This window comes from Pistacia vera, unplaced genomic scaffold (assembly GCF_008641045.1).
Source record: "Pistacia vera cultivar Batoury unplaced genomic scaffold, PisVer_v2 Contig347, whole genome shotgun sequence".
NCBI classification, from domain to species: domain Eukaryota; kingdom Viridiplantae; phylum Streptophyta; class Magnoliopsida; order Sapindales; family Anacardiaceae; genus Pistacia; species Pistacia vera.
Genome location: NW_022196165.1, coordinates 648073 through 719410, shown reverse-complemented (window position 1 = coordinate 719410; position 71338 = coordinate 648073). Strand labels below are relative to the sequence as shown.

General features: G+C 35.6%; 6 protein-coding genes across 12 annotated transcripts; 2 read left to right on the top strand and 4 right to left on the bottom strand.

Moving 5' to 3' along the window:
- The first annotated feature begins 17379 nt into the window (after positions 1–17379).
- On the top strand, positions 17380–21399 carry LOC116139076 (lipase-like PAD4). The gene is made up of 4 exons (XM_031424750.1): positions 17380–17514; positions 17600–17915; positions 19172–19882; positions 19976–21399. The coding sequence occupies exons 1-4, from the start codon at positions 17495–17497 to the stop codon at positions 20774–20776; spliced, it is 1848 nt and encodes a 615-aa protein (XP_031280610.1). The 5' UTR covers positions 17380–17494; the 3' UTR covers positions 20777–21399.
- Positions 21395–27071, bottom strand: LOC116139077 (amino-acid permease BAT1 homolog). Of its 4 annotated transcripts, none has more exons than XM_031424753.1 (8): positions 26935–27071; positions 26439–26489; positions 23918–24100; positions 23311–23430; positions 23034–23225; positions 22637–22942; positions 22317–22499; positions 21395–22103 (listed from the first exon to the last, which is right to left on the bottom strand). In XM_031424753.1, the coding sequence occupies exons 2-8, from the start codon at positions 26481–26483 to the stop codon at positions 21612–21614; spliced, it is 1521 nt and encodes a 506-aa protein (XP_031280613.1). In that variant the 5' UTR covers positions 26484–26489; positions 26935–27071; the 3' UTR covers positions 21395–21611. The 4 variants fall into 4 exon arrangements, with proteins under 4 accessions (XP_031280613.1, XP_031280614.1, XP_031280611.1 ...); XM_031424754.1 differs by lacking the exons at positions 26439–26489; positions 26935–27071 and adding an exon at positions 24197–24644 and having other exon boundaries at positions 21395–21778; positions 21882–22103; XM_031424751.1 differs by lacking the exons at positions 26439–26489; positions 26935–27071 and adding an exon at positions 24197–24639.
- On the bottom strand, positions 27003–30651 carry LOC116139099 (psbP domain-containing protein 2, chloroplastic-like). The gene is made up of 4 exons (XM_031424773.1): positions 30156–30651; positions 29147–29235; positions 28922–29077; positions 27003–27263 (listed from the first exon to the last, which is right to left on the bottom strand). The coding sequence occupies exons 1-4, from the start codon at positions 30649–30651 to the stop codon at positions 27003–27005; spliced, it is 1002 nt and encodes a 333-aa protein (XP_031280633.1).
- A 7813-nt stretch (positions 30652–38464) lies between these two features.
- On the bottom strand, positions 38465–39154 carry LOC116139098 (psbP domain-containing protein 2, chloroplastic-like). The gene is made up of 3 exons (XM_031424772.1): positions 38855–39154; positions 38630–38785; positions 38465–38491 (listed from the first exon to the last, which is right to left on the bottom strand). Exons 1-3 carry the CDS (start codon positions 39152–39154, stop codon positions 38465–38467), a joined length of 483 nt encoding a protein of 160 aa, XP_031280632.1.
- A 6003-nt stretch (positions 39155–45157) lies between these two features.
- LOC116139168 (NAD-dependent protein deacylase SRT2) lies at positions 45158–50666 on the top strand. 2 transcript variants are annotated; one of them, XM_031424837.1, is made up of 9 exons: positions 45158–45393; positions 45480–45545; positions 46345–46390; positions 47436–47596; positions 47696–47825; positions 48645–48809; positions 49361–49488; positions 50140–50239; positions 50325–50666. In XM_031424837.1, the coding sequence occupies exons 1-9, from the start codon at positions 45266–45268 to the stop codon at positions 50373–50375; spliced, it is 975 nt and encodes a 324-aa protein (XP_031280697.1). In that variant the 5' UTR covers positions 45158–45265; the 3' UTR covers positions 50376–50666. The 2 variants fall into 2 exon arrangements, with proteins under 2 accessions (XP_031280697.1, XP_031280698.1); XM_031424838.1 differs by lacking the exon at positions 50325–50666 and having other exon boundaries at positions 50098–50215.
- Positions 50667–53053: 2387 nt separating this feature from the next.
- LOC116139135 (RNA polymerase II transcriptional coactivator KIWI-like) lies at positions 53054–56971 on the bottom strand. 3 transcript variants are annotated; one of them, XM_031424806.1, is made up of 5 exons: positions 56951–56971; positions 54602–54784; positions 54417–54521; positions 53447–53471; positions 53054–53367 (listed from the first exon to the last, which is right to left on the bottom strand). In XM_031424806.1, the coding sequence occupies exons 2-5, from the start codon at positions 54725–54727 to the stop codon at positions 53351–53353; spliced, it is 273 nt and encodes a 90-aa protein (XP_031280666.1). In that variant the 5' UTR covers positions 54728–54784; positions 56951–56971; the 3' UTR covers positions 53054–53350. The 3 variants fall into 3 exon arrangements, with proteins under 3 accessions (XP_031280666.1, XP_031280667.1, XP_031280664.1); XM_031424807.1 differs by having other exon boundaries at positions 53447–53469; positions 54416–54507; XM_031424804.1 differs by lacking the exon at positions 56951–56971 and having other exon boundaries at positions 53447–53469; positions 54416–54521.
- Between the last annotated feature and the right edge of the window lie 14367 nt (positions 56972–71338).

Here is a 71338-nt window from a genome sequence, read left to right as displayed (position 1 = left end):
AATATTTACGGACAACCGTCCACAACCTATGAACGACCATCCTTAATTTTTACAAGATTTTTTTATTCCATTTTACTGATGGACGAGCGTCCTTTAAATGGGGACGCTCGTCCATAGTAAATGGACACCCGTCCATATTATATGGACGGGAGTCCATGTAAGTGAACAGTCGTCCATATTTGATGGACGACCATTCACTAGAAAAATATTTATTGTTTAATCACGTGTCTGAATTGCTGGTGTGAGTCAGGGGGACACATAGGCCGGTACACATTTTCAGTGCAAAAACCCCGATGTCCGTAGCTTTATTGTTTTGGGCCAACAACAATCTTCTTGTTGGGTTTAAAGTCTACAATTGCTAATTAATACAAGGTAAGTGATTTTTAGCCCTCATCTAATTGATCTTCACACCCTATACCTAAGTACAACCCTTCTATAACTTTTTTTTTTTAAAAAAAAAAACGTATCTTTAAACCTTATTTAATACCAAAAGTAACCCTCTAAGCTTAATTAGGTTTATTTTTCTCAATTTCACACTTAATTCGTTTTTAGTTTTACACCATTTTTCCCAAATCAAACTTAATTATGTTTTCTTTTTCTCCCCCCCTAAATTTCCAAATTTCAACTAAGAATCAAATTTTTCCCATTATGTAATTACTAAATATTTCCATAGTTTTAGTATTGTTTATTCATCAAACAAACATATATTTAAAATAAAACAAAAAGTTTTCAATGGTTATGAAAAATTAGGGTTAGGCTTTATGTAAGATTAAATGTTAAAAATTAAAACAGAAAAATATAAAATAGGGTATAAGTATAGAAATTATAATGTTATTTCCAGTAATTTAAATTAAGATTAAATTTGTCAAAAAAAAACAAAAAAAACAAAAAAATTTAAAGTGGGAGGTGAAAATCAATTAGGTAGGAGCTAAAAATCACTTCCCTTAATACAAAATAAAGGTATCATAACAAAAAAAATTGACACAAATTTATCAACAAATCTAAGAAAATTTAATAAAGTTAAAATAAAAGTTAAAAAGAAATTATTTTAATGCCAACTTACTCATATGATTACAATAAATTATATATATATATACAAGTAAACTCTTAAAATAAGATCAAATAAGTAGTTATCTATACCCATCCATATATATATATATATATATATATATATATGGATGGGTATAGATAACTACTTATTTGATCTTATTTTAAGAGTCAAAGTGAAAAATAACTCATCTCTATTTGTCTTTATCAGTAAGGCATTTGATGCAAAATTTGGACAATTTTACCCTTCTTCTTCAATTCTCTTCTATTTTCTTCTATTTCCCCTATTTCTTCTCTTTAATTTTTTTTATTTTTTTATTGTTTGTATATGTTTATGAGTGTATATTATGTTCATATGTGTTTAATATAAATGAAATAATTCTTATTTAGGAAAAATAAAACTAGAATCAAAAGAATTTTCCAGAAAAATTGTTGATTATTGAGTCGCAAGAGTCCTATTTACTCTCACAAGAGTCCTGTCTCGCACAAGTCCCGTCTTACACGAGTGGAGTATAATGATATTAACCTCACTCAAGTGGGGCCTTTTTGATAACTTATAGGGGTTATAATGATAATTTATGTAAAATATCAATTTGTCCCGTATAAAATATTAAAGAAGTCCCCTTGAGTGAGGCTAATGTCATTATACCCCACATATGCATTGTAAGAGAGCAAAATCTTAACTTGAGCCTACTTTTGCACACCTCTGTTACTCTTTAGGAGGCATCCGCCCCAAATAAACTACACCCTCCCCCCTATTAGTATATGCCATAGGAACCAATCGTGTTGTCGGTTTCAAAGTATTATATCTTGTAAATATTCTTTTAAGAATAGAAGAAAGAGTTCTGATTTCACATGTTGTTTACTGCTTCATTTATACTATTTATAATGCATGTGAAATATCCGGATGATACGAATCTTTAGAAGATCAAATCATCGAAGCATTCCTTATGTAAGTAATGTTAATTGGGCAATAACATTGCATAGTAAACATGCTGAATGCCTCCATTGAATATCATGTGATGGTATTAGTATAGGTGATTATAAGAGGTATATCACTAGAGCATTAGCATGGATAAAAGGTTGGTGAACTGTTTGTCGAATGTGACCGATTACGATGAATCACATGGATATTTAGAATGTGGTCAATGATACATCATAGGATCGTATTAGTGTACCACTAATCCTTAGACTTGAAACATCATAGTTGGACTCGACATAGGATGCATATGATTCATATGGTGCACATACACGAGACTAGTCATGTCTTGTGTAAGAAGCCAGTTTGATCATATATTATTCATGTGCGAGGACAAGTGATGGTCAAGATGAGATCCGTTGACTCGAAATGGTTTGGTCCCGAGTTCCCAAACGAACGTCAATAAACATTAGAAAAAAGAAATCTCTGGCTAGAGTACAAAATAGTCATATGAAAAAGAGTTTTATGATGACAAGTTCTATTGTATTGATTGACAATTCGGATAAAGATTAAGTTAATGGTTTTGAAATACCATGAGCATATACTTAATCGGGATTAGACGATGGAGGGATTTTACTACGTAGAAAGTACGATCGGGAAAAAAGGTTCATTGGAGTTTAACTTCATTGTGGCTTAGGGGTTATGGAGCATTGCTAGATATCTACCATAATCAATGAGAGTTTTGATCATAAAGAGTTATGACGAAACATATCAGATTGTGATATTGGGCCCACGGCTAGGTTACAGTGAATTTAAGTGGTCACTCCTAAAAACCAAATATGAGAAGAGAGAGTAATACATATCGTTAAAGGTTAACGATGTTCAGATGCAAACGTGTGCGTCCGAATTTATGTATTTGTGAGAAATAATTACTCATGGAAGCTAGCACTTACCAAGGGTAATAAGGTAATTTGGTCATTGTTGGATTAAATTCAATTATGGACTAAAATATATTATTGAATTGGATTCAATAATGGGTCAAATTTTAAACGGGATTATTTTATATGCCTTGATAATAAATTTGTTTAAATCAAGGATTTAATATTAAAGAGTTAATATTAAATTGAGATTGTTTCAAGGACTTAGGATAAATAATGGTTTAATATTAAGAGTTAATATTAAATTGAAATTATTTTAAGGACTTGAAAATAATATTGAATTTATATTAAGTGTTAATATAGGATTCATATTAATTCAAGGACTTGAGAACAATTCAAATTATAGCAAAATGGTCCTTGTATATGAATAAGTGATATTTCCAAATTTAATCTAATTTTTCATTTGGATTGAAAATCGCTTTCTTGAGCTCTCATGGCCGGCTCTCTCTTCTTCATCTTGGGGTGAATTTTACTTTGAGGATTTTCATTAAATTTGTTGAAGATCTTGAACTTATTTTCAAGTTATAAGAGTTGTAAAGCATAAAAGGTAACAATTTCACCCTTTTAGTTTCAATAACATGTCATATGACCTTATACCATGTCATACACTAATTTTACCCTTTCTAAGCATGAATTTATGTGGTCACACCTAAAAACCAAGTATGAGAAGAGAGAGTAATGCATATCGTTAAAGGTTAACGATGTTCAGATGCAAATGTGTGCATCCGAATTTATGTATTTGTGAGAAATGATTACTCATGGAAGCTAGTATTTACCAAGGGTAATAAGGTAATTTGGTCATTGTTGAATTAAATTCAATTATGGACTAAAATATATTATTGAATTGGATTCAATAATGGGTCAAATTTTAAACGGGATTATTTTATATGCCCTGATTATAAATTTGTTTAAATCAAGGATTTAATACTAAAGAGTTAATATTAAATTGAGATTGTTTCAAGGACTTATGATCAATAATGGTTTAATATTAAGAGTTAATGTTAAATTAAAATTATTTCAAGGACTTGAAAATAATATTGAATTTGTATTAAGTGTTAATATAGGATTCATATTAATTCAAGGACTTGAGAACAATTTCAAATTATAGCAAAATGGTCCTTGTATATAAATAAGTGATATTCCCAAATTTAATCTAATTTTTCATTTGGATGCTCTCTCTTGAGCTCTCATGGTCGGCTCTCTCTTCTTCATCTTGGGGTGAACTTTACTTTGAGGATTTTCATCAAATTTATTGAAGATCTTGAACTCATTTTCAAGTTACAAGAGTTGCAAAGCATAAAAGGTAACAATTTCACTATTTTAGTTTCAATAACATGTCATATGACCTTATACTATGTCATACAATAATTTTACCCTTTCTAAGCATGAATTCTTACGCATTAAGCATCTTTAGACAAAAAAGTGGTCCTTTAGGATTGTTCGTCCTGTGTCACAACCTCTTACCTATCCTACACATTCGATCAAGGTTGTCACTACGAAGCTATAGCTAAGGTGCAACATGGGGTCTTACTGTCTAGCCGTTGGTACTCTGCATCTCCACAGAGAATTCAATTTCACCCGGTCCATGTTAGAGACAGCGGGGCAGTCGTTAAACAATTCATGCAGGTTGCTACTTATGCGACAAGGAATTTCGCTACCTTAGGACAGTTAGAGTTCTAGCCGCTTGAATTTATTCATCAGTTTTCTAGAAAAACCATTTTTTAACTATATTTTAGTTATAACACACACACACTATATATATATATATTAGCTTTTCACATACACTGAATATATTTCCGACATTTCATATATCTTTTCACACTATATTCTTTCAAAAAAAATCATAATATTCTACATTTTAATCTTAAATCAAAAGCTTTTTGTCATTTTCATGAAAGCAATGATATTAATGTGATTAAGTGTAGAAGACGAGTAGAAATGTCCAAAAATCTTATGAGATGTCTTCTTTACAAAGTCATTTAAAAATTGGTTATTCTTTAATTTGACTTTTTGAAAACGGTTAACTAAGTAAATTTTCCTTTTAATAAATCAAACCAGATTAACATAGTAGCACCTTAATTTAGAAATATTATACATTTCTTGTTAATCAAGCTGTATGAGTAACAACAAAACAACTTTCAAATAATTAAAAGAAATTAAAGCTAAAAAAATCCTTACAAATAATCCCAAAAACATAATATAGTTAAACAACACAAAAAATATATAGATTAGAATAACTACCAATATTTTAAATAAAAAAAATATCAATAAGTTTATATGTGAAGCAATTTGTTGAGTGAAGACTTAAAGCTGCATCGTTTTGGAGTTAGTGGTGCACTGCCCTTTTTTGTGTGGATGATTCCAGACCATTGATCAAACAAAGATCTAACTGTTGTAATCGTCAAGTCCAGTCAACTCTATAAAAGCAGCTCAATATTCAGATTCATAAAAGCGGCTTCTTCTTCGTTTTTGACATTGAGCAAGTGAGAGTTTCTGTTAGAGTTTACGATCTTGAATCAACTTTGTGTGACTTGTAAAGATTGAGTGATAGGGTCTTGTCATTCTGTGAGGGTTATAGTTCTCTCAAGGTTTAGGGATTCTAGGGAGGATATCTCTAGGATTAGAAGTTACAATTTGGTTTGGTTTAAGGGTTGTCCAGATTAGGTTGATCTGAGAATGATTGTAAACTGTTTTCAATTAAAGATTAGTGCAGTGAGCTCTTCATTTTTGTAGCCTATCTAAAATTAGATAGGTGAACCACGGTAAAACTTCTGGTGTTAATTCTTGATTCTTGATTGTGTGTTTGTGTGATTGATAAGTTAGGCTTTATTTACAACACAATTAATTAAAAGTTAACAATTTTTAATTGCTTGTAACATAATACATCCCATTGTAAATCTTCTTCCTCCATCATTTTTTATTTTATTTTATTTTGGGTTCTAAGAATGATTTGAATAACATAAAAGAAAATTATGGTTTATAAGATAATAGTGTGGCGTCAAATTAAAGTTCATTTTAATAATTTAACATAGAAATAAATATGTTATTATAAAATTTATTAAAGAGTGAGGTTTGACTAGTCCATTAGTGGGGTGCTAAATTGCCAATAGATCCACTCTTTGTTTTTATCAATTCTTCCTCTCTTGCATGCCAAATCAAATCAATTAGCAAAAGGTAATAAGAAACATTCTGAAAGTATTTTTGTTTTATGTATTCCATCTTTTCTTTTCAAAGTANTTCAAGGACTTGAGAACAATTTCAAATTATAGCAAAATGGTCCTTGTATATAAATAAGTGATATTCCCAAATTTAATCTAATTTTTCATTTGGATGCTCTCTCTTGAGCTCTCATGGTCGGCTCTCTCTTCTTCATCTTGGGGTGAACTTTACTTTGAGGATTTTCATCAAATTTATTGAAGATCTTGAACTCATTTTCAAGTTACAAGAGTTGCAAAGCATAAAAGGTAACAATTTCACTATTTTAGTTTCAATAACATGTCATATGACCTTATACTATGTCATACAATAATTTTACCCTTTCTAAGCATGAATTCTTACGCATTAAGCATCTTTAGACAAAAAAGTGGTCCTTTAGGATTGGTCGTCCTATGTCACAACCTCTTACCTATCCTACACATTCGATCAAGGTTGTCACTACGAAGCTATAGCTAAGGTGCAACATGGGGTCTTACTGTCTAGCCGTTGGTACTCTGCATCTCCACAGAGAATTCAATTTCACCCGGTCCATGTTAGAGACAGCGGGGCAGTCGTTAAACAATTCATGCAGGTTGCTACTTATGCGACAAGGAATTTCGCTACCTTAGGACAGTTAGAGTTCTAGCCGCTTGAATTTATTCATCAGTTTTCTAGAAAAACCATTTTTTAACTATATTTTAGTTATAACACACACACACTATATATATATATATTAGCTTTTCACATACACTGAATATATTTCCGACATTTCATATATCTTTTCACACCATATTCTTTCAAAAAAATCATAATATTCTACATTTTAATCTTAAATCAAAAGCTTTTTGTCATTTTCATGAAAGCAATGATATTAATGTGATTAAGTGTAGAAGACGAGTAGAAATGTCCAAAAATCTTATGAGATGTCTTCTTTACAAAGTCATTTAAAAATTGGTTATTCTTTAATTTGACTTTTTGAAAACGGTTAACTAAGTAAATTTTCCTTTTAATAAATCAAACCAGATTAACATTGTAGCACCTTAATTTAGAAATATTATACATTTCTTGTTAATCAAGCTATATGAGTAACAACAAAACAACTTTCAAATAATTAAAAGAAATTAAAGCTAAAAAAATCCTTACAAATAATCCCAAAAACATAATATAGTTAAACAACACAAAAAATATGCAGATTAGAATAACTATCAATATTTTGAATAAAAAAATAACAATAAGTTTATATGTGAAGCAATTTGTTGAGTGAAGACTTAAAGCTGCATCGTTTTGGAGTTAGTGGTGCACTGCCGTTTTGTGCTTTGTGTGGATAATTCCAGACCATTGATCAAACAAAGATCCAACGGTTGTAATCGTCAAGTCCAGTCAACTCTATAAAAGCAGCTCAATATTCAGATTCATAAAAGCGGCTTCTTCTTCGTTTTTGACATTGAGCAAGTGAGAGTTCTCTGTTAGAGTTTACGATCTTGAATCAACTTTGTGTGACTTGTAAAGATTGAGTGATAGGATCTTGCCATTCTGTGAGGATTATAGTTCTCTCAAGGTTTAGGGATTCCAAGGAAGATATCTCTAAGATTAGAAGTTATAATTTGGTTTGGTTTAAGGGTTGTTTAGATTAGGTTGATCTGAGAATGAATGTAAACTATTTTCAATTAAAGATTAGTTTAGTGAGCTCCTCATTTCCAGAGCTCAACGTAGATTTAGCCTATCTAAAATTGGATAGGTGAATCACGGTAAAACTTCTGGTGTTGATTCTTGATTTTTGATTGTGTGTTTGTGTGATTGATAAGTTAGGCTTTAGTTACAGCACAATTAGAAGTTAACAATTTTTTATTGCTTGTAACATAATACATCCCATTGTAAACCTTCTTCCTCCATTATTTTTTTATTTTATTTTATTTTATTTTGGGTTCTAAGAATGATTTGAATAACATAAAAGAAAATTATGGTTTATAAGATAATAATGTGGCGTCAAATTAAAGTTCATAGAAATAAATATGTTATTATAAAATTTATTAAAAAGTGGGGTTTCTCTAGTCCATTAGTGGGGTACTAAATTGCCAATAGATCCATTCTTTGTTTTTATCTATTCTTCCTCTCTTGCATGCCAAATCAAAGCAATTAGCAAAAGGTAATAAGAAACATTCTGAAAGTATTTTTGTTTTATGTATTCCATCTTTTCTTTTCAAATTAAATCACAGCTATCAATTGTTTCCACTATAATTTTTTTACCTTTCGTTTTTTAATTTGAAGATGAGAATTTCATAGGAAGTGATGGGGTTTTACCAAGTTTTGGCAGCATAACAAAGCTATTCAAATTGAGGAATTAAATGGTAATGTCAGAAAGGTACCTAGAATCGAAATCGGAACCGACAGTTTTGGTTCTGGTTCCCAAGATTTAGGAACTGTATAGTATTGGTTCCGGTTTGGTTCCTAAACCTAGGAACCAATGTTGTACGGGTCTGATTTCAGTTCTCAGGATTTGGGCCAGGTACCCGGACCTGCATAACCCTATATACCACTGGACCCATTGAACTTTGTATTCTACAGGTTGGAAGTAGGCTAAGGAAGATTACCTTGGTGTGGACATGAGTGCACACTAGCAGACATATATCTTTCAAATTTGGGTAGGTATTTTTTATATCAATTTGGAGGTAAGCAATTTTGGTGTGTGTATTATGCATAATAAATCTAACATTTTCTGTTTTTAATTTTACGAAACAGAAAATTTAGGAACAAGGAGAGAGAAATTCCAATAAAAAAATCATTTTTTTTCTTTTCCTCTTTACCTTCTATATCATCTCTCATAAAACAAAAACTTTAGTCTCAAATCAATATTTTTATCACAAAAGTGCAAACAGGATTAAAAAATTTGGTATATTTAAGACACACTCTTTAATACGAACAAACTAAGCGGTATGCCGAATGGGTTTTATCAATATTGTATGTGATAAATTTCTATTTTTTGTGTTTTCAGACAATCATGTTAATCATGTTAAATGTGTTTTCATTTATATGCTTTTAAAGTACTATTTGAGACAAACATACTGGACACAGTTTTTGTTTTTTGTTTTTTGTTTTTTTTGCATTTTCTAATATTAAAAAAAATGATTCATAAAATAATACTCCCAATTAAATTTTTGAAAAAGTTATACCCAAATTGATGATAATGTTGCTTTAAATATTTAATAATTAGTTCGCTCTAATCATGCTCAACTATCGCTAAAATCTTCCCTACAATGGATGTTGTTACAACCATTCAATAATTGGAAAAGTGTATCTCACTTGCGGTGATGTGGTGTTTTATGATTTGATGGTCATACCAACATCCATTGTAGGAACTAACCCATTTCTCTAAAGTCCATCGGCTTCTCAATTGTCCTAGCCACTTTGGGCCAGTAACACCATTGTCAGTAGGTTTAAGCTTACAATCATTAATTAATACAAAGGTAGTTTTAGCCCCCATTTTTTTTTTTTTTTTATCTTTAGCCCCTTTTTTCTATCTTAGATATGGGTATAATAGGGTCCATTTGTTTTATTATTTTGGATAGGATTTTGGGAATAATATTGGATAGTTGAGTAGGGTTATTATTATGAGAATAGGATTTGAAGAATATGGCTTCGTTTGGCTCACATTTGGGAATACTATTATTAGTATTCCCAATAAAGTTAAACAGTAAAATTGCAAAAACTCACAATATTATTTAACTTTTTTTAAACCCCCTAAATTTTTTAATTTGATTAAATACCCTTAAATATTTTTTTAGAAATTACAAAAGAACCCCAGCAACCCATATTTACCAGATTCCGGCCACCACCGTTAGAAAATGGTCGGAATCTGGTATAATGGCGCACTACCGGCTAAATCTGGCCGGTAGTGCTTCGATATGGCCTTTTCCAGCCAAATCCACGATGGATCTGGCTGGAAAAGGCTAGATCTTTGGCCGTAGTCAGTCGTCAACGATGACCAACACATGGTCGTCGTTGAGCATCAACGACGGCCGTATCTTTGGCCGTCGTTGACGAGCAAATATGGCCAGATCTGGTCGTTAATGGCTAGATCTAGCCGTAGATCTAGCCTTTGCCGGCTAGATCCACCGTGGATCTGGCCGAAAAAGGCCATATCGGCGCAAGACCGGTAAGATCCAACCGGTCATGTGCCGATACGATGACTCCGGCCACCCTCCGGCAGTAGTGGCCAGCTGTCCATATTTAATGGGTGGGTTGGGGGTGTTTTTGTTAACTTTTAATGTTTTATTATAGGGGTTTTTAGTAAATAAACAAACATAGGGGGTGTTTAGAAATAAACAAATATAGAGGGTATTTTTATTTATTTTCAAATCCTACGTTATAGTACCCACCCAATTCAACTTTTTTAACTTTTTTCTAAAAACTTTTCTAAAAAGTGTAAAAAAGTGAACCAAACGGAGCCTATGGCTTCGTTTGTTTCGCTTTTGGTAATACTATTATTATTATTTCCAAAAAAGTTAAACAGTAAAATGTCATTATTCCCAAAATATTATTCTATATTTTTCAATTTCTTTTAAACATCCTAAATTTATTAATTTAACTAAATACCCCCAAATATTTTTTTTTAAAATTGCAAAAACACTCCGGCCACCCTCCGGCGGTGGTGGCCGGCTGTCCGTATTTAATGGGTGGGTTGAGAGTGTTTTTTTTAACTTTTAATATTTTATTATAGGGGTGTTTAGTAAAAAAAATAAACATTGGGGATGTTTTTATTAATTTTCAAATCCTACATCATAATACCCACTCAATTTAACTTTTTTCAAAATATTATTCTAAAAATTATCAGAATAATAAACCAAATGGAGCCTATGTGTTTGGTAGAGTATTTTGACTTTGATATTTGTGTTGAATATTTGATTGATATATTTTTTTATAAATGATTTATTAATATAATATTCTGGTGCATTTTGTTAAAATAATGCATTATTATAACCTTAAAACTTATCAATTTACATTTTAATAATATTAAACATTTTTTGGTAATTTTGTAACTAATAAATATTAAAAAATGTAAACCCATATTAATTTCAAGTATTAATCCAACTATTTAAAAACATCACATTAATACATATATGACAAAAGTACTAATTATCAACCCTTACAATCGTTCTTACACGTATACTCTATTACCAACTACGACATGGTCCACTGTGTTGCTGCCCACAGTGCATTCGTTATGTTATCTCGTATAGTCGTCATATTGTCTATAATACCTTGCTGTGGTTGACTCGGTCCTTCTCCATTTTGGCCATCTTCTGCCCCGTTTTGGTGATCACAATATACTTGCTCATTACCCATATTTTTAGTATACTGTTCGAAGATAAGGTCCTCCATATTGTACATTCTGATAAAATTATGAAGTACACAACATGCCATAACAATTTTCCCTTGTTTGTCTAACGGGTAATTGTTCATTCCATTCAGAATATGGAACCGTCTTTTCAAAACACCAAAGGTTCTCTCGACAACATTACGGAGTGAAGCATGTCTGTAGTTAAACAACTCTTGTGGGCCCCTTCGGTTACGATGGTGATCAGAAATATGGTAAGCCACTCGCCTATGAGGGGTGAGGAACCCCTCTCTATTTGGATAACCTACATCAACCAAATAGTATTTCCCTGTAATAAAATCATACATGTTATTTGAATTACAGGGCCTCAACAGTGGAGCAAATACGCTATAATACGTCAAGAAAATACTTATACCTGGTGGAGGATGTGGGAATCCAGAATTAGGATCATCAATAATTGAATTTAAAACTCTTGAATCATGTGCAGATCCTTCCCATCCAGTAACGACATAAGTGAACATCATTCTAAAGTCGCATGCAGCCATTACATTCTGTGACAACGTTCCTTTGCGATTCCGGCACCTATCGACAAATTCATGTGGAACCGAAGCGTATACATGTGTGCCATCAATGGCTCCAATACAGTCCTATCATCAAAATTGAATTTTACTGATACTAACCGACTATCAACATTAATAACACAATGAACTTAACTATCCACTAATAGAAAACATAATGAACCAGTACCTTAAAGAAAGGGTAATATTTTCGGTTGCCTAATATTTCCCATGGAACATCACTGAAGTCAGGTGGTTTGATAAACTCTGTCTTCAACTCACATATCGCCTCGCAAGCTATGCTAACATATCTAGAGATCGTCTCACCCGAATTTTGGAAATCCTCCATCGTCGTTCTGATTATCTAATTTTTACCAACGATTGTTAGAAATATCATAACTTGTTCTTCCACACTCGTCCTCTTGGTTGGTCGCAATTTGCCTTGCTCTGACAAAAGTTCACATAAGTATGTAAAACAATCTTTGTCCATGCGACACTTGTCAAAGATCCTGTTAGCATGATCATTGAGTACTTCCAACATATACTCATGACCAGTTAATATGGATGTATGTCGTAGTTTACACCTAGTTGTTTCTAACGTGACAACATCGCAGAGTGCAATGGCTATATCTGTCAGTATTTCTTCTTCGTCATCTACAGAATGTCGTCTTCTTCCTATACGGCTAGACGACGCCATTTAAACCTGCACATTTGCAAAACATTGATCTACAATTAACAGTTGTTGTACTACTTAGCAAAATATAACAGTCAATATTTAATTCTAATGACAATCCAAAACTCATATGAAACATGTAATCTCACATAAAACAGTAGCACAATTAATAAGTTCATACAGTAACGTTATAAATTCTAATTCTAATGACAATTGTCGATTAACGCATACAAAAGTGTTGGCAAACACTTAGGACATACAATGTCATCTACAAATTGCGAAAGTCATTATAAATCCAATTAGCCTTTTCCTCGGGCGAGAGTTTCACGAATATTTCTGGCTACCCTGGGTTTTGATATAAGTACTTCACAACCGGTATGTAAAACTCTGTGGGTACTTGCATGGCCGTCATGATGTCAATACAATTGCTCATGGAAAACGGATCAGATGGACCACTGGTGTTCTCTTCATCCCTCTCACCTTCACTACAATTGCTAGCCCTCGATCCCATAGTCTGCTTCTCCACAAGCTCGTCCGTCAATCTACCAGTGACATCCGCAAGTGATTGTCCCAGGCCGCATCGCCTCCTCCTATTTCTCGCTCTTCCATGGCCAGATGTGTTTGGCTGTTTTTCCCCTGTCGTCCAATCTGGATCAAGTTCAAAGTCGCTATCATCCATGGGAACTGCGCCCTGATGGAATATCTCCACCGGTTGAGATGTAGAGTTGTACGCATATCTCCCAGTGGCAGTTTGCTTCTCAAATATGATTTCATAAAGGTCCTTGTGAGGAAGTCCCTTGTGGTAGAATTGTTGCGCTAGTGGGTTTTGCTGGTAATGCAAAAGAATAATATATTAATATTTGGCAGTCCGAAAAAAAAAATGCGTACAATTACAGTGTCGTTGATTAATATTAGTTAAAAAAGTAAATTTACCTTCACATATTCTTGCCAAACCTCTACGGGACACGTTGGACTTTGCGACTCATGATCCCACCTGAACCCCGTGTGTTGCAGCAATTTCGCCATGCTTGATATACTCTTCACAGGCGAAAGTACTTAGAGGTTAGTTGTGAGATGTTAAGTCTCCTCCCAGCCATTGATGATATGTCGTCCAACATTTCCTGGTAATTTGCTATTTTTATTGAAGTACCGTACGAAGTTTTCGCCCGCTTAGATAACAGGACCAGAAATTTGTGGGTCATCTCAGCAGACCAGTTCATGTTATCACTCATCTAAGGATAGTACGGTGAGAATGACAACCAACATTGGGACACCATACGAATCACCAATCACATTACAAACAGACATACACACATGTAAACGTAATCAAGTAAACACAGATAAACTTATACCTCGTTCGATCCGACATTGCTTGAAGACGTCAACGCAGGGGAAGATACAGACAATGTCGACCAACAGGGTGTATGACGAACTCCAAGTCTGGAAAAACGTCGAATCTTTCGCCTCTGCTGCAAGTAGTAATCAATCTTGCGACGTCGAGACAAATTATACTGACATCTGTGCATATGATCGTAATCTACAGAACAAATATATCAGTTAGTGAAATCCCAACAAATTATTTCAAATAATCCAATAATTTTTTACTCCCAAAATTTATCCATTACATACAGCATGTTACATACGGAACATATGAAACTGCACAATATTTTGATGCATGTGCTAAACATTGTAAGCAACATAGCACATGCTGTAACCGTTAAACCCCACAAACAAATCCACAGATCCAATCGTGCTCATGTGCAGATATCAGTTTGAGTCAACCAATTATAAAACGCATTATTAAAATCAAAATTAAAAGGATTAATGAAAAGAAAAAACAGTACTAACACAAATTATTTCCAATAAAATAAAAATGAGGAAAATTGCGTCTTGGGTGTCTTGAAAACAAATAGGTCACGGAGCTCACAAATTGGATTTGGGTACTTCGCGGGTCTCTTTTCCTTCCTGAATATTTTGGACAAATATGCAATAAAATCACAAATTATGTGCAGATGTTTTATACACAATATAACCTGCAAAACAAAAAAAAAAAAAAAAATCACAAATTATGCGCAGATGTTTTGTACACGATATAACCTCTAAAAAAAAAAAAAAAATCAAACACAATCACCTTTCCATTCCTTGAATATTTTGGACAGATCTGCGACAAACACAATCACCTTTCCCTTCCCTGAATATTTTGGAAAGATCTGCGACAAACACAATCACCTTTCCCTGTGGACAGATCTGCGACGTGGGTGGTTCACGATGGTGGGTTTGTTCCAATCGGTGATGTCGGGGCTTTCCCTGTGGACAGATCTGTGACGACGGTTCACCGTGGTCGGTTTGTGACGATCGGGGTTGTCGGTGGTTCACGTGGGACAAATCTGCGATGTCGGTGGTTCACGGTGGTGGGTGGGTTTCGCAAAATTGGTGACGTCGGGGCTTTCCCTGTGGACATATCTGCGATGACGGTGGGATCACGGTGGTCGGTTTGTGACGATCGGGGCTGTCGGTGGTTCACGTGGGACAGATCTGCGACGTCGGTGGTTCATGGTGGTGGGTGGGTTTCACAAAATCAGTGACGTTGGGGCTTTCCCTGTGGACTGATCTGCCACAACGGTGGGATCACGGTGGTTCACGTGGGACAAATCTGTGGGGATGTGGGTTCACGGTGGTGGGTTTGTTCCGATCGATGACGTCAAGGCTTAACGTATCGTCAATGGTTTGTGATTCGTGGTGTTGTTTTGTGATTATGGTGATGCGTGGTTGCAATGGGGTGGTAATGCCATGATGGTGGAAGATGGTGATGGGTGGAGGCCGTGCGGTTCTGTCGTGATGATCGTGGAAGATTGATTGGGTGGTGCTGTGGGGTGGTTTTCTGATTCAGGTGGCTGGTCGTTTGTTGAATGTGCTTTGTTTTGTATTTGCGGGTGAACGATTGTGGTGGAGAAGAAGTTGGATGGAAGAAGAACAAGATGGTTTGTCACGGTGGTGAAGCATTGATCCAGTGAACAAAACTGAGAAAGTAAATAAAACTGAGAAAGAGAAATAAAAGCTGCAAGCTGTCTTCAATGGTCAAAAACCTGTCAAGATTGTATTTTCAGGGTTGTATTGTCTGAATAATAAGCCAAACGGTATTCGCAAAATCGGTTTGAGAATATGGGAACAAATAATAAGCCAAACGGAGCCTATTAGTTTTTTTTTTATTTTTTTATTTTTTTATTTTTAAAGAAAGGTTCTTATACATATCTTAATTTTAGGAGATTTGAAATCTTTTATTATTATTGTAGTTCCTTTAAAGTTATCAAATCTAAAAACACTCCAAACCTTATTTGATTCAAGTTCTAGAAATTTCTTGGTTATATGATCAATTTTCTATTTAAACAATGTAATTTGTAAGAAATTTTGAAAATATAAAAGAAAGAAGAAGTCAAAGCATTTATAGATAATCTTATGTTAATTTAACTGCAAACCAAGAAGCAAAAAAGAGACTTCCTCTATAATTGAGTCTTTATTTTTCCATTGCTTATTGATAATGAAACATTGAATTTTATTTTTCATTGTTTATCGATGATTTAAAAATGAACATAATGAAGAATTTATATCTCAATTTAAGTTGAAAAAACATTAATTTGGATGGGTATAGATGATACATAACTTTAGTTAGCTACAAACCAAACCACATTAACATTGGAGCACCTTGATTAAGAAATATTATACATTTCTTGTCAATCAAGGTATATGAGTATGAACAAAATAAGTTTCAAGTTAATGTATATTTTTGTGTGGTCAAATTAAGATGCTTTAAAATATTTGATAATTTAATCGGTCTTCAAAGTTTTAGTTTAATTAAGTCCTAGTCAAGAGTTTACATGGACATTTAATATTTTTATAGTAATAATAACAAGCTTTATTGGAGTTAGGCGCAATCGGTTGGTATATACTTTAGGAATTGTTTATGGTATTAATAAATGTTATATTGAAGCCAAATTCTAAATATACCCTTTAAGAATCTAAAAACATTATATTGTGATTTAAATTCCTTGAATATAGACTGTTTTGTTTTGCAATCAACCTTGTGGTGGGTTATCCCTTGCATGCCAAATAAAAGCAATTAATATAACAAGAAACCATCTAAAAGTATTTTTGTTTTATGTATTCTTGTCAAATTAAATCAATTAGATGCGTATCGAAAATACCATCAATTATTTTTTGTTTTATCTCAAGACAAATTTAAATTATTAGATGCCATCAAAGAGAAAATGTAAGGCTGCTTCGTTTGAGTGGGATGGGGTTGGGAAACTAGTGGATCCTTGACTCTAAAGCTTCGTGTTGGTTTGTATCAGTCACGGTTGGTGATTATAGGTTCATTGTTTGTTAAGACAGGCTTAGTGTGTGCCACATTCTGCAATGGACATCCATTTCTTATAATTAGTTTCCAACTCTTGTCTTATCCGCTATTCTCGTGCCCAATAGGGTTTATTGTATTGTTTTTCCTTATAGTGAGCCTCAAGTTATCCTACAAGACCTTCGACTTGGATATATGAGTAATGCCACGGACTTTGAATTCAAACATATTTTCTTCTAAAACATTTCTCTCGCTACCGTGTGAAACCGTAAAATGAAAGAAAGGACCCGGACCCAGACCCACAACATGACAAATTGACCCAACAGCCACAACGCACCATTCAAGTTAGCCACTATCTTCTCTTCTATTTCAACACCACCATTCAAACTTATGCACTACGTCTTCCATTCAACCATCTTCCCAAAGCATTATTCAAACCTCAACAAAAACAACAGCTTAATTTCTGCAAGCACTGGTCTATGGAACCCGAAGCTTCATCGTAAGTTAATCAATTTGGAAACTAACTTTCTTTTCCAACAGTTTTTAACAATCCATCCACTCACTATATATTTTATTTATTTCAGGTTTGAGACGAGTGAGATATTAGCAACATTCGTGGCATCAACGCCAGTGCTAGAAGAATCATGGCGACTCTGCAATCTCGCCAACTCTGTTCCAAACCAAGGTTTCGTGATGGAACAAGTTGGGAATATTGGATATGTTGGTTTTCCCAGCATGGGAAATAACCAGATTTGTTATGGGAATTTGGTGGGTCTAGATGGTGAGAATAACCAGATTTTCTCTCCTTTGTATCGCCAAATCAATGAAGGGGAAAAACCGATCATGCTTGAAGCTGGGTTCTTGCAGCTTTTCTTCTCCATCTATGGCTTCCAAACCCAGGTCAGTAATGAGTTTCTTCATTATTATCGTGAGAAACCTGAACTCACTCTTAAAATATCATGGATTTATCTTAAATAGTGGGGATCAATGCACGTCTCTCTTAATTGAAAACGGATCAAAAGTAGGAAAAACTAATAGGAAAATGAAACTAAACCAATTAATCTTCCCTCTCTCTCTCTCTCTTTCTCCTTGGTATGACCAAAACTTAACTTCATTACTGTAATTTAATTAAGAACCAAAAGATTAAACGGGGAAGTTCTTGTTTTCAACGCTTTTGTATTGTTTCAGAATCTGTAGAGGGCAGAAAGCGATCAATTTCAATAAATCATTTTGTGGGGGTTCTTGACTTGAGTTAATATACTTTTTGTTTCAGCAAAGTCTTGACAATAAGCATTTCACACTCTTGTTTTGCATTAAAGGGGTTTGGAAATAGCCAATCTCTTTGAGAATCTGTCTGTATGAACTTTAGAAGAGAAAGTAGGCTAAAAGTTTCAAACAATTACACGGCGGGGCGGTCAAATCTGAAGTTGTCTATGATTCATGCTATCAATTATCGGTTTGTTACTAGAAACATTGGTACAAAATATTAATTGGGGATTTTTCAGAAAATGTTAAATAAAATATAATTATTATTTATGCATAATAATTGTAATGTATCTATTGCTTTAAAAACTTACAAAAATTGGTGTTCCAAATCAATAATTTATATGGAGTCAACTAAAGTTATTCAAGACCACACCAAATGCGGGCCAATTTTTCAATATGAAGTCAATTAACACGCTTTTTTGGGTCAATTGCATTCATTTTCACACCAACTTTTCTTGTGTTGAATTTTCTGTTAGCAGTTTCAACAAAGCAAAAGTTTATTTATATAACAAAGTATTATTATGTCACTTCTATTGTCAACATAGGCACTTCAGATTTTAATTTAATTTTATAAGAACCCAAGTTGAAATTAATTTTAATAATAAGTTTTAGAAAAAGGGGGTGAATGGTGTTTATCTTATTGAATTTACTTTCCTTTGTGGCATCAAAATAAATATTGAGATAAATAACTTCATGGATTCTTTTTTATTTACAATACAACCCTAAGAAAATCAACCAATTTAATTAGCTAATTTCCACCGGAAAATCGTTATTTTTCATTAATTCGTGTTTTAAATCATTTTGTTATCATATTTAAATAAATTACTCAATGGCATACCAGTTATTACATTTTTTTAGATCCAAAAATAACATCTAAAATGTCCAAGCAGATCGTGGCATTAATGGAGAAGAGCAAGTCAATTGTGATGACAGGCCATTCCATAGGAGGAACAACGGCTTCTCTTTCAACTCTCTGGCTCCTCTCCTACCTCCATTCTCTAATCCCTTCTCCATTATCAGTCCTATGCATCACTTTCGGCTCACCAATGCTCGGAAACGACTCACTTTCCAAAGCTATTCTTCGCCAGAGATGGGATGGCAACTTCTGCCATGTGGTCTCCAAACTTGACATTTTCCCAAGATTGTTTTTTCTCCCTCCACTTCACATTTCTCCCTGCCTGCAACTTCTCCTGAATCTTTGGCGCTTTTTTGAGACTTCTCGAGAGCTAGCAGTCCAGTTGCATAATGAAGAAAAGATCAAAATGTTTCAATCTGTATTGGGTTGCTTGGAAAAGATTGTACAATCTGAAGGAGGGTCGGCTGACAGTTTGTTTTGGCCGTTTGGGAACTATTTTTTCTGTACGGGAGAGGGAGCTATTTGTATGGATAATGCAGTTTCTGTTATTAAAATGATGCACTTGATGCTTATGACATCGGGTTCGCCTGATTCTAGCATCGAAGATCATCTCAAATATGGCAATTATGTTGCAAGAGTTTCTTCGCAATTCTTGAAGCAAAGAAGCTTTATGGGAGATCTTCCTGGATCTTGCTATGAAGCTGGAGCTGCATTGGCATTACAGTCTTTAGGCGTGGCTTCCCAGGTAGTGCCTTGTATCGCAAGTTATCATAGTATTATGTGTCATTGTACATTAGTTTCTGAATTTTCGATTTCTTTCTGTTAAATCAATGTATAGGAATCGGTTGCAGTGCCAGCGAAAGACTGCCTGAAGAGGGAAAGGAAAATGGTTCGCACCCCAAACTTAAATGTTGCTAATCTGGCGATAAAACTATCAGAGATCAACCCCTACAGGGCTCAAATAGAGTGGTATAAGGCACTTTGTGATGATTCGGATGATGAAATGGGTTACTATGACTCATTCAAGCGACGAGGAAATTCAAGAAGAGACTCCAAAGTCAATCTGAATCGTATGATGCTTGGTGGGTTCTGGGATAATGTAATCTCAATGATTGAAAGTAATGAAGTGCCTCACGATTTCCATAAGCGAGCGAAGTGGGTTAATGCTTCCCAATTCTATAAACTCCTTGTTGAACCTCTGGACATTGCAGAATACTATCGCACTGGGATGCACTGTGTCAAGGGGCATTACATAGAGCATGGTAGAGAAAGGAGGTACAAGATTTTTGATAGATGGTGGGAAGAGAGAAGGGTTACTGATGCAGAGTGCTACAGAAGGAGCACATATGCAAGCTTGACTCAAGATACATGTTTCTGGGCAAAGTTAGAGGAAGCAAGGGAGTGGCTTGACAATGTTAGAAGTGAGAGAGATAAAAGGAAGCTAGACTTGCTGTGGAACAATATCAATGATTTTGAAAGCTATGCAGCTGCATTAGTTGACAGTAAGCAGGTCTCGAAAGATGTTTTGGCGAAGAATTCTAGCTACACTTTGTGGTTGGAAGAATTGAGGGAATTTAAATCACAGTTGATGCAAGTCTCTGTTCAATTTCGTAGCTTTGCCAATGGGGTAGTCCCTTAGAATGTTCTCTAGGATAATGGCTTTGTAAACTATTTCTAAGAACCTTGTGTTTTGCAACTTTGGCACATAAGTTGCTTTAGATATGGATAATTTTTTCTTACTGGCTAGAAAATGTAGTTATATGAAGCCAAGCCACTGACAGGCAGGGAAGCAACTATACAATTAGCTGCCTGCAGGTCTTCTTGTGCATGATACTATAGTGAAAATTGATCTGTAAATAGAATGGCAATACAGCATGTTGCAATGGGTGACAATCAAATGTGACGCTATCGGCTAAGGAACTGGAGGCTGATAAAAAGTGTAGGCTAGAGCTTGTGAGAAAAGAGAAAAAGAAGTCCAAGGAACAAATTCACGAGCTTGACTATATTAATGCTTTTGGGCAAAGTGGGGCTAATATGATTTCATAATGCATATTCAAAGAATGCTGCTCGCAACTTTGATAGATATCAGTTCACACTGCTCAACGAGATTCATGCTTAGAAAGGATTTGCAACTGTGATAGATATCAGTTCACATTAAAGATGATGCATGAATGTACAAAACGATGTATGGATCTCCCAGTTAGAGATATATACGTATATAAATTTTCTGGCAGCAAATCTTCTGCTCATACAAGGTAGTCCAAATGTAAGAGAAATATTTTCTTTTTAAAGATCAAAAGAATTGCACGGGAACTGGTAAGGTAATCTAAATCTATTAGTCAAATTGACTACCAATTGTAAGCCTATTCGGTCAAAGAAATTATGTATCAGAAACCTTAAGAACACTTGACAAAGAAGTGAATGAAGCGCAAGAATTTTGGTTAATACATGTATATTTGAAAGTGGGATGAATCTCAAACCTTCCCATTTTCGCTATCAATGTTCCGAACAGGTCCCTTGAACCATTTCCTAGCATCCAACACCCACCAGAGCATTATCAGACCCAAACCAACACCTAAAGCCACAGGTGCATAGTTGAAAGTATCCAAATCAATCGGGTAATAAGTCGGCAAAAGAAAGACTGCGCATGTATAGCAAATCCATAAAAATGCAATCAAGCAAATCGGTCTGCTAGCTTTCCCCAAATAAAATGGCCCAGCTTTAAAGTTCTTCTCAGACATTACCATTCTTGCAAAGATTGGAACTGCATAGCCACCAACCCATCCGATTGTACAAATGGAAGTTATGGCAGTGAAGACTACATTGACTTTTAAGATTGGAAGTCCAAGAATAATACAAATGGCTGCACAGAGCCATACTGCATTTGAGGGTACTTTGTGCTTTGGGTGCACTTGTCTCCATATGGATGAAAAAGGAACTCCATTATCTCTTGATAAAGCATACACCTGAACCATGGGGAAGGAAACTATTTCATAGTATGACAAAGGCTAAATTGGCTTGTAATTTTGTGTCTAGCCATCAAACATTAGATATGAGCCACACAACTCTAATAAAAAGTTGCCTGAAAGTGAAAGGAATAAAGTTCATATTCAAATTTGTGCACGCATGTGTGTGTGAGAGAGAGAGAGAGAGAGAGAGAGAGAGGGCGGATCACTTACTACTCTGGCGGCGCTTGTAGTGATTGAAAGTCCACCAAAGAAGAATGAACCCCATATGACAAACAGTAAGATGATTGCTCCAGTAGAATTTTGATACCTCCCGTGGAATGCATCATAGAGTATTTGAGCTGGCACAAACACTCCTGCAGTCTCATTGGATGTATCATAGAGGTAGCTGAAATCCTGAAGAAGAGTTGCAACCACATATCAGGTCTAGGTAAGGTAAAGAATTTCTGGGTAATATCTTATACAACAAATGACTGAGCCTCGTTGGCATTGTCAAAATGACAGAAGATGATAATTTTCAGAGGTTTTGATACCTGAATGCTGAAAGTAAGGGCCAAGATATACGCCCATCCAAATACTGAGATGATCCCAATGCTAGAGAGGATTGCAATAGGGCCATTCTTGTCTGCACCTTTTGTTTCTTCAGTTAAATGTGCTGCAGCATCATATCCATACAGTGAATACTGGCTGACAAGAAAAGAAAGAATGACAGCATAAGGTTTGCTTGATATTCCTGTTGAGGCCGGTGACATTTCAAAATGTGTGAACACATATGAAGCAGATTGTGTAGTCAGGGCAACCAGGGGAACCATTATAACAATAACTAGCCCTCCAACAACCTGCCCAAGTAGAAATGTAATCTGCTATGACAAAGTTCTGTTTGGTTGCAAGGAAAATTCAGGATATAAGGAAAGCAAATCTGTGAGGTACCTGCCACCATATTGAAATTATGTCGATAAAGGCAATTACTTCTAAGGCAAAGGTGTTGAGAACCGCCCATATAATGGTGAGACCAATGTACATACATAAGAATAACCACTTAGGAGCAAAATAGCCTCCATCTTTATTTGTTCCTGTGGATAGTAAAATGATACTTTGCAGTGTCTGTGATCCTGCATATGCCTTCAAAACCAAGTAAAATTGAAAACTATAATCCCACTTCCAACAACATGATGTGTTCAACTATTATTTTTTGATGTATGAATACCTGAGTTCCCATGCCAGCAATAAGGCCAATAGTCTCAAGCCAAGCGCAACACCATGATGCAAATGGACCCCATTTGGGTCCAGCTAAATGAGCAGCCCAGAAGTAAAGAGAACCAGTAGTCTGTTCAATTGCAAGCAACAAAAGGTTAGTTCCACTCCACCAATGGCATCAAGCATTTTGAAAATGTAGGCATTAGCTAGGCATTGGATATTTGCAGACATTTCTAGTGTTAGTTGTTGTTAGCAGTTAAATCATGGTAATGTGCAAAAAAAAAAAAAAACAGCGTTATTCTTTTCTTCATAAAAAAGAACTGTAAATTCGACCAAGTTTTATGCCCTTTAAAGCCTTAGCTAAACAGCCATAAAATAATTATGCTGCCCCATACAATTTTCAGTCTTCGGAATCTAAAAGCTTTAAATTCTTCTTCTAACTCGTCATATTCGGATTTTAAATATACTTTTTGGTGATAAACAAACATCCAATTCAAAAAGAGCCAATCTAAAGAAAATACAACATGGCAGTTGAGTAAAAGGATTATATATAAATGCACATAAATGAACACTCCTAACAAACGAAGCGGAATAATTAGTTGAGAGAAGAGACAAACTGGGAAAGAGGAACAGATCTCAGCCATTGCAATTCCAACAAACCAGGTGAAGAATGACACAACCACCCATCCCCACACAAGACTCGCAGGACCTGCATACAGAAGACTCGAACCATACAATGGTGTGATCCCAGTGAAGAGTGTCATGGTCGAAAACGATATGGCAAGAGTCTTGAATAAAGTCTGCAACAAATTAAAACAAAACCATAAAACATCTTCAGCAGCTACACCAAACAGTAAATAAGAAGAACACAACCATAAGAAGCTAATTAGCATGACATTGAGAGCCAAAAAAACCATTTCTCTTCGAAGTTCTTGCTTGTATCCAAGCTCATTCAGCCTTTTTTCTCCGGAATCCATCTCTAGAATCTGTGTTGAACTCTCAGGCTGATTGCACTAATTGATTGTAAAGCTTAGAATGAAAGTGAAATCAGTCATACACAAGTGGGTTTTACAGAGAAAGATACTCAGGAGATTCTTTGCAACTTTGTTTATAGAGCATAAAAGTCCAAGGTCAGTGTTGCCATGTTTGAATACCCTCCAAGACTACTTTTTATATCTCCATGTTTCAAGGTTCACACTTGTTCTCATTTCATGTTGCTTCTGAAAACTAATGAATGATTTTTATATTACCACGTCAACCATTCAAAACCGTCTTGTACACAACTTGCTTTGTGGGGTTTGACTTTTTCTGAAGAACTATTGAAGATAATAACACATGAACAAGAGCCAACAGCTTTTATTATTATTATTCAGATCGCTTAATGGTTAGGAAATGGCGATATAAATCAAACTAAAAATATAAAGTCAAACCATGATATACTTGGTGGATCCAAACCACATGGCGTTAAATTATCTGGGGAACCGGTTTCTATTATTATTTTATTTTACTTATAAAATCTCAACTTAGCGTCCAAAATATAGAAGTTATAACATTATCCAACCCATAATATTTGAAGATATTTATAAAGTATTATTATATTATATTGGAATATTATGTTAAAAAAATTAGAAATCTTGAGCCGCCGCCAGAACGTAGCCGACAAGAAGAAATTTGATATCTCAAGCATTCAGCTGAGCACAAAATAGACAACCGACAAATTCAGACGGGTTAATACCATATTCACCCCCTAAAAACTTTGGAAAAACTGAGCCACCCATTTTTTAAATAAACTACAATCTACACCCCCTGACGGGCTGCCATCAGTTTAGGGTGTTAAAGGGTACAACTAGACATTTCGCCTGCAAATTTAAAAAAAAAATCTGGAAAAATACAATTCTAAAAATACATAATTGAAAATAAAAACAATACAAAAATTTAAAGAACCTAAAATAATATAGACAGTAGTGGCTGCCTGTCAGATTTCCAAGTTTCAGGGGTGTACAGTATTAACCCTATGCTAAATCCACTACTCGTGAAACATTCTCAGTTATCTGGAATCACAACAGACTAAATGAGAGTATAACCCTATAAGTGATTGTCCAAGCAAACACAGAAAATCATCATCACACTTAAAAACATTTAACAAATATGTCTCTAATCATACATGTGCATAATGTGGCGATGAACTACCCTATATTGGCCTAACAAATGTAGTTATTAAAAAAATTAAAACCTTTTACCGTTTAGTAGAGCTTCCACTTGGTCACAAATTTTGGTTGGCAACACTCATATATGGTTTGGACGTATATGCAAACTGCTAAAATTTCATTGCAAAATATGTTCAGAGAATAACCTTCTTCACAAAACATACTAGTCAGGACTTCGCAGATTTACTAAGTCCCCAAAGAAATACAAGCAAGATAGCAATTGGTTTCACAAAGAAAATGACAAATGTAGATCATACTATCACTGAGTAAAACAATTCACAAAATACTCTGCCGGAAGGATCAAAGAACATAAACTCAACAAAGTCTGCACACACATGGAATACTCAAAGAATTCCTTAGCTATCAAATACTCAACAGTGCATTTCCGCCCACTAACTGAGCTTGGCTAAACTTCATTTTGGATTTTGGTTAAATTTCCCTCCTCAGCTCGGTCCAACTTTCCACTTCGGGCTTCCCCTAACTTAATCATTTGGTGTGGCTCACACATATAAAACCTTAATATTATACAAACTATTATCTAACTGACAACTTAAAAGTTAACTCATATCAAAAGCTTCATAGCCAATTCATAATACAAATATTATTCATGTATAGATGTTCAGGTGTTACAATACACTGAATAGCAATCATGCCGTTGGTAGCCATGAATTGGGATTCAATCAGTACACAGAAGAGAAATAGAGGAGAGAGAATAAATAGGCTTTATCTTTGCATAACATATACTGTTATCTACCAAAGGAGGCCCCTATATACCATTCAGCATATATAGGCTAATAACTTTGCAAAATAATTTAAGTGAATAAACAATATCCATCTGTTACAACTTATCCTTTTTCAGGCCATTCAGCTATTAACAAAAAGAATGTTATCAATTCATATTTACTAAAGATCCTCAAGCCAATCATATTACCTTATAGGGAATGTCAAGCATGAGTTTCAGCCACTGAAGCCTCATTGCCACCTATTATATAAATGAAAATGTAAGAAAAAAATCTGAATTGGAACAACATAACAAGTTATAATCTGCATATTAACAATCCTGTACGTTCCATAAATCCTAATCTATTCATCAAGTACTACTTGGGCTTGTTCACATAAGTATGATACTACAGGTGCATTTCAAAGGCCCGTGTGCATGCAAGTTGCAGTTTGGAACTAACCATGAGACCCAAAATCACTGATGTGCTTCCTTTTTATATCACCCGAGAGTGATACTTCTTTACACCTTTTTTAATTCTGCTGCTTCAATTTCATTACCAATGATCATGAATTTTTTTTTTTTGTTAAATGTGAAGCAATTAAGAGATTATAAAGTATATGCATTTCCATTGTGCAACATTACTTTTTAACTACTAGCCTTTTGATTTCATGTTCTAAATCAAATGCTAGATGAGAGGGAGAGTTACCTTAGGCTTTGAAGAATCAAGCAGAAAAATATAATATCAAGAGACCATGTAAAATATCTGCTTCAATGTCATGCCGTAGGTGCTGCATCAAAGGAATGAAGAACTTCTTCCAGCTTCGTTCTTGTATAATTGTCAAGAGGACTCTCTTGCTTGTCTGAATAATTGATATTTAGGAGGTAAAGCTTCCTAGAAGCCACAAATGCAGCTGAAAAAATTCTCTTTAATCCACCCCTACTGCTATCTACTTTGTACTCAAATTCATAAACTTGTAGACCCTTTTGGCCCGATCTCTCTGCCACTCCAATCAGCTCAACTTCTATCGTGCTTTCCTGTGAAACAAGAATAAATATAAGCCACACAGGATTCAATGCAGAAAGATGTTGAAATTTAAGAAAGAAGAGAAACAATAACTAATGTTAGAGTTTAAATACTACTTCTGGTCCCTTGTAAGCTTCAGCTTTTAGGTCAAAAGGTAACTTAACATAAAATCAGAGCCAAGTTCACCATACTTAACTTAATTCTGATAACATTTCTTGTGGTGTTTGTTATTATTCTACTAGTTGTGGTCATGTTCAATTTATGTGCCTTGCAAGAGCGTGGGTGTTGGGGCTTATTATTATTGAACTCATACCTATAAACATAAGTTTCTAGGTCCATAAAAATTTAAGAAAATACAAACAGCTGTAAACTCAACAGTAAACCTTTCATTGCTTCTTCAAGCAGAAATAGCAAGTTCAAAAATTTCAATCGACCAGTCCATCCAAAATCAATAATAATGGATAGCACCTCGAAAATATGCAGGTTGCTATATGATGGTTCAGGTTTGTAGCAAAGAAATGTCAATGTCTGCCTCTTAAACTGAGATAGAGAAACTAAGTAAAAGGGATTATGCAATGCCACCATCAGTTTTGGTGAAACAACAAGTTCAAGTGAATTCAACAAAGTTTTGGTCCAAGCTCAAGGGGTCGGCAAATCAAAGCCTTCTACAAATTACCAGCAAATAAAATAAGAAAAGTGCAATCATGGCTATTTAATTATGTCCAATATTGCCCTTATGTTACATGTAACCCCGAAAGTAATCATCAAATCAACTTTTCAACAATTGGCTTCTGATGTGATACAATTAGGACACTTTCACATGTTTTCCTTTATACAGTCCGTCATTGGATCTTGGAATTTTCCTGCAACTTCCAATAATATTCTGATGCTAAATTCTACATTCCCTTATCTGTAGACTCATCTATTTTAGCATCCTCATTTAATCTAAACTCACATGGTTATTCTTCTAGATATTACAAGCATTCTATGAAAAGGCACAGAAGATTTAGTGCTAGTCCACAGTAACAGGTGAAGCATCTAAGTAAAATTTTTCAATATACAGTACAATGGAAGCATCAAGCCAAACTTTTCAACCAAATTCAAAGGGCAATTTCATCTTATATCATATTTCTCCTTGTGAGCATTCTAACAATGGTAATAGTAGTGAACCCTCATCTGCATTTCTTAGCAAAAACCTTAACTGAACTCTCATTTCTATGTATCCAATAAACTATATTGTTTAGCGTCTCCTAGATTTTGACTCAGGTTTTAAATTAATAAAATGACAACATAAAGTAACCATCAAACCTCGACTTGGTCACCAACATTGTCAAGAAAATAGGATCTCAATGGAAACTTCAATGTAAACCTCAGAGAGAATCACAACCTCATATTGTTTCTATCAGTTCTATTAACAAATGCTTCACACAAGCAGTTAAAAATTCAAGTTCCCCAATTGGCATCAGCATATAAATTATATATAGGAAATAAGAATTGTTAGCAATTCTCTAAATGGCAGGCACGTAATAAGGACACTAAAAAAAAAAATTAACATTAATGCATTTTATCTTCAAGAAAACAAACGACTACATTTTTTTTGAATGAGCAGATACAAATTATGTATGTAGAAATACCCACCAAAAAGAATTAACATAAAAGAAAAAGTTACCTTGCGCTTTTCGGCTTGAATAAGCTTCTCAGCAACAAACTGAGGAGTCCCAAATTCTCCAAGACTGGAGAGACGAACTGGGTTCACCACAACTCCAACATTGTTACTTCCCTTGTTTGGCTCCTGAAATAGAACTGTGGCCCCTGCTTTATCCACCTAATCACCACACGCACTTCATCAGAAACACAAAAAAATAAAAAACAAATAAATTAATTGATTGAATACCTTAATCCAAGAAGAGGGTCTGAGGAATGTGAATCCCTCCGTGGAATCTGTGTATCTTTCGAGCTCCATTTCTTCGGCTTTGGAAACGTCTGCATAAAACCCATTTAAGAGAAGTGTAACAAGTGATAAGTTAAGCTCCCTCTTGCTCAAACAAAGGGATACTTGCAGTGTTTCTTTCTTGTAGTTTTGGGGTAAAAATGGAGGTTTGGTGGAAGAAGGGAATTTTGGAATGGGGTTGTGAATGAAGGAGAAGGAGGAGTTTTGGTGAGTTGAGAGGGCCAAGCAAATTTTTGAAGCCATCACAGATAAGACATAAACCTCATCAATCATCATCACTTCTAACTTTTTAGACTTTATTCATTTAATTTAATTTTATTATAATTAAATAACAAAATTATCTCTGAAATTATAGGAAGAGAAATTATATTAAGTGAACTATTTTATGGTCAAGTTGGGAAGTAACCAATTTTTGAAAAGTTTGCTAACAATATAGCAAAAAGACATTATACACTACTTTACGGATGAAAATACCCCTACTCACAAATTCTTAGACCTTTAATCAAACAATAATGTTATGGACATCGGGACTATCCACCAAATTTTTACACTGAATTACGTGTCACATGATTCAGACCAGCCACGTATCCCGTTAATAAATATTTTGCAAGTGAACAGCCGTTCATCAACTATGGACGGTCGTTCACTGTTATTGGACGGGAGTCCATTATATGTGGACGCCTGTCCATGCGAAATAAATGATGGACTCCCGTCCACATATAATAGACACTCGTCCATACTGTAAATTAAAAAAAAAATTAAAAAAAATTATGGACACCCGTCCATTGTTCAGTGGACGGGCATCCCTCACTCAGCATGTTTGATGCCAAATTCAAGTAACAGATGTTTGGCAATGAGAAAAGTTGACCCGGAAGCATTCCTTCCCGTAGATTGGATGACAAGTCTAGGTGTTGTATTTGGTTTAGCTTGCTATATTGCTTTGAAATCTCACTTGAGAAGGAGTTGTTACTGAGAAAGGCCATGACCAGTTCTCTTGGCAATGCAGGTAGATCAGAATCTGATTTGTTTTCACTCAAGTCCTGCACATTTAAGCTACTTAGGCCACTGAGATATAGTAATCTCCCAGATATTTCATTCACAGATAAAACAAGATCAATGAGAGTGGTGATATGCCTTATTGAAGATCGAAATGGACCCTTTAATCTGTTATTTCTCAAGCTTAGAAATGTCAGATTAGAGAGAGAATCAAACCAATTGGGGATTGTATCATTGAAGAAATTGTCATCCAACTTAAGAGTTTGAAGCTTCACCATTGCAGAGATTTTAGGAGGAACTGAACCAAAGAGATAATTGGAACCCAAGTCCAAGTATTCAAGTGCAAACAATCGATGAATTTTGTCCAAAAGTGGACCCCAAATTCCCAAGGACACCAAACTAAGAACTCTCAAGCTTGTCAACCTTTCCAGAGTAGTGACAAAAGAATTCATAGAAAAGTTTTTTATATACAATTCCATTTTTTTTTAAAGCATGGACGGGCGTCCATTATATGTGGACCCCCGTCCATAGTAAATGGACTCTCGTCCATATAATATGGACAAGAGTCCATCATTCATTTTGCATGGACGGGCATCCACATATAATGGACTCCCGTCCAATAATAGTGAACGACTGTCCATAGTTGATGAACAGTCGTTCACTCGTAAAATATTTGTTAACGGGATATGTGGCTAGTCTGCGTTACGTGACACATAATTCGGTATAAAAATTCAGTGCACAGTCTCGATGTCCATAGCATTATTGTTAATCAAAACACATTCTTCAACCCTTAAAACCCATCTAACCTATTCTCCATAACTACAATCCTTACCAAATTAAATACAATCCCTACCAAATTAAAGGATATTTATGTAGATGGATGTCTAATATTGGTTGTTTAGATTAATTATTAGATGGAGTCATGGAGATTTGAAAATGGAAGGATTTTAAGGGTTTCGACGAAACCTAGGATTACCTATTGAAGGGTATCAATAGTATCGGTCATTTTTTCAGCCCAAGATTAAAGAAGTCAAAAAGTATATGATATTGTTCAATAGTGAGATATCTAACATTGAATAAGACTACAAGGGGGTATATGTAATTTTCACAAAGAGGTATTTTAATATGTCCAATAGGATTATAGTGGTAGCATAATACTGCACATACAACATTTTTATAAAATATTTTTCATACAACATGATGGGGTAAAAGATGATTGGCTGATTTTAAATTAAAAATAAACTTTTACCCAATCATCTTTTGTTACATCATATTGTATAAGAAATGTTGTATATATAGTATTATTCATAGAGGCTGTTTGGATAGGGGGTAAATAAGATAACAGGGGTAATCTTCGTTTATTTTGCAAGATTTTTATGTTTGGTTTGCAAGTAATAAAATATTACGGTAATCTTTTATTGCAAATAGTGTTTACTGTTGGTAATGTGAAAGGTAATCTTATTACCTTGTTAGGGGGTGTTATTAAACATTGCTGGTATAATTTGATTTTTCTACCTATTTTACCCTTAATTAAAAACCGTTTCTAACACAATTGTCCTCAAATGTCTACCAAATAACAATTCCTAGCCCTTCTACATTTGAGAAATTAGCTAAAACACCCCTGTCACAAAAATATTTAAAAGTTAACAAAATACCCCCAACCATCCAAGACCACGTCGGCTGTGACTCACCATCGCCGACCATTGGCATCGTTGTCGTACGCCGATAAGGCCTCTTCCGACCATGGATCACAGATTCATAGCTGAAACGACCAGATCTAACCTTTCTATGGTTGTTTCATAGCTAAAGATGTGGCCGTGATGACTACAGATTTGGCCGTGAAAAGGCCAGATCTTTGGCCATGAAATGGCACAGCCAAAGATCTGGCATTTTCATGGCCAGATATGTGGTCTTTTCACGGCCACATCTTTGGTCGTGAAATGACCATAGATTTGGTCGTTTTCCAACCATGGATTTGTGATCCATGGCCATTTTCGACTTTGTCGACGCACGGTTGGCCATATACGGCCAGTCGTGCACCATTCTATTGACAGTCGACTGTGGTAGCTGGCTATCAGTAGTGGCTTGAGGTGGGGGGGTGATTTTGCTATAAATTAAAATTTTATATGGCTGGGGTGTTTTAGCAAAATTTCAAATGTAGGGGGTTAAAAAAATTATGCAAAAAATAATAATAAAAAATAATATTATATTAATATTTAAAAAGGAGGACAATTTAGTAATCTATATAACATATCCACCCATTTATCCTCCCAACCAAACATATTATTCACCAATTCATTCGAACCAATTAAATACATTTTCTAAATATTCCCAGTAATCTTTAAGGTGATCTTTCTTTCCGTTAATATAATATACCCTTATAATAAAACATTATATGATCCAAACGCCTCCATAGTGGTATTATAATTTTCACAGGTACAAAGTACAAAGAACCACCCCCCGCCCCCATAGTCTTCTTGGACAACCGAGTCAATATTAAATACCCCACTAAAAAAAATTACATATACCCCTCTATAGTCCTATCTGTTGTCTGATATCCCCTATCAGACGGTATCGATCACTTTTCATCTTCTTTAGCTTAGGGTTGCAAAAAGTGACTAATACATACTAATAATCGTCCAAGGTTTCGTCAAAAACATTAAAATTCTTCAAACAACATCTTTAGTTAAAATTAACCCAAACAACTAAATATTGATCATCCATTTGCATTAAAAAAATCAGATTAACATGTTTCTTACACACAAAATCGGATGAAGAATCGATTTATAGCTTTGGTTTTCAAACTCTTCAATAGAGGTAAGGTTTGGTCTAACTTTGAAGAAGATAAGTGAATAGATGTGGGGATTTTCGTGCTTAATATTTGTGTAAAATGCCATTTTGGTATTTTGTGGGAGACTATTCAAAAAGTGTTATTTTTTAACTCCACCCGTAAAAAAATGTCATTCGATATAATTTCTCTTATAATAATAGCAAAAATTCCTTATTATTAAGTTTTTAATATTAAAATAAAGGGTTAATAAAATAAGAGTAAACGACATATTCCCACCCAAGGTTTGACGAAATCCTAGGTGAGTACCACAGGTTCCATTTATTCCAGATTCCCACCCTTAAAGTAACAGTGTTATGAATTTTTAGGGTTTAGGACGTGCAATTACCATAATGCCCTTAACCCTAAATTAATAAATTATGTTTTGACCCCTAATTTATTAGAATTATAAAACTTACCAGTTTATTTTCAAATTATATCAAAAACACCCCCGATAATTACACACCCTCATTGGAAACAGCCTAATCTGGGCTGTTTCCGACGACGTCGAACGTCCTGGTCACTCCATCACCTTCCCCGTATTCCATCGTCCAAAACCCCTCTCATTCCCGACTCATTTGCCCCTCCAATCGCCGGCACCGTTAGACTTAGGGTTTTGATGTTCTTCACCGGATTCCGGTCGATTCCGGCGGTGAAAATCCAATTGGACACCACCAATGAAACCACCGTATCCAGATCTATAAAATCCCCATGTTCCCAACTGCCGTCTCGTCGTCATTCGCCGGCCAAGAGTTCGTGTTCTTCGGCCGTTTTTCGATGAAGCGGTGGATGGAAAACGGTGAGCTGCCATGGCTGGAAACGTTAGGGGTTTTGTAGGCGAGGATTGGAGGAGTCAAATGGTGGTGACAAGGGTGATTTTGGGTGAAAAAATCGCTGGAAAAAGAGCGAAAAAGTTTACCGGCGGTGGTCTGCTAACGTGCGCCGGAGGACTGTTACAGGCGATGGTCTGCTAACGTGCGCCGCCCATGTAAAATGACCAATTTACCCCTTTACCGTTATATCAAACGTTTTTCCGTCACTTTAAGGGTGGGAATCTGGAATAAATTGAACCTGTGGTACTCACTTGAGATTTCGTCAAACCTTGGGTGGCAATATGTCGTTTACTCATAAAATAATCCTACTGAGATACATTTGAATAACAAAAATTCCTTTATAATTAGCAAAATAGGGTTCGTTTGTTTAATTGTTTTTGCACTATCCTATCCCTATCCTACCCAAAATATACATTTGTTTCCCTATTCTGAAAATCCTATTATATTTTATTCAATTATTTTTAAACCCACTAGGTTTGTTAATTTAACTAAAAAAAAAAAAAAAAGTTTAAAAATTGACAAAAACACCCCGACCCACCCACATTTTCTAGATTATAGCCACCATAGTCAGAAGGTGGCAGAAATCTGGTATAATGACGCACTACTTGCTAGATCTAGCCGGTAGTGCGTCGATCTAACATTTTCCAACCAGATCTATAGCCAAAGATTTGGCCGTTGACGATTAGATCTTTGCCCGTAGCTGGCCGTTATTGACGACCAAACGTGGCCAGATCTGATCTTTTCTGGCCAGATCCACGGTGGATCTGGTTGAAAAAGGTCATATCGACGTACGACCAGCCAGATCCAGCCGATCATGCATTGATACGACGACTTCGGTCACCCTCCAGTGATGATGGCCGACTGCTGGCATTTAATGGGTGGGTGGGGTGTTTTTGTTAATTTTTAATATTTTATTGCATGAGTGTTTAGCTAAATTAACAAACATAGGAGGGTGTTTTTGTTAATTTTAAATCCTATCTCGTAATAACCACCAAATTCTTAGGCTTCATTTGGTTCATTATTTGATGATTTTTAGAATAGTGTTTTGAAAAAGTAAAATTGAATTATTTTTATGAGAAAGGTAATTATTAATGTTTTGTGAGATTAATAAAATATAATAGGATTTTGAGAATATTGAAACAAGTGTATTTTTTGGTTTTCAAGATATAATAGTAGAATAGAATAGGAATATAATATTGAACCAAATGAAGCCTTACTTTTTCAAAAATTCTATCCAAACTAATAAAACAAACACACAAATAAATCTCTTTGTTTTTAAACTTGCTGGGTTAAAGATAAACGACATAGAAGCAAATAAGTAAATATTCACTAACCAATNCCAGTCCATCCAAAATCAATAATAATGGATAGCACCTCGAAAATTTGCAGGTTGCTATATGATGGTTCAGGTTTGTAGCAAAGAAATGTCAATGTGATAGGAACCCACTCTAATAACTCAACAATTTGGGCTGAGCTATGGGTCTTTCATGGGCTTGGGTAGAACTCTCCTTGGAAAACCGGCTTGCCAAGGAAGGGTGCTCAAGCCTTTATAACCTTAACATTCCACCACGCTTCTGCAACCGACGTCCACATCGGCCTCTTTACCCCTTGGGTGACTACGCGGATCCCCTTTCCCTCGGGCCTCTATGCCTTTTCATGGGGTAGCAGCCCGGGTCCAAGGTCAGCCTGCCACGGGTCAGCCTACCACGCGTGCACTGCCACATAGGCACAGGATCATGCTCTGATACCAATTGATAGGAACCCACTCTAATAACTCAACAATTTGGGCTGGGCTATGAGTCTTTCATGGGCTTGGGTAGAACTCTCCTTGGAAAACCGGCTTGCCAAGGAAGGGTGCCCAAGCCTTTATAACCCACATGCCCACCCTTTTCCGCGTAGTCACCCAAGGGGTAAAGAGGCCGACAGGGGTAAAGAGGCCGATGTGGACGTCGATTGCAGAAGCGTGGTGGAATATTAGGATCCTACATTGAAAGGGAAAAGGGTGGACATGTGGATTATAAAGGCTTGGACACCCTTCCTTGGCAAGCCGGTTTTCCAAGGAGAGTTCTACCCAAGCCCATGAAAGACCCATAGCCCAACCCAAATTGTTGAGTTATTAGAGTGGGTTCCTATCAATTGGTATCAGAACATGATCCTGCGCCTATGTGGCAGCGCACGCATGGCAGGTTGACCTTGGGCCTGGGTTGCTACCCCGTGAAAGGGCATGGAGGCCCAAGGGAAAGGGGATCCACGTAGTCACCCAAGGGGTAAAGAGGCCGACGGGGGTAAAGAGGCCGATGTGGACGTCGGTTGCAGAAGCGTGGTGGAATGTTAGGATCCCACATTGAAAGGGAAAAGGGTGGGCATGTGGGTTATAAAGGCTTGGGCACCCTTCCTTGGCAAGTCGGTTTTCCAAGGAAAGTTCAACCCAAGCCCATGAAAGACCCATAGCTCAACCCAAATTGTTGAGTTATTGGAGTGGGTTCCTATCACAATGTCTGCCTCTTAAACTGAGATTGAGAAACTAAGTAAAAGGGATTACGCAATGCCACCATCAGTTTTGGTGAAACAAGAAGTTCAAGTGAATTCAACAAAGTTTTGGTCCAAGCTCAAGGGGTCGGCAAATCAAAGCCTTCTACAAATTATCAGCAAATAAAATAAGAAAAGTACAATCATGGCTATTTAATTATGTCCAATATTGCCCTTATGTTACATGTAACCCCAAAAGTAATCATCAAATCAACTTTTCAACAATTGGCTTCTGATGTGATACAATTAAGACACTTTCACATGTTTCCTTTATACAGTCTGTCATTGGATCTTGGAATTTTCTTGCAACTTCCAATAATAGTCTGATGCTAAATTCTACATTCCCTTATCTGTATACTCATCTATTTTAGCATCCTCATTTAATCTAAACTCACATGGTTACTCTTCTAGATATTACAAGCATTCTATGAAAAGGCACAGAAGATTTAGTGCTAGTCCACAGTAACAAGTGAAGCATCTAAGTAAAAATTTTCAATATACAATGGAAGCATTCAAGCCAAACTTTTCAACCAAATTCAAAGGGCAATTTCATCTTATATCATATTTCTCCTTGTGAGCGTTCTAACTAGGGGTGTTATCGAGCCGAGCCGAGTTTTCGGCTTAACGAGCTCGGCTCGTGAGAGGGGAGGAGTAAACGAGCCGAGCCGAGCCATAAATTATATGACTCGACTCGGCTCGGTAATGGATTAGGCATATTTCGAGCCGGCTCGTGAGCCATCTCCAAATAATTTTGTTTTTTTTCAATTTTTTTTACAAAAATTCGCTGGGCAGCAGTCTGAGTCGTCTAACTGGCCACCTGCATTTTCGTTTGTTTAAATTATTTATTCTTTTATCAATAAAAAATAAAAATAATTTTTTTAATATTATTTTCTTCATTCTTCGAAGGCAGAGGGCTCTTCAAATTCTGTTGGCTTGCGTTTCTTTGTTCTCCAATGTCTGAAATTCAAATAAATGCAAATCATAATTTAACTTTGTCTGGGCAGCAGCCATCTCCAAATAAAATTGAAGAAACCCCAAACCCCAAACAAACAATTAAATCCCAATCGACCGATTAAAGTCCCCTACTGACCGATTAAAGTCCGACGACAATCCGACGAAGATGATGACGAACCGACGATATCCACTTCAGATCTGACGATGATGATGAAGAACCGACGATATTCACTTCAGATCTGACGAAGATGATGATGAACCGACGATATCCACTTCAGATCTGACGAAAATCCGATGAAGATGACAAAGATGACGAAGATCTAACGGCTGCCGAAGGTTCGACGAAGATGAACAATATCCGGCGAAGATCCGACGAAGCTGACGAAGATGAACAAGATCTGGCCGAAAATCAACACTTTGGGAGGAGTTTGATTCAAATTTTACGGCAAGGGTTCACTGCTACGGATTTTTCGCGATTTGGGGATTTAATAACATGGTCTATTTTGTTATTTTTTAAAACTTGTTTGCATTATTTTCAATTAAATCCCAATGGTTTAGAAATTCTCAAAAAACCCCCCACTTTTTCGAACCAAGCACGGCTCGCGAGCCTGACGAGCTGAGCCTTGTATGGCTCGAACTCGGCTCGTTTTGTCTCACGAGCCGAGTCGAGCCGGCTCATAATTAGACGAACCGAGTCGTTAACGAGCCGGCTCGCGAGCGGCTCGGTTCGTTAACCAGCCCTAGTTCTAACAATGGTAACAGTAGTGAACCCTCATCTGCATTTCTTAGCAAAAACCTTAACTGAACTTTCATTTCAACACTTTTCGTTCTATGTATCCAATAAACTATATTGTTTAGCGTCTCCTAGATTTTGACTCAGGTTTTAAATTAATAAAATGACAACATAAGGTAACCATCAAACCTCGACTTGGTCACCAACATTGTCAAGAAAATAGGATCTCAATGGAAACTTCAATGTAAACCTCAGAGAGAATCATAACCTCATATTGTTTCTATCAGTTCTATTAACAAATGCTTCACACAAGCAGTTAAAAATTCAAGTTCCTCAATTGGCATCAGCATATAAATTATATATAGGAAATAAGAATTGTTAGCAATTCTCTAAATAGCAGGCACGTAATAAGGACACTAAAATAAATAAAAAATTAACATTAATGCATTTTATCTACAAGAAAACAAACGACTACATTTTTTTTGGATGAACACAAACAAATTATGTATGTAGAAATACCCACCAAAAAGAATTAACATAAAAGAAAAAGTTACCTTGCGCTTTTCGGCTTGAATAAGCTTCTCAGCAACAAACTGAGGAGTCCCAAATGCTCCAAGACTGGAGAGACGAACTGGGTTCACCACAACTCCAACATTGTTACTTCCCTTGTTTGCCTCCTGAAATAGAACTGTGGCCCCTGCTTTATCCACCTAATCACCACACGCACTTCATCAGAAACACAAAAAAATAAAAAACAAATAAATTAATTAATTGAATACCTTAATCCAAGAAGAGGGTCTGAGGAATGTGAATCCCTCCGTGGAATCTGTGTATCTTTCGAGCTCCATTTCTTCGGCTTTGGAAACGTCTGCATAAAACCCATTTAAGAGAAGTGTAACAAGTGATAAGTTAAGCTCCCTCTTGCTCAAACAAAGGGATACTTGCAGTGTTTCTTTCTTGTAGTTTTGGGGTAAAAATGGAGGTTTGGTGGAAGAAGGGAATTTTGGAATGGGGTTGTGAATGAAGGAGAAGGAGGAGTTTTGGTGAGTTGAGAGGACCAAGCAAATTTGTGAAGCCATCGCAGATAAGACATAAATCTCATCATCACTTCAAACTTTTTAGACTTTATTCATTTAATTTAATTTTATTATAATTAAATAACAAAATTATCTCTGAAATTATAGGAAGAGAAATTATATTAAATGAACTATTTTATGGTCAAGTTGAAAAGTAACCAATTTTTAATAAGTTTGTTAACAATATAGCAAAAAGACATTGTACACTACTTTACGGATGAAAATACCCCTACTCACAAATTCTTAGACCTTTAATCAAACAATAATGCTACGGACATCGGGACTGTACACCGAATTACGTGTCACGTGACTCAAACCAGCCACATATCCCGTTAACAAATATTTTGCGAGTGAACGGCCGTTCATCAACTATGGACGGTCGTTCACTGTTATTGGACGGGAGTCTATTATATGTGGTCGCCCGTCCATGCGAAATGAATGATGAACTCCCGTCCATACTGTAAATTTAAAAAAAAATTAAAAAAAAAATTATGGACGCCCTTCCATTATTTAGTGGACAAGCATCCCTCGCTCAGCATGTTTGATGCCAAATTCAAGTAACTGATGTTTGGCAATGAGAAAAGTAGACCCGGAAGCATTCCTTCCAATAGATTGGATGACAAGTCTAGGTGTTGTATTTGGTTTAGCTTGCTATATTGCTTTGAAATCTCACTTGAGAAGGAGTTGTTACTGAGAAAGGCCATGACCAGTCCGCCTGGCAACGCAGGTAGATCAGAATCTGATTTGTTTTCACTCAAGTCCAGCACATTTAAGCTACTTAGGCCACTGAGATTCGGTAATCTCCCAGATATTTCATTCACAGATAAAACAAGATCAGTGAGAGTGGTGATATGCCTTATTGAAGATCGAAATGGACCCTTTAATCTGTTATTTCTCAAGCTTAGAAATGTCAGATTAGAGAGAGAATCAAACCAATTGGGGATTGTATCATTGAAGAAATTGTCATCCAACTTAAGAGTTTGAAGCTTCACCATTGCAGAGATTTGAGGAGGAACTTAACCAAAGAGATAATTGGAAACCAAGTCCAAGTATTCAAGTGCAAACAGTCGATGAATTTTGTCCAGAAGTGGACCCCAAATTCCCAAAGACACCAAACTAAGAACTCTCAAGCTTGTCAACCTTTCCAGAGTAGTGACAAAAGAATTAATAGAAAAGTTTTTTATATACAATTCCATTTTTTTTAAAGCATGGACGGGCGTCCATTATATGTGGACCCCCGTCCATATAATATGAACGGGAGTCCATCATTCATTTCGCATGGACGGACGTCCACATATAATGGACTCCCGTCCAATAACAGTAAACGACCGTCCATAGTTAATGAACGACCGTTTACTCGCAAAATATTTGTTAACGGGATATGTGGTTGGTTTGAGTTACGTGACACATAATTCGGTGTAAAAATTCGTTGCACAGTCCTGGTGTTCGTAGCATTATTGTTAATCAAAACACATTCTTCAACCCTAAAAACCTATCTAACCTATTCTCCATAACTACAATCCTTACCAAATTAAATACAATCCCTACCAAATTAAAGGATATTTATGCAGATGGATGTCTAATATTGGTTGTTTAGATTAATTATTTGATGGAGATATTGAAAATGGAAGGATTTTGATGGTTTCGACGAAACCTAGGATTACCTATTGAAGGGTATCAATAGTATCGGTCATTTTTTCAGCCCGAGATTAAAGAAGTCAAAAAGTGTATGATATTATTCAATAGTGAGATATGACATTGAATAAGACTACAAGGGGGTATATGTAATTTTCACAAAGAGGTATTTTAATATGTCCAATAGGATTATAGTGGTAGCATAATACTGCACATACAACATTTTTATATAATATTTTTCATACAACATGATGGGGTAAAAGATAATTGGCTGATTTTAAATTAAAAATAAACTTTTACCCAATCATCTTTTGTTACATCATATTGTATAAGAAATGTTTTATGTATAGTATTATTCATAGGGGTCGTTTGGATAGGGGGTAAATAAGATAATAGGGGTAATCTTCGTTTATTTTGCAAGATTTATATGTTTGGTTTGCAAATAATAAAATATTACGGTAATCTTTTATTACAAATAGTGTTTACTGTTGGTAATGTGGGGGGTAATCTTATTACCTTGTTAGGGGGTGTTATTAAACATTGCCGGTATAATTTGATTTTTCTACCCATTTTGCCCTTAATTAAAAACCATTTCTAACACAATTGTCTTCAAATGTCTACCAAATAACAATTTTCTAGCCCCCCTACATTTGAGAAATTAGCTAAAACACCCCTGCCACAAAAATATTTAAAAGTTAACAAAATACCCCCAACTATCCAAGACCACGTCGGCCGTGACTCACCACCGCCGACCATTGGCATCATTGTCGTACGCCAATAAGGCCTTTTTCGGCCATGGATCACAGATGGTAGAAACGGCCAGATCTAGCCTTTCTATGGTTGTTTCATAGTTAAAGATGTGGATGTGAGATGACCACAAATTTTGCCGTGAAAAGGCCAGATCTTTGGCCATGAAATGGCACAGCCAAAGATTTGGCCTTTTCACGACCAGATATGTGGTCGTTTCACGGCCACATCTCTTGGTCGTGAAATGGCTATAGATTTGACCGTTTTTCGACCATGGATTTGTGATCCATGGCCATTTTCGGCTTTGTCAGCGCACAATTGGCCATATACGGCCAGTCGTGCGCCATTCTGTCGACTGTCGGCTATGGTGGCTGGCTATCGGCAGTGACTTGAGGTAAGTGGGGGTGATTTTGCTATAAATTAAAGTTTTATATGGCTGAGGTGTTTTAGCAAAATTTCAAATTATGCAAAAAATAATAATAAAAAATACTATTATATTAATATTTAAAAAGGAGGACAATTTAGTAATCTATATAACATATCCACCCATTTATCCTCCGAACCAAACATATTATTCACCAATTCATTCGAACCAATTAAATACATTTTCTAAACATTTCCAGTAATTTTTAAGGTGATCTTTCTTTCCGTTAATATAGTATACCCCTATAATAAAATATTATATGATCCAAACGCTCCCATAATGGTGTTATAATTTTCACAAGTACAAATTACAAAGACCCCCCTATAGTCTTATTGGACAACCGAGACAATATTAAATACCCCACTAAAAAAAATTACATGTACCCCTCTATAGTCCTACCTGTTATCTAATATCCCCTATCAGACGGTATCGAACACTTTTCATCTTCTTTAACTTTGGGTTGCAAAAAGTGACTGATACATACTAATAATCGTCCAAGGTTTCGTCAAAAGCATTAAAATTCTTCAAACAACAATATCTTTATTTAAAATTCTTCAAACAACAATATCTTTAGTTAAAATTAACCCAAACAACTAAATATTGATCATCCATCTGCATAAAAAAAATCAGATTAACATGTTTCTTACACACAAAATCAGATGAAGAATTGATTTATAGCTTTGGTTTTCAAACTCTTCAATAGAGGTAAGGTTTGGTCTATCTTTGAAGAAGATAAGTGAATAGATGTGGGGATTTTCGTGCTTAATATTTGTGTAAAATGCCATTTTGGGATTTTGTGGAAGACTATTAAAAAAGTGTTATTTTTTAACTCCACCCCTAAAATAATGTCATTTGATATAATTTCTCTTATAATAATAGCAAAAATTCCTTATTATTAAGTTTTTAATATTAAAATAAAGGGTTAAGAAAATAATCCTACTGAGATATATTTGAATAACAAAAATTCCTTTATAATTAGCAAAATAGGGTTCGTTTGTTTAATTATTTTTGCACTATCCTATCTTTATCCTACCCAAAATACACATTTGTTTCTCTATTCTGAAAATCTTATTATATTTTATTCAATTGTTTTTAAACCCACTAGGTTTGTTAATTTAACTAAACACAAAAAAAAAAAAAAAAAAGGGGGTTTAGAAAATGACAAAAACACCCTCACCCACCCATATTTTCTAGATTCCAACCACCATAGTCAGAAGGGGACAGGAATATGGTATAATAGCGCACTATTTGCTGGATCTGGCCGGTAGTGCGCCGATCTAGCATTTTTCAACCAGATCAACGGCTAGATCTTTAGTCGTAGCTGGCGGTTGTTGACGACCAAACGTAGCTAGATCTGACATTTTCTGGCCAGATCCACAGTGCATCTGGTCGAAAAAGGCCATATCAGCACACAACTAGCCAGATCCAGTCGGTCGTGCATCGATACGGCAACTCCGGCTATCCTTCAGCGATGGTGGCCGACTGCTGGTATTTAATAGATGGATAGGGTGTTTTTGTTAATTTTTAATATTTTATTACATGAGTGTTTAGCTAAATTAACAAACATAGGATGATGTTTTTGTTAATTTTTAAATCCTACCTCGTAATAACCACAAAACTTTTACTTTTTTAAAAATCATATCCAAAATAATAAAACAAACACACAAATAAATCTCTTTGTTTTTAAACTTGCTGGGTTAAAGATAAACGACATAGAAGCAAATAAGTAAATATTCACTAACCAATCATGCCATAAACTCTAACGGCTAACTAATGACAAGCGAATTTTTGTTATTTTTAAAATTATAAAAATATTTTTGTTAGTTGATTAAACTTGAAGGACCGTCAAATCGAAAAATAATTAGACAATAATAATGTTTTACTTATAAAGTATAATGGAGTCATACAATTACATTATATATCCAAACAAAAGTTTTATAAAATTCATATAAAAGGATTACTTTATTTTTTATTTTTTATTTAGTTAAACGATTTAGTTGTAAGTATAACTGTTAATGATAAATAAATATTTAATATCTCGTAATCAGAAAATCATAGGCTCCGTTTGGTTCACAATTTTGTGTTTTTGGGAAAAGTTTTTTGAAAAAAGTTAAAAAAAAAGTTGAATTGGGCGAGTATTACGATGTAAGATTTACAAATTATAAAATACCCCCTATGTTTGTTTTTTTACAAAACACCCCTTATAATAAAATATTAAAAGTTAACAAAAATACCCCTAATCCACCCTCAAATACGGACAGCCGACCACCACCGCCGGAGGGTGGCCGGAGTCGTCGTAACAAAAACATTAAAAATATTTAGGGGTATTTAATTGAATTAACAAATTTAGGGGGTTTAAAAAATGTTGAATAAAGTTGAATAATATTGTGAGTTTTTGGGTATTTTACTGTTTAATTTTTTTGGGAATACTAAGAGTAGTTTTCCCAAAATTAAGCCATAACTCCTGGTATTTACAAATGTTACTTTTACCTTAATAAAAATAATATTACGATGAAAATAAAAATGGTGTGAAGCAGAAAACAGGAGAGATGAAAATGAATATGAATGGTGGGAAAGTCTGCAACGTAGACGAAGTAGGCAGGAAGCGTAGCATACGAAGTTCATCACAATCAACCCCTTCCATATATTTTATTCCTTCTTTTCACTTCCATTTTCAATTTCTAAATTCAAATCATATCAATTTCACAACAACCCACCATGCTTCTTCGTTTCCCTTGCTTCCCTGTAAGTTTCTCTCTCTGATTTTTTTTTTTTTTTTTTCCTCCATCCAAAATTTGGCATTCAAACATTACCCTGTTGGGTCTTCAATCTTCAATTACATAAATTTACATATAGTCAACGAAAAGAAGTGACTTGCTCCTTTTATTTCCATTTCCATATCTCAAAGTAATCCTTGTTGTTTGTTTTAATTGAAACACAAATTTATGAAAAAATAAAATAAAAAATTGACTGAGTCTTTATTATTGAATATTTCTCCTGTAGGCTTCCAGAAATTCTTGTGCAATGTTAGGAAGGGCTGTTCAAGGTAAGAACGATTCATTATTTAATAATATTTTAGACATCTTAAATTGCTTTGCAGCCTTTGCTTACATTATGGGTTATTTTATTTTTATTGTTTAACTAAAATTTCTTGGAATTAGCGAGTACCCGCCGGTTGTGTGATAAATATAATTGACATTTTGTGTTTCAAGTTAGGTTGGTTATCACTGAGTACAGGAAAAAATGTTGTGTACTTTCCCGGTACTGTAAGGTTTGTGCAAACATCATGTAGACTATTTGTTCCTGGGATGCCATCACGAAATTTAGAAGTAGAAAAGATGCCTTCAAATTTTTTAAGGGATAAGAAGGTGGTTCCTGATGCGGATCCTCCTAGCATTGAAGACGTCAACAGATTGTATCATTTTTTTGATCAAAGGTCAATCTTGGATTTACCTGCGTATCTAATTTTAAATTTGAGTTAGTTCACAAATGATCTTTGGTGGTTGTATTTCTGTTATGCAGTACCAAGCTTACGGTATTGACTGGAGCTGGAATTAGCACAGAGTGTGGAATTCCTGATTATAGAAGGTTTTATTTCTTGTTTAATTTATTTGCTTAGCTTATCTGATATAACATACCTTATTAATACTCCTAGAATGTAGCAGTAAGCTTTAGCTTCATAGGTGGACTTCAGGCAACTCTAATAAGTTGTTATACGTCATAACTTTTTGCAGTAACAAACTAGTTTTAATGATATCTATAAATTGGGTTTTTACCTTTTAATGTTAGACCTTGCTCCTGCCTCATTGGCCGCCAAAATGGTAACACATGATTAGTCAGCTAAAGCAATGTTTGGAAGTTCTATCACATTGACTGTATTTCCTGTTGACTATTTTAGGGCCTTTCTGATCATGTGTAAAACGTATCATAGGGGTGCTACTCAATTATGAAAATTTTGACTGTTCATTTACATTCACTATTTGTTTGTGGTGCTAAACGTTTTATTTGGTGATAGTACTCTTTTTTTCTTCTGTTGAATATATAAAGTGTGCTTATCACTTTGTCGTATTATCTGTTTACACAGTTGTCTTTAATACAAGATAAAATCTGCTATTTTTTGGTTTATGTAATTTGCTCTGCAGTTTACTTGGATTGTGTCTGCATTCGGTCTGTCTCTTGCTGACTACTATGATTGAACTCATATCTGCCAAGTCAAAGTGATGGCTATATGACCATGTTTCTATTGTGGTTACTGTTTATCAGTTAAAATTATTTCTGTATCTCATATCAATTTTTATTTGCATAATGCTTTCTTTTCCTATTTCACTTTGGATTATGCTATTATTTTGTTCCTTTCCTCTAAGTAATTTTTATTTTTTGGTTCCAGCCCGAATGGAGCTTACAGTACTGGGTTTAAACCAATTACTCATCAGGTGATTGAAGGCATGTGCTGTGATATCTTTCTCCTGTACTGTTATTATTAATAGTAAGGACTCAGGTATCCAATTTTAGGAGCTTTCATGAAAAAGTTGAAACTAAGCAAGGAGTGAGAACATGGAACTGAACTGAAGAGCAGACTCCTAGTAAAGTTAAATATACTAACATATTAATGATTCTCTAGATTTTAATTAATATCTAAAGAGCTGAACAATAGCAATATGTCATTTGTTTAAAATGGAAGGCTTAAATAATTAGGCACACATTCATTTATAACTAATAACTTCTTGTAAGTCTTATGATTGAGAAATTTATGTAACCAAATTTGCTACTTGCCTGAGTTGTTGAAAACACTAAAATGGGAAGAAAAATGATTGGTTGTCTAGCATGTGTAGATGATAGGGCTTAGCTTATTTTTTGATGTATCATAAAACCTAATTTACAAAACTTTCTCTCAATGGTTCGATAAAATTTCTGTAAATGGTTAAAAAAATAACCATGTCCAAGTCTTTTTTGTTTATGGAAGGGAAATGAGTGGTAGGGAAGAAGTCATTTCAAAGCATTTTCTTCTCTCTTCTTTTCACCCTTTCTCTGTTCAACTACCAAGATTGCCTTGTCTTTGTAATGCATGTAGTAAATTCAGGAAACGGTGTAGAACTTCATGACTAGTGTTTGTAGCCTGGAGAAAGATATTTTTCTCAAAAAGGTTTTCGAAAATGTTTGTCTCTTTTCCATTTTTTGTGTGTACCTTTAGGAAACGTATTTGTCATGTCATAGCATAGACATAGGTACATAGTCTATTTCCTTGAGTTTATAATTTTGTGGTTTGGCTTTAAATAATTAAATTGGAATAACTGATAAATTTGGAAGTCCAACTATCCTGATCCAACCTAAATATATTTCTAATATTTTGTTGCATGGTATTTCAAGACTTTTGGCATAGTTTATTAGAGTCATCAAGCAATATATGTTGTAGATGCTGTTATTGCTTCTTTAACATCAAAGTCTCTGTTTTAACTTTTACTTTGTTGAATCTTCCAGCAATTTGTCCGTTCCGTTAAGGCTCGCAGGCGGTATTGGGCAAGGAGCTATGCTGGATGGAGACGATTTACGGCTGCGCAGCCTGGTCCTGCTCATATGGCTTTAGCTTCACTTGAGAAAGCTGGCCGGATAGATTTTATGATTACACAAAATGTTGACAGGTAACCAACCAACTATTTCTTCCTCTTCTGTTGTTTCAGAAACTCGATAAGTGCCATGAACAAGCCTATTAGTACTAACATAGCAATATATTATTTCAGACTGCATCATCGTGCTGGAAGCAATCCACTTGAATTACATGGGACTGTCTATACTGTTGCTTGTTTAGATTGTGGTTTTTCAGTTGGCCGGAATGAGTTTCAGGACCATGTGAAGGCCCTTAATCCAAAGGTTGGTGCTTTTGACAGATTGATGAACCATCTAGACCCATAATGTGACATCCTCACTTTCAAGTTTGCTATCCATTATCAAATCTTAAGAAGTAGATTTTTGAAAGACATTGAATTCATAGTGAATGAAATTATTAAGAGATCTTTTTTTGATTACTAGGGATTTTATATATTAATATAAGAATGAAAAAAGATATGTGTGGTCATGTGGAATTGAACTAAAGTAATGAAATTTGAGTACCTAAATTTGCTCCAATCTGCAATGTGCTCAGGTGTTCGCTGGTTGAGTCAATTTTTAATCTGTCTAGTTAATTTTTTGATAATATGAAGTTGGATAACTTACCACGACCTGATGGTGTGTTGAAGCAAGTTTTTCATTCTCATGAACATTGAAAAAGCATCAGAAATGGGGTAGTTTTTACTTTGATAATTGGATCATACTTGCTATGCACATATGCAAAATTTCTTGATGTTTGGATCTTGATTTTCCCGCCTTTATGATGGAGCCAACCGAACACTTGATAGATGGTAAATTTAGAAAAATATGAGATGAAATTGAAAACATTAAACTCAAAACTAATCAATATAAGTTTGGTTGACTCTGAGTTGTGGTTTGGAAAGCTTAGTTCAGACTTTTCCTTTTTGCTATTATATTGGATTTATGACCTTAATGGATTGTTCTTTGTGTGATATCCTGCTATTCTTCTCTCTTTTGCAATAAATTTTCATTTCCTTAAGACTTACATGCAAAATCATATATTCACTTTGGATGTATCTTGGGACCAATGATCGATAATTCAATATTAACCTTTCTCTGCAGTGGGCGGCAGCTATTGAAAGTTTGGACCATGGCAGCCCTGGGTCAGACAAGAGCTTTGGCATGCAGCAAAGGCCCGATGGTGATATTGAGATCAATGAGAAGTTTTGGGAGGAAGAATTCCACATTCCTACTTGCCAAAAATGCAGTGGAGTGCTCAAACCTGATGTAAGAATTTTGACATTTTTGGTATAGATATAGAATTTACAAAGGTGAAGATACTACCGTTCCTACTGACACTACAAATTATTGTTCATTGAAAATATCAAATAGTTGAACTAAAATGAAATCTATGACCATGATTTGATTTCTTTGGCTTAAAAGTGTCAAGGGTTCTAACACATAACATAGCTGTTTTGGAATTGTTCCACTATTCATTGTGGAGAAATATCGATGTATACTTCTTTTGAAAGTATTGAAGGCATTGGTTAGTTAATTTCGATCCTTTCACAAACTGATGTATGCACAATCATGCTTTTCTGCATATAAGTTAATGTACCGTGGATGGAGATTTTTTGTTTTTATCTATATTTAGTATAATATTGAATTAATTTGGATAAAACTCGGTCCTCATTCTCTTTCCCCCCTTTTTCTTAATAATTAAATCCAGCTTGACTCAGCAATTATCAGCTATCTCGGGTTTTTGTCAAAAATACATTTAAAATTGAATTTCCAAGAAGCTCATTTAATTAATTTTCTTGTGTCTTGATATTTTCAAGGTTGTCTTCTTTGGTGACAATGTCCCCAAGGATAGAGCTGATAGGGCAAGGGAGGCTGCCAAAGAATGTGATGCTTTCCTTGTACTAGGATCATCTCTGATGACCATGTCTGCTTACCGCCTTATCAGGTACTTATGTTGTTATGTGCATTTTGTCATATTTAATCATTATACTCTTTTTCCTTTCAATCAGGATTATCTACTAGATACCTTTATATGGGAATATCTGTTTTTATATACACCTTTTTCACATTCCAATCATGTAAGCCGTAGTAGACATTATATGAACAACAATTTTTTTTCAGCAATTAACCTTTTTGATAACTGAAGATCATAAATTGCATTGTGAATGGCAATTATTACCAGTTGCATGTGTACCTTTAATAAAATTTAAGATAAAATTGACCCCTCTGGTCTAGATAGATGGGATCAACTGAATGTGGATTTTGCATCCCTTTCACTGTGTACTTTAATGTATCTCCTTGACATGTTCATGGTTATATTTTAATTTATTTGCAATGACGATGCTTCAGTGAGTGCAATCTTTGTGTTCTATTTGATTGAAAAGCATTTGATGGTAGCTTATTCTCTGTGAGATGATGCTGAAAATTATCGGATATAGTGGGGAGTTTCTGCGTTCCATGCAAACATTTACTGCATTATAATTACATTAATATATTTAACGAGAAATGAGACGATGATGAAAGTGACCTATTTGTCGATTTGTTTTCTTTTCAGTTCAATCGACAGCTAATAAGATGTTGAATTTGAATTTTGCAGAGCTGCTCATGAGGCAGGTGCTAATACTGCAATTATAAATGTAGGCGATACACGGGCTGATGATTTTGTGCCCTTGAAAATTAATGCCAGACTAGGAGAGGTATGGTACTTCAGAATTCAAATTAGTCGCTGGCCTGCACTATGGTGACTATGTTTTCATGGCATTTTTTCACCGTTTGTTACAGATATTGCGCAGAGTGCTCGACGTTGGATCTCTTAGTGTCCCTGCTCCATAAACAGTGAGGATTTATGGGAGAAGTTCCAGCTTCTTACTTCTCTTTCGGCTTCAAGCTCCAAGGAATTAAAAGATTACTAATTTTGTCTTTATTCATCTCAAGTCTCAACTGAGAGGCTTTTGGTCCTTTTGGAAGCACAAGTGTATAGCTTAGCTCTGGTTTTTAAGAGGGAGGAATTTGTTTTGTATAATTTTGTTCCCTTGTTTTTTTTATTATTATTATTATTTTTTTTAATTTTATATTTGTGAACCTCTAGTTCACTTTATGCATGTAACTCCCTTCTTTGTAGTATATTTTCTATTCACGGTTTTCTGTTAGCAAAAGAAAAAAAAGAATTGTGTACTTCCATTTGTGGTTTGGGTTCAACTCGATTTAACAAGAAATTGAATAAAGGGTATGTTTCAACTTTCAACTACAATAACTAGAAAGACCAGCCCACGTTGAAGGAATGAATTTGTACGTTGATTTTCTTTGCACATTAGTATCTAAAGTGATGCAACTATTTATGACCTAACAATCAATGTTTTAATAACCAACCTGGATGAAACCAAACAAAGTGGTCGTGTCTTGGGTTGACTGGTTTAATCGGTGGAGTAAACCGATGTCCAAAAGCTTGAAATCTAACAAAAACACCCCTAAAAAGTCCCTATAGGTTTGAAATCTTACAAATCACCCCAAACATCACTGTCAACGTTGACAAAGACAAACTAGGGAAAATACGACTTATTTTCGGCAATGACAACACTCCCCATCACCATTGTTTTAAAAACCGGACTAGAGGACAACTCGCTCTGATGGCCAGGTCACGGTTCAACTGGTCCAATCGGTTGGACTGCCAATTGAACCGATGGTTTGACAGGTTTAAAATCTAACAAAAACACCCCTGATAAATACCATCAGACCCTATAGGTTTAAAATCTAGCAAACACAACCTTGGCCATATGCAAATCGACGATTGATTGGGAGAGCAGCAGCGACACACCAGGGAGGGTAGATCGGATGATGGGGAGGGCGAATCGACAACTAGCAAGTAGAGGCATCGCCAAAAAATGGCAGATCGTGGTGGAAGTCAATGGTCGCGATGGCTTTTTTTGGTGAGATGACTGGATCTTCGTGAACGACGGCAAGGGAGCTTGGGAGAAGGTAGATCGATGGCTGAGGAAGCCTGTCGATGCCGGAGAAGGCCGATCGACGCCGGGAAATGGAAGAAAAATCACACAGCGAAGGTGGATGACGAAACATCACGCGGCGGCTGGAGATGAAGTGTGACAACGCCGGAGAATGTCAGAAGGTGGTTTCCGACAGTAAAGGAAGGTGGAAAGTCACCGGAAAAGGAGAGGTCATTGCCGATTTGCATTTGGCCAGAGGGTGTGTTTGCTAGATTTGAAACCTTCAGGGACTTATGCGTATTAATAAGGGGTGTGTTTATTATATTTTAAACTTGAAACAGTTAAAAAGAGTGACCCGACCCGGAGAAGGCCTCGGGTCCCGATCCAACCGATTGGACCGGCCAATCCGGTCCGAGTTTTAAAACAGAGCCTATCACCACAAAAACAATCCCCTCAACCTTTTAACCAAAACCCATTTCACCTTTCCCCTGATTGCCGCCAATTTAGTTTTGCAATTTCTGGTCCATTCACTTATCGAAAATCACCTTTGGCACCACCATTGCTCTTATCAACTCTTTCTTTTCAAAACTCCCAACATTCTAACCTTCAATTGTTTACCAATTGTCATCCTAATTTTTAGGGTTTTCGATGAATAGAAAAACTGGTAACCTGGCCCGGTGAAGGCCCCAAGTCCCCGTTGAACTGGCCAAATTGGGCCGAGTTTTAAAACACTACTAGTAAAAATCCAATACGAGAGTATTTGCATCCCAACCCACTGGGAGAAAGAACTTAATATCCTGCAGACTTTGGTTTAGAGATGCCAAAAGTATGATATATCAGACTCTACATGAGCAGGTGCCTTAATTTTTCAGATTTCCATAAAATACACCCGTATATAGTATATTCATTTACTAATTTAAATAAAGTCCTGTTTTTGTCATTTGCTTCCAAATAGGTCGATGGTGATAAAATTGGAAATGCTTGCTGTTTTACTGAAAGGATTTATACAGGAACAATATGGAACAGTAACACCCGTAACATTGAGTGTAGATTCACATCTGGTTCAGTCCTGCTAAAGAAAAATGAATTGGAGTTTTTGGTCTTCAAAATATGATTCCTGGATTTTCCAAAGGTCCATGAGGAATTGAACCTCTGACCTCTTAATAAAGCTAAGAATTGAAACCAGATCTTGTTTATGATGGGGTTGAAACAAAAAAACGACCACCCAATCTAAGGGAGAACTGAAACCAAATCTTGGTTAGGACAGAATAGAAATAAGCAGCCTTAACTATCCAATCCAATCCTGGGTTCTCGAACTGCTAATTTACTGCATAACCAAGTAACTCAGAAAGCAATGTGAATCAGGGTAATTGCCATTACTTTCCATGCCTTTTACTTTACACATTCATCATTTTCAAACAACATTCATACGAGGGAAATCATGGCAGAATATGGCATTGAGCAATCAAAAAGACAAATCATGGCAGAATATGGCATCACAAACATCAATGAGCAAGACAATTTAAACCCATACAAACAGGGAAACTTTAGGAGTTGTAAGGTTAAAACTGTTATCAAGATCAGGAAGTGATAGCACCCTATTAAACCTCCAACCAGTAACAAGTAGAACTCATCACCAAAACGTTAAGAGTATCACATGAATAATGGGTGGCTCTATGGCACAAAACCAAAACCATGGTTATCAATCCCCAAGTATTAGAAGATCCACCAACATTAATTCCCAACAACCAAAAAGGAAAAGCCTAAGATTCACATCAACAAACAAACAATTACCTAGAAGTATCAACATACCCCTCCTAATACACCTAAGATTCACCAAGCGCTCTGTCAATAGCCTCCACATGATCACGCAGTATATTCCACTGAACCAGGGGAAAAATAATTATATTAGTAAATTTCCTACATAAACATTACATAAAAGCATAAGGTGTTTAGACATACCTGATCCACACTTAATGATATACCTGGAATAGATTACGAACAGTCAATATAGGTCATGGATAATTTAAAAGAAAAAAGGAATAACAGCTAATCAAAATGGACATAACTAGCACGTGCTTAAAGTATGCATGATAAGTAAGAATTTTGAGGGAAAATAATGTTAAAAATAACAACTGCAGATTAAAGACGGCAAAATATGGTGTTCTCGTTCACAAGACAACAAGTACAACAATAAGCTATAGAACAGCTATGTCTGATCATTTTGCAACCTTTTCTAAAATGGGAACAATACTTGACTATGGATGAAGCAGAATCTAACCAAACAAATGCACATGTGGCAATACTATTCTTCTAAAACTTTTTCATCCCAAATAATGTGACAACTGATTTTACATTATATGAAGGATGACACCGTGTAGTTAAGAAATTAAGAATTGCAAAATCATTTGTCATCCAAACTGTGATGAAAGAACTTAGGGCAATTTTAATATAAGTCCTATGACTCATGCACATAATATACCAGTATGGTAAAAATCAAAAGCCAAACTAAAATGATTTCATTATTTTAACACTAAGAATTACATATGAAAAACAAGACATCAAGGCCACTAAGTAACATGATTAATCCATTAAATCCCAGAAAAATTAATAGAATAAGAGTTCCATAACTGAATCTGGAGCTGGGTTAACTTCAATTTCCAAAATAACATCATTTAATTAGTATTCTGTATTCATCCAATGCATGATAAAAAATAAAAATAAAAATAAAAATTGTAGAAAAAATTAAACCCAGTTCAGAAACTTAAATTTCCAAAATAACATCATATAGTTTATATAATTTCATCCAAAAAAAAAGAAAAAAAGAAAAAAGAAAAAGATTGTTAATAAAAGGGCAAAAAATCAAATCAAGTTCAGTTCAAACTGATAAAAATGAAACCCTAAACCCTGATAGAAAGAAAAGAAAGAAACCTTTTTTGCCAGGAAATTGTTTGCCATCTTTGACAAAAAACTCACGAATATCAATCCAGATTTTGCCTTGCCAGTTCCTCACTGAAACTCTCCTGTTCTTCGATATCTATACACAGTTATATAAAACCCCTTTATATTTTAAAATTATTTAAACAAACCCAAATAAAGAGAGAGAAACAGCGTTACCTCGCAGACCACGATGTCATCGGATTCGTCATCAGAGTCTGCTTTCGAAGCTTTCTTGGGTCGCGCGTGGGTGTCACCGCTGCCGTCAGACGCATACTCTTCCTTTCTCTTCCCTCTCCACGACATTCCAGCTCAGTTTTTTGTAACAAGAATTACTGTGAAAATTTTGATTGAAAGGAAGTGTAGAAAGTGTGATTTTAGAATCTTTGTCGCTTCACTTGCTCCTTTCTATTAAATTTGGAGTTGCTCACTTAACCCCCTGAGGTTTAATGGAATAACTAAATTCCCCAGAAGTTTTGGTAATTCATATCATTAGTGGAGCATTAGTGAGCTCTTAAAATATAAACCGTTATGAGATTATAAATAAGGTTATTTTGAGCCAGATCACATTTTTATCATAAACTTATAATTATAAGACACTTGACGGATTGAAACTTTTAACTTTAACTTTATTAAGGATATTAAGCTAATTTTATGTGTAATATAGTTTTATATGAAATAGCTTTTTAATTTTTTTTTTTTTAAAACATTCAGTGATGTATAATATTGTTATATTCTATTTCTTTGTATTTCAAAACAATAAAATCACTCGCATATATCATCTTTAACTCGTAAGTTTTTATAAAAGTGTCTTCTAGTTCATAATAACCCTTATAAATATTTACCAAATTATCATCTTGTCGTTTATTTTAACCATTGAAACGTAACAGTTGGGTGATTTCAGTTATTTTAATGACCTTAAGGGAATATCTGTTATTTACTTACACCTTAGGGGTATTTTTGTCATTAACTCATTAATTTGTCAATTAAACTTTTGTGGGCTAATTTTATAAAGCACCTTCAGGTTTTCAAACATTCACATGTTTGTTGGGAAAATTATAAACCCCCTGAGGTTTTGGTAACAAACATAAGGGGTTTTCTAAAATTTGGCCAAACCATGGGAGTTTCCCTGAAAAGAAGCATGCCCAAACCTTATAGGTAACCCATAAAGAATGGAGATATCATATTATGATAGAATTTTCTTATATTATTCTTTACAGATACTGTATATGTTTTCATTAAACCCATTTATTATAGGATTTCTATGAGTTTAAGGAAGCATGTATCTCTTATGAATAGAATAATATCAGAATATTGAAGAATCAAGATAATATCCACGTGGGCCCACTCTCTCAGCTAGCAAAACTTCAATGAGAAATTGAGAACTGAAAATTATCTACTTTCGTAAAAATAATTATTTTTTCTGTTGTTCTTGTTTATTTTTCATTTTTTTTTTTAATCAAGAAAACAAAGATAAAAAACTCAAACAAAATAAATTTTTTTAAGAAATTATTCATGATTATTTTCTTCCCGATTCATCCATCAGCGATTTGATGCTTGTATAATGTAATCTATCTTTCTTTGTACTTATAAGCTTGGGTTCATCTCACCGCTTACTAGATAAGGCCTGCCCTTGCTTGATTGAATATTGAAAGGGGAATCTCAATAAAGTTTTACCCGAATTTCCCTATTTGATATTACTTGCTCACCAAGTAAAGTTATTTTAGGGATATTTTTTAATATAAGAAATTGAATTACAATTACAATTACAATTACACAAAATCTATAGGGAAAAATATTCTCCTAAAACTCCTCTTCATATGGAAAACATTCCTACTTAAGCATTCTATATTGAAATTGACCCTTCGTCCCTTTTCTAACCCTCAAGCGTTTTAGAAGCCAAGCAGTAAGGGCAGGATTGAAGGCACTGTGTTCCAAAGGGCAAGATTTTAACTTCCAGTTTGTGCAAATTTTGGCATCAACAAAATATTAGCCCCTCTCTATCTGATAGAAATTCCTTTTTCCCTGCTCATAATCAACTCAAGCCGAAGGGTAAAGGCCTAAAAAGTACAAACACGGTAATAAGCTTAAGTTTTGAAGCTCCAATTTATGATTGATGTTTTTAATCTTAAAAATAAAATTTAAAATAAATAAATAAAAGGTGAAGTTTTAAGAAAGAAGGAGCTTTTTAAAAGATCAAATAAAGTAAAGAGAAAACAAAAACCACAAATCTTAGCTTTGTTTTCCCAAAGAAAAACTCTCTCAACTGGAGCGATTAAGGGTGTGCGTGTTCTTTGGGTCTTTGTCTCTCTTGAAGTGGTGGCTCAAGTTCCTCACTGAAACTCTCCTGTTCCTCGATATCTACACACAATTAGTTAACACCCCTTTATATTTTAAAATTTAGGGTCGCGCGTGGGTGTCACCGCTGCCGTCAGACGCATACTCCTCCTTTCGCTTCCCTCTCCACGACATTTTTGCCCAGTTTTTTGTAGCAAGAATTACTATGAAAATTTTGATTGAAAGGAAGTGAAAGATTAGTGTAGAAAGTATAATCATTGTCGCTTACTCGCTTTACTTGCTTTTTTCTATTAAATTGGGAGCTGCACACTTAATCCCCTGAGGTTTAATGTAATAACCAAATCCCCCTGAAGTCTTGGTAATTCATATAGTTAGTGGAGCGTTAGTGAGTTATTAAAATATAAATTGTTATGAGTTTATAAATAAGGTTATTTTGAGCAGACGGCATCACGACACTTTTATAAGAAAATTTAACTCAACCTCACTCCAAATCATAGACTCCAACGGCGACGACTCTTCAAAGGCTATCGAAGAAGACTTTCCAGTGAATCATCTGATGAGTCAAGGTGGTCTAGAGGTAGAGGAGACAACGATGACACGAGAATAGAGAAAAGAATTGGAAAACGATTTTGAAGAGGAGGACGCCGGCAAGAATTCAGGCGAGAAGGAAGGCGCTGATGAAGAAAGGGTACGTTTTTTACTAGTAGTTTTGAATTTGATGAAAAAATTGATAGGTTTGTGCGAATTTGGGGGATATGTAGTTGGTTTTATTGTTATGATGGTTGTGGCATTTTGTCGAGCGATTGGCGGGCATTGGGGGAGTGGCTTTGTTTGGGTTCCAAAGGATGAGGGAAGGCAAAGGAGGCTATAAGGAGGTTGTTTGTGGGAGGTTGGAGGGCTGGGGATGGCAAGAGGTGGCAGAATAGGTTGTTTGTGGTGGAATAAGGGGGTTGCCCTTCATATTGCAGGGCAGCCCTCCAGACCCTTATTCCGCCACCTCCTACCATCCTTAGCCACCTCCATGACTGGAACCTGTCACAACATCCTCTGTAGGGCCTACATTGGCTTCCCCGGTGCTCTCGAAGCCAAAAACACCCACTCCCCGATGCCCTTGAAGCGCATATCCCCCAAATTGGCAACCTATTGGTTGTTTTGGTTTCTTTTTTTTTTGCTAATATTTAGTTTATATCTATTGTACAGATTTTTCGAAGCGTAAATTATAAAGACTATGGATTGGAGGTTGTAAGCGATAAGGTACCGTACTTTCTCGTAAGGGTGACAGTTAGGTTGAGTTGGCAAGTTTTTATGAAAATAATGGAGATTTTAAAGGAACAAAAGAAGGGTATGGACTGATTAAAAGAGAGTTGTTTCGATCATTTTGCAGACATCGGAGAAAATTTGAAAAAAGAGTTTTGGGAGTAGGGAGTGCATTATATGTTGCTACACTCAGTTAAAAGCCAAAAAAAAAAAAAAAAAAAAAAATGAAATGTGGTTTGTGGTCAATGGGAATGATGGAATATGCCCTGATAACAGGCTTAAGATGTGGGGTATTTCCAGATACAGAAGAGCAGGAGATAATAACGAAGAGTAGGGTAGCTGATAACTTGGCTAAAAAGGTTTTAGGGGGGAAGACGTCTATTACAGGACGCGATTTAGAGGAGAGGTTAGGAAAATGTGGGTATACCTCTTTAGAGAGGTTCAAGATACGCCTGGTATGGTTTGTGCATTCGATCCTAATGGCTTCTGACTCAACAAAAGCCATTAATATGGATTAGGTGAAGTTTGCAAGCAACATGGACTTCTTTAATGATTATCTGTGGGGACGTATCATTTTAGCTAACCATAGACTCCTTGCATGGAAAATACATGGCAATAAAGCATCGCCAATCTGTCGAGAAGAATAGACTGAGCACGTACAATTTGTTTAGCTTCCCATGGCAATGCAGGTAAATATTAATAGCTTTTTGTTATATTTTTTTGTATTATATGTGTTTTAATTCTGATAAGGACTGTTTTTTTACAATGTGGGCTTGGATGTATGAGGTTGTCCCTGTCTTGGCGGGGGGTGGAAGAAGACTTCGGATGAGCGACCATAATTTCCTAGGATGTTGTCGTGGCACATCGAGAAGTGTATCCATTGGGATTACAACAAAATAGACTTGGAAATTCAAGCGGCTCAAGTAAGATTAAAAGATTAATCTTTTGAATATGCACTTGCTTTCAAATGTGGCTTAAATTTGATTTTTTTTTCTTATTGTAGAGAGTCATCCATCCCTTCCTCACCCCTACTAGGGGTGAAACGGGAGAGGAGTATGTTACATCGTTCAGAAAACTGGACGATGCAGCAGATGAAGGGATAGACCGCCTAATACGAGACCTAGAAGGGGTAACACATGTGAGTGCAGTTACAGGGCCATTACTTGAGAATGTTGTTGATGTCGACTATGATGAAGCTCCATCGGCGGGAGGGAGGAGGAGAATAAGGATGAAGAGGTTCGTACGCCTCCACCCAATGGCAAACTGGTACAACAAGTACCGCTTTGTCGAGGCATTGGGGTCGGGAGAATGAGGTGGTTGACCTTATAAACGGTTTGTTTGAGAGTTTTACAATAGTCTTTTATCAGAGGTTTGAGAAGATGGAAGAACAGATGAAAAGGGTGGAGGAGAAAGTTGATAGGGTGGAGGAGGAAGTTGGTGAGGTATTGAAAGTGGTTGAAATGCAACCTGAGCATAAAAGAAGAGCCAAAAGAGTAAGCATGGAAAATCTCCTTACATGGCAGTAATGTATGGAAAGAAGAGGAAAATGAAGAAAAAAAATGAGGAAGTCCGTGAAAGTGGAGAAGCAAAAGTGGAGGAGGGTAAGGAGGAAGGCGGAGAAAGTGGGGAATTGAAAATGGAGGAGAATGAGCCAAGATGCAAAGGAAGTGGGGAAGTGAAAATGGAGGAGGGTGAGGAGGAAGGCGGAGAAAGTGGGCAAGTGAAAACGGAAGAGTTAAAGGTCGATTTGTATAGGTCAATAGATAAGGAAAAGAAAAAACTCTTTTATGCCTATTATAATAATTCTGGAAGTGATGGGCGTGTGAAGTGTATGACCAAGGATTATCCCCGGGAGTGGTTTGAAAAGATGTTGACAATAGGCAAGTGGCTCAACGACTCGATGAGTTATTTTTCCTTATTTTTGCTTATGTTTTCCATGAAGTATTGTATACTTATCATGTTGTTTTTATTTGATGCAACACATTGATGAGGTATTGGCACTTATGAGGTTACAATAGAGAAGTAATGGTGATATTTTGTATCCACACTATGTTATCACTGATGTGGCCTTTGGCCAAAGGCTAGTAACTACATATGACACTTTAATGAAAAAGGCCAATGGTGGAGGTGCAACAAGGGGAGGTAAGCGGAAAAGATTGGTATCAGATGATCTCGACGGTACCCTTGATGATTTTCAGTTTGATGAGAGGATGATGCAGTATGTACAAGGGAAAATGCCCAAATATGGCAACAGTTGGGCAAATGTTAAAAGAGTATACTGCATCATGAACATTAAGGATATGCATTGGGTAACCGTCGTTTGGGTACTAGAGAAGGGCTTGCTGCAAATCCTTGATTGGAACCCGAGTATTTGTCGAGAAAGGTAGCTGGAGACGGAGTTGCAACTGTTGTGTATATTTGTTCTCGTATCTATTATGCGACAGCCAGATGTTTTAGCATTTGGGTGATGAACTACTGATGGGAAAGTGGCCACTCAAGCACCTTCCCATCTCGATAAATGACTCGAGATAAATTTTGTATAAAACTTACATAATACAACTTTTCTATCAGCTGATTATTGTTAGAGTAGGTGCCCTAGAACCAATCAACTATTTTAGAATTGACTATTTGTAATAATGTTCATTGATCAATAAAAGACATTTTATTATATATCACTTAAATCATATCTATATGTATTGATATATGCCCTTAGAATGGTAGAACCGTGACGAGGGTATCAAGTGTTTCAAATCTTGATAGTGAGAACCCTATGAGCACATATGGTGGCCATTCTAGAAACGTCTGTAACCTTAGTATTATTCTGACCAAGGGCACAGATAATACGGTAAGGCTATCATAGTGTTAAATAACCCTGTCAAAAGGCAGCGACATATCTCACTTGTCAAGGTTGTTGGGTGACAACCTAGTGCAACATAAGGGTGCTTGCTGTAGGCAAGTTCACTGGACTAACCCACCAGAGGATTCCATATAGATAGTAACCCCAGTGTCTATGGAATAAATCCTCTAACGAATGGTGGTGCATATGATCCTTAGACTTGAGATCATCGGAGCGCCTTGTGCACTGATTGGTGTAGTTTGACATTAGCCCAACGCAGTTCTATTCAGAGCTGTCAATACTGTAGTGACTGGCTGCATCGAGGAGTGTATCGAGACTATGGTGGATTGATAGAGGATTCATCACTCTTGGGTATAGGAGCAGTTATCTCATAGCGCAATTTAGTAAATAGCAATGACACTAAAACTGTGGCCACAGTGGGATTGAGTTGTTGCTCAATCTAATTTATTATTCCGGTCATTGGTTCAGTAACTGAATACATACATATCGAGAGTAACTGAGGTTGACACTATTTCTGTACCTCAGTCTCGATGAGATAACAGATGATGAAAGGATTAGATTGCACGGTAACCATATCGTTGACAGGTAGATATTTCGCTGAATCTGAATCTATTGGGTGGCCATGAGGCCTTGCTAGGGGCCAATCTTGGTCTGTGTGTAGTGAGACGATTAATTGGTGTTAATCACGATATTATACACTGCCGGTATGATGAGGAGCCTACGAGTCACACACATAGAAGATAATTTAAGAATCAGTTTGTGCTAGAGGCGTTTTCGTCTTTTAGGGCAAAAGGGTATTTTGGTAATCTCACAGTGCAATTAAATTTGTTAAGATTGTTGCCTATATTTAATTTGATATTAAAATTAAATAAGTGAGATTATATTTAAATATATGTATGCATATATTTAAATGGATTATTATTATTGTTAAATGTTAATATATTTTTTATAAATATATTAATTGAGTTTAATTGGAAATAATAAAAATAAAAATAAAAATAAAAATAAAAAATCATTGGAAGTGTTTGGATATAGGGGTTGTTTGGGTTGGAGCCCAAGCATATTCCTTATTGGAATAGGGTTTCATGTGCACTATATAAGTGTGTGGTTATTGTGATTAAAATGAAGAGAATTCATTCAATCATTTTCATTGAAAGAAAAAAAAGAAAAAACCCACAGCCGTCTCCCAAGTCTCACGCCACCCTTTGTACATTGAATCAAAATCTCTTTGATTCTTGATTTGGTTCTTGAAGCTAAAGAGGATCTAGCAAATCCTTCTTTAGCTCTTTGGGTTATCTTCGTGTGGATTACCACTAGTTCGATCCTATTCTTGGATCGGTAGCAAAAAGATTTAGAGACAAGTTTGAAGAAGCCTCCAAACATGCATATGAACTCTAACCCTTACTTTGATCATTCATATTACTGCAAATTTTTTATTTAACATATTATCTGTAATATCTGTGCCCTGATCTTGGTTTAAAAGACTCGATCTATGCTTTAAAAGTTTTGTTTTCCGCTGCCATGAGTTAGATCATTTCCTTACAGTTATAATGCTAATGTCTTCCTCCTATTGTAGTGCTGATTACGGGGCACATGCACTAAAATTTATTGAGTTCGACATAACCAACACCCCAATGGACATGTTGAATGACGAAACAATGGGTAACTTTCGGGAGTGCTTGGCTGTTGAGTACTTTCATGGGCATATAGATCCCTTTTGACTGACCAGAACCCAATCCAAGTCATTGTTGATGCTATCATCAAAAGGTATGGAAGTTGGACTTAGAGTTTTGTAGTTTATGTGAAATGCATTTCTTATTAGGTTGTCCTTAATAATTGGATTGCTTTGAATTAGATCAGCTGGTGTTGTTAGGCATCAGACTGTTGATACTTGGGTTGTGGCGTTATGTATGCTTTGTGGCCAAGGCCAAGGCTAGATAATGTTGGAAGAAGTGCTGTAAAAGAAAACAAAGGGGTTGTTACGGCTGCACTGATGTTGAAGGTGTGCTGAATAATTGTGGAGGATGGGGAAGTGGTTGAAGAGAATGATAAAGAGGGAGGCTGGAGGCTGCCGGTGCTGCTTTTATTTTGGTTGTATATAGGACATTTATTTGTTGTATATAATGTTGTAATTTAATGTAATTGACACATTTCAGATTTGTACAAAAGTAATTCAGTATTTCATTCCCTCTTTTGAGTTTGAGTTTATTTAGTATTCTTGTTAAATGGCATTAATGTATACATGCAATTAGGTTGTAAAATTCAAGAGAAAAGATGGAATTAATGTGTGTTGGTGATTTTAGTTTGTCAAAATTCAAGAGAAAAGCTGGAAAAAATAAATGTTGTCTATGATTGCTTAGGTGACTATATATATCGCTTAAGCGATCGTGCATCTGAGAGTATTTTGATTCTGCCTTAGACTTGATCGCTTAAGCGATCCTAAATTGCTTAGGATCGCTTAAGCGATCAAGGCTAAAAGCCATGAATCGCTTAAGCGAAACCATGAATCTCTTAAGCGAAACCATAAATCGCTTAAGTGAAACCATAAATCGCTTAAGCGATCGTGCATCTGGGATGATCTTGAATCTGCTTTAGACTTGATCGTTTAAGTGATACTAAATCGCTTAAGCGACCAAGGCTAAAAGTGAAGAATCGCTTAAGCGAAAACATAAATCGCTTAAGCGATCATGCATCTGGGATGATTTTGGTTCTGCCTTGGACTTGATCATTTAAGCAACCAGGGCTAAAAGTGAAGAATCGCATAAGCGATACAACGATACATCAATCACTTAAGCGATCGTGCATCTGGGATAATCTTGATTCTGCCTTGGACTTGATTGCTTAAGTGATCCTAAATCACTTAAGCGACCAAGGCTAAAAGTGAAGAATCTCTTAAGCGACCAATAAATCAGTTAAGCGATCGTGCATCTGGGATGATTTTGATTCCGCCTTGGACTTGATCGCTTAAGTGATCATAAATCGCTTAAGCGACCAAGGCTAAAAGTGAAGAATTACTTAAGTGATATGTAAATCGCTTAAACAATCATGCATCTAGATGTTCTTGATTCTGCTTTGGACTTAATCGCTTAAGCAATCCTAAATCGCTTAAGAGACTAAGGCTAAAAGTGAAGAATCGCTTAAGCGACAAATAAATCGCTCAAGCGATCGTGCATCTGGGATGATCTTGATTCTGCCTTGGACTTGATCGCTTAAGCGACCAAGGCTAAAAGTGAAGAATCGCTTAAGTGATACATAAATCGATTAAGTGATCGTGCAGCTAGATGATCTTGATTTTGCCTCGGACTTGATCGCTTAAGCGACCAAGTGTAAAAGTGAAGAATCGCTTAAGCAAGAACTTAAATCGCTTATGCGATCGTGCACCTGGGGTGACTAGATTTTGCCTTAGACATGATTGCTTAAGCGATCATGCATCGCTTAGGTGACCTAGGGTAAAAGTGAAGAGTCGCTTAAGACATCTTGATTTTGGCTTGTACGTGATGGCTTAAGTGACTACGGCTAAATATATTGGATTGCTTAAGCGATACCTGAAATCGCTTAAGCAATCTTGTATATTCGGATGATCTTTATATTACCTTTGACAATATCGCTTAAGCGATAACATACATCGCTTAAGCAACCAAGGCTAAATATATAGGATTGCTTAAGCGAAACCATACATCGCTTAAGTGATCAAGCCTAATTTATTTTGGTACTTTAAAAACATTAAAATTTGTATTATATAGAATCATTCTATACTTTAATATTTCTTTTCCATGTTTATCTACACATGTAAATAAATTAGTTTATTTAAAATATAATTTAAAAAAAAAAATCAATTAAGTGATATAAATAATCAAATCAGTTGACACAAGATAGATAGTGGTCCATTGAACTAATAGTACAATCACAATTCAAGCTTATTTCAATCTATTCCCCCCACATCGTACAAGATTTGACTGTATTTTGGTAAAAAAAAAAGAGAACAATAATCATTCTAAAATATATCATCCATATTTGTAAAATGAGGTATGTTTCTACTAACGTGTCACACTAGTACGCTATGACATTCATTCATATATCATACGATTGTAACCTTAATATGTGTTGATGGAATTGGGTTGCAAATAATCCTTCTTGATTGGCCTTAATATGTGTTAATAACCAATGTCACTTAACATTAACGTTATTAATCATGTGATGTTGTGAATGTCCGAATTTCATATTAACGTCACTTAATAAAGGGTTGACAACCTATTCCAGAAAAGAAAAAAAGGGATCGCTTAAGCGATCCAGTGTTTATAAGCCTTCGTCACTTAAGTGATGCTTCGTTTTTACACTTGGTCGCTTAAGCGATCAAGTCCGAGGCAAAATAAAAATCATCCAAACGCACACTCACTTAAGCGATTTATGTATCGCTTAAGCGATTCTTCACTTTTAGCCTTGGTCTCTTAAGCGATTTACGATTGCTTAAGCGATCAAGTCCAAGGCAGAATCAAGATCATCCCAGATGTACAATTGCTTAAGCAATTCTTTACGTTTAGCCTTGGTTGCTTAAGAGATTTAGTATCGCTTAAGCGATCAAGTCCAAGGCATATTTAAGATCATCCCAGATGCACGATCGCTTAAGCGATTCTTAGCTTTTAGCCTTGGTCGCTTAAGCGATTTATGACCGCTTAAGCGATCAAGTTTAAGGCAAAATCAAAATCATCCCAGATGCACGATTGCTTAAGCGATTTAGTGTCTCGCTTAAGTGATCCTGTATAGAAAACCATTGATCGCTTAAGCAATATATATAGTCGCCTAAGCGATCATGGGCTACACTTATTTTTTCCAGCTTTTCTCTTGAATTTTGACAAACTAAAATCACCAACACATAGTAATTCCATCTTTTCTCATGAATTTGACAACCTAATTGCATCAACACATTAATGTCATTTAACAAGAATACTAAATAAACTCAAACTCAAAAGAGGGAAAAAAATACTGAATTGCTTTTGTACAAATCTGAAATGTGCCAATTACATTAAATTACAACATTATATACAACAAATAAATGTCCTATATGTAGCCAAAATAAAAGCAGCACCGGCAACCTCCATCCTCCTTCTTCATCATTCTCTTCAACCACTTCCCCATCCTTCACAATTATTTAGCACACCTTCAGCATCAGTAGCAGCAGCCTCTTCGTCTTCTTTTATAGCACCCCTTCCAACATTATCCAGCCTTGGCCTTGGCCACAAATCATACATAACACCACAACCCAAGTATCAATAGCCTAACGCCTAACAACACCAGTTGATCCAATTCAAGACAATCCAATTATTCAAGACAACCTAATAAGAAATGCATTTCACATAAACTATGAAACTCTAAGTCCAACTTCCATACCTGATCTTATTTGCGGATCCTAAATCAGGTTGCCTGCTGTCTTGCATTTGATCAATTTGAGTCTAATTTTCTGGATCTACATGTGATCAATTCTGGCAACTGATTCTCTTGTGGCCAGGTTGCTTGCAAATAGAGCACTTATTCATCCTCCGGGGAACCTTACAGGCTGATGGAATATGCTTAACTTTTTTTCTCCCATTTTCTATCTTCTTGAATGGCGGATGGATGATAATGTCAACCAACTTTAGCGGCACCACCCACTGCTCTTATGGAGGAATTGGATATATCGTTTCTGAATAAACCAGCATGTAATGGTTTGCCATATAGAAATGGGAGCAAAGTTCCATGTAAATTCTTGAACCAAAATCCAACTTTCGTTGGTGTTTCAGTGCTGCTAGTGCATGAGGACAAGGTAAATGTTGAATGTCATGCACTTTACAGCTGCAAGTTTTACTGAGAAGTTTAACTAGGGCATCTAGACCATAGCCGCACACGGTGAACACTTGAGCATTGAGAGAATAGACAAACGGTGCATTTGATAGTCCTATACATTCTCGCAATAATTTTTCAACTGACAGAACAAGGGTTGTGGTAAAATTATCTAACTTCATACGACGCTCATAGAACCACCATGACAATGTCCTCTAGATTGCATCAAAAAGGGCAACTATTGGAAACTCTCTTTCTATTAACAACTTCGAATTTATGGACTCGGCTATGTTCATGGTCATGATATCGAACCTCCTTCCAGGAAAGTAAGCTCTACTCTATCGCTCGAAACCAGCATCATGCTCAAGATACTTAGCAATTCTATCATCCTTGATCGGATTTGCCGGAAGCATTCCTCGAACTCATCAACTTGATAAGCTTGTGTTGCCATGTAGTATATCTGAAGGAGGCCAGGACACTTAAACTTTTGTTTTATGTTATCGCTAAGGTGCCTCATATAGAATCTGTGATGTGCTTGAGGGTAAATAGTGGTAATCCCCTTCTTTATAGAGTTGTGCCTATCTGATATTATGCACAACTCATTACTGTCAAGCACTATCATAAGTAATTGCTGAAAAAACCAAGTCCATGACTTTTCATTCTCATAGTCAACCACACACCATGCAACGGGATATGTGTGATTCTCGTTGTCCTATGCAGTGGCCACCAACAATGTACCTCCATACTTTCCCGTCAAAAAGCAACCATCAACAGCCAACACCTTTCTCATGTTTACAAAACCCCTTATAACAGCACCGTAAGCACCAAAAAAAAAAAATTTAAACCTCATATTCTTGTCCCACTTCAAAGCCGTCTTGCTACCTTAGTTTGTCAACTCAAGCATATAATAGTACGCTGCTAATACTGTGTACCTGTGCTCCGATGTGCCCCTCACAAAATCTTGTGCATGTTGTCTCCCTTTCTAGCATTTCCAGTAACTAACAGTGCCATCCCAACTCTGTGCACACAAGTCTCTGAATGTCCTTAGGAGATGGACATTTCCCTTCAACAAACTAACTTTTGACAAATTGTCCAATAACATTAGTGGAGGCTTGTCGATGCTCACCTGAAATATGTCCCAACCCACATGTGTGCTCACGGGTATATGTGCTAACAATAAATTTTTTGGACTCTGCCAACCTTCTACAATAAACCTGTCACTTGCACTTTTGGTCACGACATGCAACCGTCACTACCGATGAATTAGACTTTTTTGTAATGAACTCAAAATTACCTCTCACGATAACAACTTTTAGCTTCCTCACCATTTCCTCTTTGTTGTCAAATAAATACTTTATGCGCAAGTCTGATCAATCAATAAAAACATGAGCTGATTCACTACTTCTTGCAATTGCCGCCTCTGAACCTGCATAAAGGACCATAGTGTTCTCTTCCTCACAAACTACACCTTCTGCATAATCTGTATTTATAGGAATATCTACATCTGCAGGAACATGTACGAGGTTCTCCTCGTCAACATGTTCATTCTGCCCCACATGACCAGCCTGTTCTACAGTGTCCTCCTCACCACCCAAATCACCGCCTATTCTTGATTTGTCAACTAAGAAATCAATACCCTCATAGTTAAAATTAAAACTAGCATTTTCTCCACCAACTTCCTCGTTATTCCCTTCCTTTGAACCAACTTCCAACGGTTTATCTACAAAAGAAACCCTTAAAGTCGGTCTCGAACCATTATCGCCCACACCAACCATATATAACTTCACACCTTCATCCGACTTTAATATAGTAAGAGGTACCTTATAATGTTCAGGAACTCTACTTAAAACATACTTCACAACTATATCACTATGTGAGCAACTCAAATTACCTCTTCTAATTATTTCATCAATCAACTCATCAAAATAACCTTTGTGCTCACAGCAATTGGTATAACTTCTTTGCTCTTCCCAATCCACTTCCAACAACTTTCTTCCTCCACCTACTCACCAAAATTTTCAAAATCCAAAACAACTTGTCCCATGTCTAATAATAGCCAAGTACCTATAATGCAAGAAAAAATTATTAACTGATGAATTAAGGGTTGACATATTTTAAAAAGCATCTACAGAGTCGCTTAAGCGATCTGGTGTATCGCTTAAGCGATCTAGTATATCACTTATTAGATCTCTTAAGCGATCTAGTATAAATAAGCCTAATCGCTTAAGCGATCTGCTGCCATATACCAAATTTATAGTAGATCACTTAAACGATCTTCTACCATATACCTGATCGCTTAAGCGATCTACGATCTGTTGCATTATACTAGACATACCAGATCGCTTAAGTGATCCATCATATCTAGAACATATTTTCAGTTATCTCCACCTACAATAGGTTCTACCACCCACAATGCAAGAAAATATTCAACAAATTTCACTCCTTTCAACTTGCATTACTTCAAACACAACCCAATAACCTAAACAACTAAATCAAAATCATAACCCAAACCCAATCCATCATTAAATCTTTGTAAATTGAAATATAAAATGCAAAGAGGAGATACACATATATGGATGAAATGTCAGGAGGAGGAGGAGTACCTAAACAACTAAATCAAAATCATAACCCAAACCCAATCCATCATTAAATCTTTGTAAATTGAAATATAAAATGCAAAGAGGAGATACACATACTTGGACGAAATGTCAAGAGGACGAGGAGAAGGAGGCGGATATGTAGCAAAGAAGATGTTAATGGCGGAGAAAGAAGAAAGTGTTAATGACGAAGGAAGAAGAATATGTAGAGGAAGGAGGAAGAAGAAGATGTAGACGAAGCTTAGAAGAAACAACAACCAGGGGAGGGATGTGTTAATGGCGGGAGGAAGAAGAAGAAGGTGTTTGGGTTTGATTGCAAGAATTTCGACTCTTTGGGGACATCATAATTTTTAAAAGATTACACAATACTTCATTAATCCTAATTAACCACTAATCGTGTTTAATTAATCTTAATCAATAATAAGGCTATTTACTTAACACTTTCAAACTACATGGTCTTTTAATTAAATTTGAACTTGATTTGGTCTTTTAATAAAATGCCCCCACTTTTATCATAAACTTATAGTTATAAGACACTTGATTTAAAACTTTTAACTTTAACTTTATTAAGGGTATTAACCTAATTTTATGTGTATATAGTGTCATATGAAATAAGTTGTTTCAAATTATTATTTTCAAACAACAATAATTTGAAAAAAAAAAAATTTATTAAAAAAATGACACGTGTTAAAATAAAAATAAATGCGGACATATCATTAGAAAATAATAGAAAAAATAGAAAACTATGGACAAAAATTTGAAACTATACTTTATATATTAATTTACATTTTTTTTAATATATATTGATTTATGTTTTAATTGGTATAATTATATTTTATTTAAAAAAAAAAATTCAATGATTTATATATTGTTATATTCTATTTTTTTTTAATTTGAAAACAATAAAATCACATACACATATCATCTTTAACGGTAAGTTTTTGATGAAAATGTCTTTTAGTTGATAATAACCCTTATAAATATTTACCAAATTGTTATCTAGCCATTTATTTTAACAGTTAAAGCGAAACAGTTAGGGATTTCGGTTATTTTAACGACCTTAAGGGAATATTTGTTATTTACTTACACCTTACTTACACCTTAGGGGTATTGCTGTCATTAACTCATTAATTTGTCAATAATTTTTTATGGGCTAATTTCATAAAGCGCCTTCAAGATTTTTAATATTCATATGTTTGTTGGGATAATTACTTTAAAAGCCCTAAGTTTTAATAAAAACTAACTGATATAAAAGGTTTTCCTAAATTTGGCCATAATCCCTTAAAAGGAACATGCCCAAACTTCGTAGGTAACCATAAAGAATGGAGATATATATTATGCTAGGCTAAGAGTGTGGGCCCATGTTGATATTATCCTATATTAAAGAATTTGTCATATTAAATTATAATAATGCTACAGACACCGAAAAAACTGCACCGAAATCGTATACCGGCCTCCGTGTAACACGCCTTTCATTTTTTTTACAATTTTTTTCTAGTGAACGGCCGTCCATCAAATTTGGACGGCCATTCACTCACATGGACGCCCGTCCATATTATATGGACGAGCGTCCATATACAAGGGACGGGCGTCCCCATTTAAAGGACGCCCGTCCATAAATAAATTATGAAAATAAAAAAAAAAAACTTTGGGGACGGCCGTCCATAAATTATGGACGGCCGTCCCCAAAGTTTTATTTTTTTATTTTCATAATTTATTTATGGACGGCCTTACGTTTGGACGGGCGTCCATTCCTAATGGACGCCCGTCCATACTTTAAAAAAAAAAAAAAATGTTTGGACGGGCGTCAATTTCTAATGGACGCCCGTCCATTACTTTAGTTTCTACAAATTAAAGAAAAACTTTGGATGGGACGGGCGTCCGTAAGGAATGGACGCCCGTCCATTACTTACGTTTTTGTGAAATCTTTCCAGTGATAGCAATCTCATGCAGTATCTCCTGCACATCATCAGCCAACTTTTTGACGTCCTCCGGCCAGTATAGTACGTTTGCATCCTGGTTGAAGTTCTATAGCTTATCCTTATTCTCTTCATCACTGCTGACTTCCCTAAAAATCTTAAACTCTTGCCT

Bases quoted from the DNA above. Each gene is read 5' to 3' on its own strand.
- LOC116139076 (XM_031424750.1), top strand. From the start codon at position 17,495: ATGGAACCCGAAGCTTCATC. The intron at 17,916-19,171 runs GTCAGTAATGAG...ATGTCCAAGCAG, and splicing joins TCTATGGCTTCCAAACCCAG to ATCGTGGCATTAATGGAGAA. The intron at 19,883-19,975 runs GTAGTGCCTTGT...ATCAATGTATAG, and splicing joins CTTTAGGCGTGGCTTCCCAG to GAATCGGTTGCAGTGCCAGC.
- LOC116139077 (XM_031424751.1), bottom strand. From the start codon at position 24,277: ATGGATTCCGGAGAAAAAAGGCTGAATGAGCTTGGATACAAGCAAGAA. The intron at 23,431-23,917 runs GTTTGTCTCTTC...GCAATTGAACAG, and splicing joins AGATCTGTTCCTCTTTCCCA to ACTACTGGTTCTCTTTACTT. The intron at 22,500-22,636 runs GTATCAAAACCT...ACTCTTCTTCAG, and splicing joins CCCTTACTTTCAGCATTCAG to GATTTCAGCTACCTCTATGA.
- LOC116139099 (XM_031424773.1), bottom strand. From the start codon at position 30,651: ATGAATTCTTTTGTCACTACTCTGGAAAGGTTGACAAGCTTGAGAGTT. The intron at 29,236-30,155 runs GTGAGATTTCAA...GGTTTTATGCAG, and splicing joins CAGTAACAACTCCTTCTCAA to ACGTTTCCAAAGCCGAAGAA. The intron at 27,264-28,921 runs GTAACTTTTTCT...CTTGTTTCACAG, and splicing joins TTCAAGCCGAAAAGCGCAAG to GAAAGCACGATAGAAGTTGA.
- LOC116139098 (XM_031424772.1), bottom strand. From the start codon at position 39,154: ATGGCTTCACAAATTTGCTTGGTCCTCTCAACTCACCAAAACTCCTCC. The intron at 38,786-38,854 runs GTATTCAATTAA...TGTGGTGATTAG, and splicing joins GACCCTCTTCTTGGATTAAG to GTGGATAAAGCAGGGGCCAC. The intron at 38,492-38,629 runs GTAACTTTTTCT...TATTTATTTTAG, and splicing joins TTCAAGCCGAAAAGCGCAAG to TGTCCTTATTACGTGCCTGC.
- LOC116139168 (XM_031424837.1), top strand. From the start codon at position 45,266: ATGCCATCACGAAATTTAGAAGTAGAAAAGATGCCTTCAAATTTTTTA. The intron at 47,597-47,695 runs GTAACCAACCAA...ATATTATTTCAG, and splicing joins ATTACACAAAATGTTGACAG to ACTGCATCATCGTGCTGGAA. The intron at 47,826-48,644 runs GTTGGTGCTTTT...CTTTCTCTGCAG, and splicing joins TGAAGGCCCTTAATCCAAAG to TGGGCGGCAGCTATTGAAAG.
- LOC116139135 (XM_031424804.1), bottom strand. From the start codon at position 54,727: ATGTCGTGGAGAGGGAAGAGAAAGGAAGAGTATGCGTCTGACGGCAGC. The intron at 54,522-54,601 runs GTAACGCTGTTT...AACTGTGTATAG, and splicing joins ATGACATCGTGGTCTGCGAG to ATATCGAAGAACAGGAGAGT. The intron at 53,470-54,415 runs GTTTCTTTCTTT...AATCTATTCCAG, and splicing joins ACAATTTCCTGGCAAAAAAG to GTATATCATTAAGTGTGGAT.